Source organism: Stomoxys calcitrans, chromosome 3 (genome assembly GCF_963082655.1).
Source record: "Stomoxys calcitrans chromosome 3, idStoCalc2.1, whole genome shotgun sequence".
NCBI classification, from domain to species: Eukaryota; Metazoa; Arthropoda; class Insecta; order Diptera; family Muscidae; genus Stomoxys; species Stomoxys calcitrans.
The window spans coordinates 139973179-140039904 of record NC_081554.1 but is presented as its reverse complement, the minus strand read 5'-3'; the positions used below and the strand labels follow the sequence as shown (position 1 = coordinate 140039904).

General features: G+C 44.0%; 6 protein-coding genes across 6 annotated transcripts; 4 read left to right on the top strand and 2 right to left on the bottom strand.

Annotated features, from left to right (window-relative positions):
- Window positions 1–14948: 14948 nt before the first annotated feature.
- Window positions 14949–15359, top strand: LOC131995787 (histone H3). Its single transcript, XM_059364887.1, has one exon. The coding sequence runs from the start codon at window positions 14949–14951 to the stop codon at window positions 15357–15359; it is 411 nt and encodes a 136-aa protein (XP_059220870.1).
- Window positions 15360–16932: 1573 nt separating this feature from the next.
- LOC131996170 (histone H1-like) lies at window positions 16933–19116 on the top strand. The gene is made up of 2 exons (XM_059365624.1): window positions 16933–17601; window positions 19066–19116. The coding sequence occupies exons 1-2, from the start codon at window positions 16933–16935 to the stop codon at window positions 19114–19116; spliced, it is 720 nt and encodes a 239-aa protein (XP_059221607.1).
- A 6832-nt stretch (window positions 19117–25948) lies between these two features.
- LOC131995791 (histone H4-like) lies at window positions 25949–31915 on the bottom strand. The gene is made up of 2 exons (XM_059364891.1): window positions 31798–31915; window positions 25949–26300 (listed from the first exon to the last, which is right to left on the bottom strand). The coding sequence occupies exons 1-2, from the start codon at window positions 31913–31915 to the stop codon at window positions 26017–26019; spliced, it is 402 nt and encodes a 133-aa protein (XP_059220874.1). The 3' UTR covers window positions 25949–26016.
- Window positions 31916–42858: 10943 nt separating this feature from the next.
- LOC131995786 (histone H3) lies at window positions 42859–43269 on the top strand. Its single transcript, XM_059364886.1, has one exon. The coding sequence runs from the start codon at window positions 42859–42861 to the stop codon at window positions 43267–43269; it is 411 nt and encodes a 136-aa protein (XP_059220869.1).
- A 1576-nt stretch (window positions 43270–44845) lies between these two features.
- On the top strand, window positions 44846–45526 carry LOC131995783 (histone H1-like). The gene has a single exon (XM_059364884.1). The coding sequence runs from the start codon at window positions 44846–44848 to the stop codon at window positions 45524–45526; it is 681 nt and encodes a 226-aa protein (XP_059220867.1).
- A 10923-nt stretch (window positions 45527–56449) lies between these two features.
- On the bottom strand, window positions 56450–62410 carry LOC131995792 (histone H4-like). The gene is made up of 2 exons (XM_059364892.1): window positions 62293–62410; window positions 56450–56801 (listed from the first exon to the last, which is right to left on the bottom strand). Exons 1-2 carry the CDS (start codon window positions 62408–62410, stop codon window positions 56518–56520), a joined length of 402 nt encoding a protein of 133 aa, XP_059220875.1. The 3' UTR covers window positions 56450–56517.
- Window positions 62411–66726: the final 4316 nt, after the last annotated feature.

The window sequence follows — 66726 nt, the reverse complement described above, 5'->3', positions numbered from 1 at the left end:
GTTGTTAATATGGCGCCACATGCTGGTGTGGCACCTACGACTGTTGAGATCCCATTATCGCGAAATACCGCCTCATCAGTGGGTGCGACGAAGGCTATACCAAAGAATAATAGTACTGTTTCCTATGCGGGCGCAGTAAGGAACAGGTCGACGGACGGTGGTGCATCCCCAGCGACTGCTACGGATATTACAGGAACCGTGACACACACCATGAGGTTCTTCGATGGAGAATGTGAGAGACTTCTAGGCGGGGACTTCCTCACTATATTTAACAAGGTTGGCGGTTATCTTGCTGACTACAGGAGATTGAAGACCGATGAAGAGAGGACACGCGCCATGGTAGGGCTTATGGCGACTCTAGTGATGGACAGATAATGACCTATAAGTGCATCTTTATTAATGCGAACTCGCTGGTGTCCAGATGTAAGAGACACTATATGCACTATAGATTGACTAGTAGGAATAGGATATGTTTTAAAGGATATAGATCCTTTATAGGAAAAAGGACAGGCGGAGGCGGTGGTGGCACCGCTATTTTTATGAGGAAGGGAATAAGAGGTGAGAGGATATCGGCGGACCTAGGCAGGATAGAAAATACTGTAGTCAGGGTGAGTACAGTCAATGGAAGAGGATTTATTATAGCGTCTCTATACCTGAGACCACTGGATACACTGAGGATGGCAGAATTGGAGGCCTTGAAGGGTCTTATAGGTGCAGACGAGGCGATCATAGGGGCAGACCTGAATGCCAGACATGTGCAATGGGGAGATCATACTGATAATGGCAGTGGCAGGACATTGGCGAGGTGGTTGGAGCGCGAAACCATACTAGTACAGAGAAGAACGGCGGGACCGACAAGAATTGCCGCGCAATCCCGCTCATATATAGATTTCTTCTTGACGACAGTCGGGATAGTGAGGACAGAGATCGAAAGGAGCGAAGGCGGCCTTCGGACGCTGGATTTCGAGTCAGATCATATGGCTGTTCAGCTCGATGCTGAGATGGAGACGCTGGCCACGAGGACACCTACAGAGATGTATGACTATACCACAATTAGAACGCAGGCATTCAATGCCAGGCTTGCTGCTGAACTGGCGACATGTGCGTTGCCGGATGATCGCAACGTAAACACGGAGGAGATAGATGCCGCTGTGGAGGGTGTAACAGTGGCCTTCAAATCTGCAATGGAGGAAAGTATCCGGAAGTTTAAGCCCAGGAATGGTTTAATGCGAGAGTTACCCGGTGACATCTTGAATCTTATTTCGCAGAAGAAGACCTTGAGGAGAAGGATGCATAGACTGGTAGATGTACAGGAGGCAATGACCATAAGGGCAGTGGTCAGAAATTTAGACACTATAATAAGAGAGAGAATAAAATTATTCGAGGATGACCTCTTTGTAAGACAACTGAACGGGATAAAACCAGACAACAATATGTATCGGAAAATACATGCTTTCACTGGCTCCCGAAGGAGGAAGGAGATAGGGCAACTGGTTGACGATACTGGAAGGACGATTTTAGCTGACATGGAGAAAGCCGAGACACTGGCGGAAACATTTTCAAAGATACAAGGAAATTCAGGATTACGAGACGATGATGGCGTTACAAGAGAGGAGATTTACCGCCCAATGACGACATTTGGAGATTCCCACCTTGCGATCGGGAATATGCTACCTGGAGCCAGCCCTTTGCCGATGAGACTGGTGAAACCAGGGGACATAGGAGCGGTACTTAGACGCCTGAATAATAAGAAGAGCTCGGGAGAAGATGAGATTCCCAACTATGTCCTGAGAAGGGCTGGCGAGAGGTCATGGAGGCACCTTGCAACGCTATTTAATCACTGTCTAAATCTGGGTTATTTCCCTGAGAAATGGAAGAGGTCCAGGGTGATACCGATATTGAAACCGGGGAAAGATCCCACTCGTCCCGAAGGATATCGACCAATATCCTTGCTTTCCAATCTGGGTAAGATGTTTGAAATATTCGTTCTGGAGAGAATAAACGAGCATATAGAGGATAAAGAAATACTGTCTCATGCGCAGTTTGGATTTAGGAGAGGTTTATCCACCGGTCATGCACTCATGTCTCTGGTGGACAAGATAAGCAGAGGACTCAACAGGAAGAGGGCCACAGTAGCTGTCAGCTTGGAGTTTGAGAAGGCCTTCGACACTGTGTGGCAAGAAGGAATACTGCAGAAGATGGAAGGTACCCATGGATTTAATCCATGTCTATCCAGGCTGACACGCGACTACCTGAGGAGTAGAAGCTTCACTGTTGAAATTGGAGAAACCAGATCTGCTGACAGAGACGTTAAGGCAGGAGTGCCACAGGGTTCGGTGCTCGGCCCTGCCTTATATAACCTATATCTGGCAGACTTGCCAAGGCCGGAGAGCGATGAGACAGTAATAATATATGCCGATGATATAATCGTGGCTGCAACAAATGCCAGGGCGAAAACAGCCGAGAAGAATCTTACGAGATACCTGGAGAGACTGGGAGAATATTTCACGCAATGGAGGCTGCGACTGAATGTTCCAAAATGCCAGGCGATCATTTTCAAAGGGAAAAGGGGCAGTGTATATAGGAATGCCCGTTCATATGTTCCAAGGATAACAATCAATGGAGAGACCATAGGCAGTACCAGCACGATTAAGTACTTGGGTATCATGTTTCAGGAGGACATGTCCTTCATAAAACATGTGGACTACGTACTTGGAAAGGGATGGGCTGCCTTGGCCAACTTCAGAGGTCTGTTGTCGAAGAGAGGAGGACTGAGCAGAAAGGTGAAGACTGCCTTATATAGACAGATGATAAGACCCACGATGACGTACGGATTCCCGGCATGGTATACCATCAGTTCCCATCAGATGGAGCGAATCAGAGTCCTCAAGAGGAAGATGCTGGCTTACTGCCTCGAGATTAAAGGAAGGCTGGACATCACCGGCTCCTATAAGAGACCTTCATGTAGGGAGATCTACCGGGAGGGAGGATTGCCGCGCATTGACGTATTCATGTTCGGTTCTGCAGTTAGCCACCTGTCGAAATGCCAGGGCCATGTGAATGACTTGGTCAGAAATTGCGAGTTGGCAGCGGAAGAGCTGCAGAATATCCTTGATAATAGAGGTCATGTCACGCCTATGTGTATGCTGGGATTGATTGAAAAGGGTCTAGCATTTGACCGGGAGGATAGATTACTCTTTTATCACCGAAGATACGGCGAATATGGCCTTGATAACATGGTGTACAACACTGCACAGTGAGATAGCGGGGAAAGCATATTTTCTTTATTATTTTTATTATTTATTATATTTATTATTTTGTTTCATTCATGATTTTGTAAATAGTTTATATTTCTGTTTGTTTACATGCGATGGATTGTTTGTTTTGTTTTTTCTGTTTTGTTTGGCGTTATTTGTAAATAGTAGACATATATTAGTTTTAGGTAGTATGTAGGTAGAAGGGAGAAAGATGAGTTGGAGATCTCGGTTTTTTTATTCCATTTTTCCGAGGCATATGAAAATGATGAGTAGGGCTTATTGCTAAATATTTATTAAAAACTGAACGGACTGGCCTTTGCCAAAGTATACTAGTAAATAGAATAATACATCTCTAGATAGACATAAGTGCTTAGAGGATAAGGGATATATATAAATATATATAGACAATAGATTTAAGTGTGATTTACATACATTGTAATAATGAATTATATGGAAAATAAAAAAAAAAAAAAAAAAAAAAAAAAAAAAAAAAGGCAACACATTGAGTGTTTGGTGCTCGAAGCGTAAACATCAAGAGCGGATAACTGAAAGTGGAAGTGACAACAAATTTTGGTCTCGAGGATGGTTCGGACAAATTTTAATCTCAAACTGAAACATTACATTACATTACATTCTTTATTTCCCAAGTTATTCTTATACTAACAGTGATATTCCAATCTTAAATCTAAATGACACAAGGCCCTCCCCTAACATGTTAAACATCTATCTAGGGATATATTCGTATTCATACCATTATCTTAAAACTATGCGGTAAGGCCAGCCCGTTTCTAAACTCATAAATGCATTGACATCAATCGTTATCAAAAAAAAAATTCTCGGGGAAAGGGATGTAAACCCCGAGATGACCTCAACTTCTCTGTTCAACCAAAATACACTAATCCTAAGGCACTACAACCTAAGAAAACGTATGTACAAAACAAAATCAAAATCAAAACACAAAATAAAATCAATTCATACATACTACTATACAAATATCTGCACAAGAAAACAAACAAAATAAAATGAAATGAAACAAAAATAAACAAATAATTCACAATGTGATGGGTCTAACGCCCAACCACTGATCCCTATTGTACACCAAGCTATCGAATCCGTAGATTCCATACCTCCTATTGTACAGTAGGATATTACCGACGTCGTCGTACACCATATCATTCTGCCTCAAGTGCGGAAGGCACATGGGGCTCTGATGACCGCCGGTCTCCATAAGTCGCGAAAAATACTCCTGTGTCATTGGGCAGGCGCGGACTAACTGATTCGGGTGTTCCTGATATCCCAGGAGGTGATCGATGGCTTGAGCCGTCATAAAGCCATCGATGCGAGTCATGCAGGCGCCATCATAGACCGCACGGCAGCTTGGACTCTTAAAATATCCATCGGCTGTCCTATGTTTCCTGAGACCCAGGCAGTATGCCAGTATCCTTCTCTCCAGCAGTCTGATTCTCTCCATCTGGTGAGATGATATCGAGGACCAAACCGGAAATGCATATGCCAAAGTAGGCCGGATAATCTGTTTGTAGAGCGTCAGTTTGACCTTCTTGCTCAAGCCCCCTCTCCTGGCGAGCAACCAAAGCACCGAATGGAGTGCAGCCCTACCCTTTCGAAGGACTTCATCCACATGGCGCGTAAAGCGCATATTCTCCTGGAAGACTACTCCTAGGTATTTCAGTACTCCAGTGCTCTGGATGTGGTCATCTCCGATCCTAATGTCGTGTATATACCGACGTGCATTTCGATATAGTCCTCTCTTATTGCCCTTGAAAATGATCGAACGGCATTTATCAATATTCAAGTCCAGCTGCCATTGCCCAAAATAGCCGGATAACTCCTCGAGGTACGCGTTCAATCGCCGCTCTGCCACCTTGGCCCTCGGATGTGTGGCTGCTATGAGTATGTCATCCGCATAAATAAGTAGCAGGTCATCATCTGCCGGTGCGGGTATATCTGCCAAGTAGATGTTATATAGGACAGGGCCCAGCACAGATCCCTGTGGCACCCCTGCCGCAATACGTCTCTCCTGGGATGTCGCTTCTCCTACCACCACGGGGAGATCTCGGCCACTAAGGTAGTTCTCTACCACTCCCAAGAGATGCGGGCAAAATCCAAATCGCCGCATCTTGGTCAAGATTCCACTGTGCCAGACTGTGTCGAAGGCCTTCGAGAAGTCCAGACTGACCGCAATCGTGGCACTCCTCCTGTCGAATCCACGGCAAATCTTCTCGGTCAAGGCGACCAGGGCGTGTGTGGTGGATGTTCCTCTTCTAAAACCAAATTGGCTCTCCAGAAGGATTTCCTCGTCATCGATGTGATCATTGAGTCTTTCCAAAAGAAAGATCTCAAAGACCTTCCCCATGCTCGACAGCAACGAAATGGGCCTATACGATTCCGGTCTGGTGGGGTCCTTCCCGGGCTTCAGGATTGGTATCAATTTCGAGGATTTCCATTTTTTAGGAAAATATCCTAGGTTCAGGCAGTGGTTAAATATCACTGTCAGCCAATGCCACGCCTCTGACCGTGTCTTTCTCAGCACGTAGTTTGGGATCTCATCCTTCCCGCTGCTTTTCTTGCCATTCAGCCTTTTCAATACAGCTCCAACCTCCTGAGTTCTAATGAGCCTAAACTGAGGCGCGGGGGCACCAGGTGTCACTGTCCCATCAGCCTGGTATTGGTCTCCGAATTCGATAATAGGCAATGTCCGTTCTCTATCATCAGGCACGGGGTTCACCTGCGTAGCAGCAAAGGTCCTTGCCAGTAATTCGGCCTTTTCCAAATCGCCTGTGGCACGATTCCCATCTGGGTCCACGAGTTCGTAAATCCCAAGTCTTCGCCTGTTTCCGCCTATTGTCTTCACCTTCCGGAACATATCCGGGCCAGTCGCGATTCCGCGTAAGAATGCCAGGGTCTCCTCTTCCTCAAACAACCGGATCCTGTCCTGTATAATTTTGTCCAGGTTTCTCACTGTGGCCTTCATTATGTTGTGCTCTTGCAGGTCATGGATCCGATACATCCTGCGGCGAAGTGTCTTCTTTTGGCCAATTAGCCCAAGGATTTCCTGTGGCAACTCCCTCATTCGTCCTGCCTTAGGCTTGATTTTTTTAATACTGTCCAGCACCGCCTCCTTAATTGCGCCAGTGATGCCTTCCACCGCTATGTCAATCTCCTGGACGGTAGCATTTCTATCCACTGGCAATGTGATCGCAGTCAGCTCCGTTGCTAATCTGGTGTTAAATCGCCTTACATCCATGCTCCTAAAATCGAAGATTTCCCTTACCGAACCCTCGTTCATTGGCGCTATATCCACTTCAAGCAATACTGCTCTATGATCTGAGTCGAAGTCTAGAGTCTCAAGGCCATCCGACAGCATTCGCGTCGATGCAAGCTCCATAGACGTCAGAAAATAATCAATATAGGAGCTAGTTGTTCGAGAAATCCTTGTTGCACCGTCCGTGCGTCTTACCAGCAAATTAGGGCTCGTACTAAGCCAGTTGTACAACAACCTGCCCCGTGGATTCACCAGGTTACCACCCCAGTGTGTGTGTTTCGCATTTAGATCGCACCCTATGATAGCTCCATCCGACCCTATCATAGTCTCAATCGCATCCAAATCATTTGGTCCAAAAGTGAGACTCGGCGGACAGTACAAGGCCATCAACACTACATGTCCACCTCCATGGCAACCAACTCTCACCACCGTACCCTCAATGCATCCAAAATCCGCAGTCATCCGCTCACCTCTGATCCGTTCAGCCAAGCAAATCGCAGTGCCCCCACCTTGCCCGCTTCTCCTGTTCTGTCGAAAAATCGTATACCCCTCTAAGGCAAAAGTATGTCTCCCTGTAAGCCTATGTTCTGCAATGAGCAGTACATCGGGCTTATGCTCCTTCACAAATAAATCCATGTAGTGTCTACGGTGTCTAGAAACCACCGAATTCGCGTTGATGAAAATGCATCTGAGTCTAATCATGAAGTCTAAGGCCTACCATTAGCGCGAATATCGCCCGCGATCTCTCGTCATCTGTCTTAAGTCCTCTGTATGTCTCCGCATAATCTCCGATCCTGCGCATACACGAGACAAAGTCTTTGCCAATCAATCGTTTGCAGTCCGCGTCAAACATCGCCATGGTATTCCCTGCGAATTCTGCGAAGTCTCCAGACCGAGGGGGGGGAGCCACCGGCCGTGTTGAAGAGGTCCTAAGTGCCGCTGAGTACGACACTTCATTCGATCTATACGCCACAGGCGCCGCTGTATTTCGGGTGTTTATAGGCGCCACATTCCTGGCGGCTTTATTAATCGATTTTCTCTCATTCATTCTCCGCTGTAGCTCCAATCTCTTAGGACATTCCTTTGAGCTAGCAACGTGCCCATCGGCGTTGCAGTTCGCGCAGTGTACCACCTGGTGTCTTACCGTCGTTCTGACCACATTTCCGGTTGTGGGATCCAATCTGAGGTCATCCCCTCCCTCTGCCTCAGCGATATCCTCGTCTTTACCCCCAAGGGTACAATTTCCTGGGCCATGCGATTCCGCCCACTTGACACATCTGTATGGCATCTTGCAATTACTTGAGACGTGCCCGAACCTCTGGCAGTTCCTACATTGCACCAGTCCCTTCCTTTTCCTCCTCTCTATCTTAACCTTACAGTTAAGAATGTATTGCATCCTTCGGAATGGCCTCGCATCGACTCCACCCTCCACCTGCACAACCCACCGATCACCTCCCAGTTTTATAATATGCCCCAGCCTCATATCAGGAACAGTCTCGCCAATGTACGACCGAAGGTCATCAACATCGTAGGTGTCCGACAAACCTTTAACCATCATGGTGTACGGCTTCACATCACTGGGTGTGAAAGTAAAGTAAGTCATGCCCTCATTTCCTAGCATAACCTTGACCTTATCATAATCCTCACGCTTATACACACGAAGATCTAGTCTATTCTTGTTTATCACCTTAACAGTAAATAGCTCACTACCTATAGCCTGTCTTACTTTCGATGTCAATGTCTTCACATTCCCATTATAAACGGTAAATAACGGAGGGCTGGCCTTACCTGTAGATACAGAATCTCCTCCAGTCGTCAACTTCTTTCCACCGCCCGTGGAGGTTGATGGACCCTTAGTAGCATCAGTTGTTTTAGTCTCTTTTCTGGGAGTTGTCTTCACTTTAGCAATAGCTCCTGTCACCGGCTGTGTGACTTCTTCTGTCATCATTACATCATGGCGAACATCGGAGCCAATATGAACCTTAGCTTCAGGTTTCCGGGTCGTCTTAAGAACCGCCCCTTTTCCTATATCCAATTTCTTCGTCGCCGGCGGTGCGACTTCTTCAGGCTGGATTGTACATTCTCTTCTAGCTTCAGAAGCCCAGTCCAAAATCGGTGCAGTAGTTTTCTGCAGATTCGCCTCATCTTCCTGGCTTTTCTTCATTCCAGCCAGCTCAGCTCTAAGTGCTTTATTCTCCTCACGGAGTAATTTTATTGTATCTTCTGTAAGTGCTTTATTCTCCTCACGGAGTAATTTTATTGTATCTTGCAGCTCTTTAAGGATTTGATACAGCTTCTTGCCTTCAGTGGGTGAATCACCATCCCGTTGGGCTTTTTTCATCTTGCGCTTTCTATATCTATGGCTCAAGACAATCGGGATATCATCAGATGTGAAACCGGCTCCATCGGATTTTGTAGCATCATCGACATTAGTTGTAAAGGCAGTCATCGCCTTGCCATCATTGAATGACTGGCTGGAGGTTGCACTCAATGATCGAGAGGTAGCGCTCAATATTTTTCTTCCATCAATGTTAATATGTGCCGTTGTGCAATCACCAAAATTGCTGGCTTTATCACCAGCAACACCATTCAATGGGCCTTTATTATTTGCCATAGTCAATAGCATAGGCCTCATGCTGATATTCTTTTCAGTCGGGATCAGAAAATTGTCTCTGACGACAATATTTGAAGCATTTGCAACTACAGTGCGCAAATTCTCAATTAGATCAGTTCCCCTGCCTCCTATGCGATCCCCATAGTTTTGAGGTACGTCATCCAACTTATTCGAAGGAAGTTCCAGCACTGGCGCCTTCTCTTGATTCTCAAAATTTCGAGTGATCAAACTGGCAAATCAAACTTTCTGCGCAGCACTGACGACTACTATTTCTTCTCACTGGTTGCACTTAACAAAACTCAAAGGTCACTTTCACCAAGAGATTAAAATTTATTATCAAACTTGTTTCCTCCGCTATTGATGTTATCACAATGAACACTAAACACAGAATCTCAAACTGAAACGAAATTGGAATTTCTTAAGTGCCGTAAGTGAGAAGAAATAGTAGGCACCAGTGCTGCGCAAAGGACAATAATTTGCATTTTGGTGCCTTTAAAACTTGAGAAGCAAGAGTAGGCATCAGTGCTAGAATTTTTACAAAAACTATCAGATGACGTCCCTATCGATTTTGAAAATCGCATAGGAGGCGGTCAAAACACGAAGATGGAGAAATTAAGCGAAGTAGTGGCTAATGACTCAAATATTATTGCTGGCAACGAAATAGCACGCAAATCTGAGAAGAGAAAATCCACTGAAAAGGATTATCATTATAATAACATAAGATATGAAGCAAAAATAAGAGAACAAAATAAGCAAATCGAGGTTCTTAATACGAATCTCAAGATGACCACGGAGAAGTTTGTGGAAGCAGATGCAAAAAGATTGCACGCGGAAAAGCGAGTAGATGATCTGGAAGCAAAGTTAAACAGCCTCATGAAAGACCTAGCGGGCAAGGAAGTCCGTGTTAATCTACAACTGCCGAGAGAGTGGGCAACAGCAGATTCATATCAGCCCAATAATACTAAGAAGGATGACTGGAATGTTGATTCTAATTTAATTAATGGTGATGTGTCAGTGGGAAGCCGTAGCACTGATATACCGGAGAATAGCCAAGTAACTCCGATGGAGGAAGAAGCTGCTACTGCCGTGCAGCGGGACAATGAAGAGGCTGTGAATGCCGAACAGCAAATGGATGGTGAAGCTGGTTTCATCAAGGTGCCGTCTAGAAGAAGTACTGGAGCAATTCCGAAACAGACAGCAAAGAAGTCCACGAAGGATCATAATATGAATACGAAGAGTAACGAGGATAAAGGTAAGGCCAGTCCACCTATGATAAAAATATACAATGTTAATATTAAGAACTTCACGAAGGAGATTACAGGGCTGTTAGGTCACAGCATATTCACACTTAATATTGTAAATAGAAACATGATAGGTTTGATGGTAGGCACGGTTCAAGACCATACCATGGTCAAACAATACCTTGAGAGGGAGAAGATCTCATTTTTTACGTTTACGCCTAGGATTTTAAGGCCATATTCGCTTGTAGTGAGAGGACTCTCAGACACGTATGACGTGGATGACCTCAGGGAGTTCATTGAGGAGAGAAAACTGAATCTGAAGGTAGTCAACATTATTAAGGCATTTAATGACAGGTGGATAGTGCAGCTGGATAGGGAATCTGACATCGGCGCATTTAGGAAACTACGATACCTCCTTAACTGTAGGGTCTCGATAGGTAGGTACAGGAAGAAAGGCATAACGCAATGCAGAAATTGCCAGAGATTCGGGCATGCATCTACCAATTGCAGTATGCCATACCGCTGCGTTAAATGCGGAGGCGACCATGGCCCAGGAAAATGTGCAGTTCCCAATAAGGAACAGGAGAAAGAGGTGCTGAAGACAGATCCTGAGACAGGCCAAGTTGTGAAGATAGTGGAGCACCCAGTAAAGTGTGTGAACTGTGGGAACGAGGGCCACGTGGCTAGTTCGAAATAGTGCCCGGTCCGCCGGAGGATATTGGAAGGAAGAACCGGAAATCGAAAGGTCGTTGTTAATATGGCGCCACATGCTGGTGTGGCACCTACGACTGTTGAGATCCCATTATCGCGAAATACCGCCTCATCAGTGGGTGCGACGAAGGCTATACCAAAGAATAATAGTACTGTTTCCTATGCGGGCGCAGTAAGGAACAGGTCGACGGACGGTGGTGCATCCCCAGCGACTGCTACGGATATTACAGGAACCGTGACACACACCATGAGGTTCTTCGATGGAGAATGTGAGAGACTTCTAGGCGGGGACTTCCTCACTATATTTAACAAGGTTGGCGGTTATCTTGCTGACTACAGGAGATTGAAGACCGATGAAGAGAGGACACGCGCCATGGTAGGGCTTATAGCGACTCTAGTGATGGACAGATAATGACCTATAAGTGCATCTTTATTAATGCGAACTCGCTGGTGTCCAGATGTAAGAGACACTATATGCACTATAGATTGACTAGTAGGAATAGGATATGTTTTAAAGGATATAGATCCTTTATAGGAAATAGGACAGGCGGAGGCGGTGGTGGCACCGCTATTTTTATGAGGGAGGGAATAAGAGGTGAGAGGATATCGGCGGACCTAGGCAGGATAGAAAATACTGTAGTCAGGGTGAGTACAGTCAATGGAAGAGGATTTATTATAGCGTCTCTATACCTGAGGCCACTGGATACACTGAGGATGGCAGAATTGGAGGCCTTGAAGGGTCTTATAGGTGCAGACGAGGCGATCATAGGGGCAGACCTGAATGCCAGACATGTGCAATGGGGAGATCATACTGATAATGGCAGTGGCAGGACATTGGCGAGGTGGTTGGAGCGCGAAACCATACTAGTACAGAGAAGAACGGCGGGACCGACAAGAATTGCCGCGCAATCCCGCTCATATATAGATTTCTTCTTGACGACAGTCGGGATAGAGAGGACAGAGATCGAAAGGAGCGAAGGCGGTCTTCGGACGCTGGATTTCGAGTCAGATCATATGGCTGTTCAGCTCGATGCTGAGATGGAGACGCTGGCCACGAGGACACCTACAGAGATGTATGACTATACCACAATTAGAACGCAGGCATTCAATGCCAGGCTTGCTGCTGAACTGGCGACATGTGCGTTGCCGGATGATCGCAACGTAAACACGGAGGAGATAGATGCCGCTGTGGAGGGTGTAACAGTGGCCTTCAAATCTGCAATGGAGGAAAGTATCCGGAAGTTTAAGCCCAGGAATGGTTTAATGCGAGAGTTACCCGGTGACATCTTGAATCTTATTTCGCAGAAGAAGACCTTGAGGAGAAGGATGCATAGACTGGTAGATGTACAGGAGGCAATGACCATCAGGGCAGTGGTCAGAAATTTAGACACTATAATAAGAGAGAGAATAAAATTATTCGAGGATGACCTCTTTGTAAGACAACTGAACGGGATAAAACCAGACAACAATATGTATCGGAAAATACATGCTTTCACTGGCTCCCGAAGGAGGAAGGAGATAGGGCAACTGGTTGACGATACTGGAAGGACGATTTTAGCTGACATGGAGAAAGCCGAGACACTGGCGGAAACATTTTCAAAGATACAAGGAAATTCAGGATTACGAGACGATGATGGCGTTACAAGAGAGGAGATTTACCGCCCAATGACGACATTTGGAGATTCCCACCTTGCGAACGGGAATATGCTACCTGGAGCCAGCCCTTTGCCGATGAGACTGGTGAAACCAGGGGACATAGGAGCGGTACTTAGACGCCTGAATAATAAGAAGAGCTCGGGAGAAGATGAGATTCCCAACTATGTCCTGAGAAGGGCTGGCGAGAGGTCATGGAGGCACCTTGCAACGCTATTTAATCACTGTCTAAATCTGGGTTATTTCCCTGAGAAATGGAAGAGGTCCAGGGTGATACCGATATTGAAACCGGGGAAAGATCCCACTCGTCCCGAAGGATATCGACCAATATCCTTGCTTTCCAATCTGGGTAAGATGTTTGAAATATTCGTTCTGGAGAGAATAAACGAGCATATAGAGGATAAAGAAATACTGTCTCATGCGCAGTTTGGATTTAGGAGAGGTTTACCCACCGGTCACGCACTCATGTCTCTGGTGGACAAGATAAGCAGAGGACTCAACAGGAAGAGGGCCACAGTAGCTGTCAGCTTGGATTTTGAGAAGGCCTTCGACACTGTGTGGCAAGAAGGAATACTGCAGAAGATGGAAGGTACCCATGGATTTAATCCATGTCTATCCAGGCTGACACGCGACTACCTGAGCAGTAGAAGCTTCACTGTTGAAATTGGAGAAACCAGATCTGCTGACAGAGACGTTAAGGCAGGAGTGCCACAGGGTTCGGTGCTCGGCCCTGTCTTATATAACCTATATCTGGCAGACTTGCCAAGGCCGGAGAGCGATGAGACAGTAATAATATATGCCGATGATATAATCGTGGCTGCAACAAATGCCAGGGCGAAGACAGCCGAGAAGAATCTTACGAGATACCTGGAGAGACTGGGAGAATATTTCACGCAATGGAGGCTGCGACTGAATGTTCCAAAATGCCAGGCGATCATTTTCAAAGGGAAAAGGGGCAGTGTATATAGGAATGCCCGTTCATATGTTCCAAGGATAACAATCAATGGAGAGACCATAGGCAGTACCAGCACGATTAAGTACTTGGGTATCATGTTTCAGGAGGACATGTCCTTCATAAAACATGTGGACTACGTACTTAGAAAGGGATGGGCTGCCTTGGCCAACTTCAGAGGTCTGTTGTCGAAGAGAGGAGGGCTGAGCAGAAAGGTGAAGACTGCCTTATATAGACAGGTGATAAGACCCACGATGACGTACGGATTCCCGGCATGGTATACCATCAGTTCCCATCAGATGGAGCGAATCAGAGTCCTCGAGAGGAAGATGCTGGCTTACTGCCTCGAGATTAAAGGAAGGCTGGACATCACCGGCTCCTATAAGAGACCTTCATGTAGGGAGATCTACCGGGAGGGAGGATTGCCGCGCATTGACGTATTCATGTTCGGTTCTGCAGTTAGCCACCTGTCGAAATGCCAGGGCCATGTGAATGACTTGGTCAGAAATTGCGAGTTGGCAGCGGAAGAGCTGCAGAATATCCTTGATAATAGAGGTCATCTCACGCCTATGTGTATGCTGGGATTGATTGAAAAGGGTCTAGCATTTGACCGGGAGGATAGATTACTCTTTTATCACCGAAGATACGGCGAATATGGCCTTGATAACATGGTGTACAACACTGCACAGTGAGATAGCGGGGAAAGCATATTTTCTTTATTATTTTTATTATTTATTATATTTATTATTTTGTTTCATTCATGATTTTGTAAATAGTTTATATTTCTGTTTGTTTACATGCGATGGATTGTTTGTTTTGTTTTTTCTGTTTTGTTTGGCGTTATTTGTAAATAGTAGACATATATTTGTTTTAGGTAGTATGTAGGTAGAAGGGAGAAAGATGAGTTGGAGATCTCGGTTTTTTTATTCCATTTTTCCGAGGCATATGAAAATGATGAGTAGGGCTTATTGCTAAATATTTATTAAAAACTGAACGGACTGGCCTTTGCCAAAGTATACTAGTAAATAGAATAATACATCTCTAGATAGACATAAGTGCTTAGAGGATAAGGGATATATATAAATATATATAGACAATAGATTTAAGTGTGATTTACATACATTGTAATAATGAATTATATGGAAAAATAAAAGACAAGTACACGTAAGGCAACTATTACAGTGTTAACAGTGTTTGTGTGCATATCGTGAAGTGAACTAAAAACCTCTAGTGAAAAATGGCTCGTACTAAGCAAACTGCCCGTAAATCTACTGGTGGCAAAGCCCCTCGTAAGCAATTGGCTACCAAAGCTGCTCGTAAGAGCGCACCAGCCACCGGTGGTGTTAAGAAGCCACATCGTTTCCGCCCTGGTACCGTTGCTTTGCGTGAAATCCGTCGCTACCAGAAGAGTACTGAGTTGTTGATCCGCAAATTGCCTTTCCAACGTTTGGTTCGTGAAATTGCCCAAGATTTCAAGACTGACTTGCGTTTCCAGAGCTCTGCTGTCATGGCCTTGCAAGAAGCTAGCGAAGCCTACTTGGTCGGTCTCTTCGAAGATACCAACTTGTGTGCCATCCATGCCAAGCGTGTCACCATCATGCCCAAGGATATCCAATTGGCCAGACGTATTCGTGGAGAACGTGCTTAAATTATTGACATTTTAAAAGCCAACTTTTTTTTACAAAAACAATCGGTCCTTTTCAGGACCACAATATTTTTATAAAAAAGAGAAAAAAATTTATTCAAAACTTACACCTTTTTATTTTTATTAAAATAAATAAATATAGTCTTTTTTTGGGGATGGAAAAATACACTATTTATATTAAAAAAATTTTTCTTTTCTATGCGTTTTACTTTTGGTAATATTGGGTTTCAAAACATGGAGCGAAATCAAAAACTTTTTTTAAAAAAAAAATTATTTAATTTACTTTTTATGTTAAATTGAAAATTTTTATTTTCTATTAGCAACAGTATATTTGCTGTTATTCTTTTTGCAAAATTTGATTTTTCGTAGTAGCTACATAACAAGAATGAATGAAGATAAAAACAGCCAGGCCAATACATTCGAGAGAATTTTAACCTTAAATAGATAATTTAGATACATTGAATATACATTTTTTATGTATTTTTTATTATTTTTAAACAAATGATATTTTTTGCTATTCTAAAAACTGTTTTAAAAAGAATAAAATAGTATTTTAATATTTTAAATTATTAAAGGGAAATAGATTTCGTTCGGTATGCAACTGTTCTACATTTGCTTGCTTAGACAAGGGCATTTTTCAATTTGTGTTTAATTTCCAAAAAAAAAAAAATATTTTTTTTTAAATTTGTAATTGCAACAATACATTGTTTAGAATTTACATTTTTAAATTTTTTATTTAGTTTCAAGTCCACTTTATATAGAAAAAAATATTTTATAATAAATGCAATAGAGCTCACCGCACATTTTGCATAGCCAACGACGTTGGTATAACATAGCATCGTAATATTTTAGACTTTTCGTAACAAACGTACACTTTTTACAAATTATGTAACATTTTAATAGAAATCTATCATTTCTATAATATTTTATGATAAAATTTTCCTAAAACATTTTTACATTAGAGCTTTCAAATTAATTTGCAGAAAAACTTTTATTCATGGAAAATACGCCAATATGGTGAATTTAACTGTCATAGACTACATAATAAAATCGATTATTTCACTATGAAAATCATCCAAATTTTCACTTTTTTTTACACTTCTTTCAAGAAAACATATCAAGATTCCATACTAAATTTTTATCAAAACCAATTTTCAATAAAAATTGGAAAATTTTTATAATTTAGTTACAATTTTATCATAACATTTTTATAAACTTTCAACTCAAACCCTTATAACTCGGTAACGCTTAAAGATAATTAACTCGGATTTTCTTTAATGATTAGCTGGATATCTCTACTAGAAGAATTGTATAAAAAATAAAAAGAAATTGTTACTATCTCATCGTAAAATGAATAATTCTGTGAAAACTTTTGTAAAAATTTTTATTCGCTTCCACACAACGTTTCGCAAAATTTCGTAGTTGACTACTATGTACTTCTCATAATTTCGATGTACCCAGCCATCACTAGTCTAAAGGTTGAAACCATATTTTCAACCAATCAGCGTACACCAGTAGTGAGTGTATATTTACAAAGTGTTAAAGTGTGTTTAAAAAGAAAAATATAAGTGAAATCATGTCTGACGCCGCCGTTGTTGAAGCCACCGCATCTCCAGTCGCCGCTGTTGAGAAAAAGGCACCTAAGAAAGCCGCTGCCAAGGCAAAGAAACCCTCTGCTGCCCCAAGCCATCCACCAACCCAACAAATGGTCGATGCTGCCATCAAAACATTGAAAGAACGTGGTGGTTCCTCATTGCCTGCCATCAAGAAATACTTGGCCAGCACATACAAAGTTGATGCTGTAAAATTGGCCCCATTCATCAAGAAGTACTTGAAGAGCGCTGTTGCTAGTGGAAAATTGATCCAAACTAAAGGTAAGGGTGCCTCCGGTTCATTCAAATTGTCCCCATCTGCCTCGAAGGAACCTAAAGCAAAGAGCGCTGAAAAGAAGAAGAAGGCCCCAGCCGGTGATAAGAAAAAGAAGGCAGCAGCACCCAAAAAGGCAGCCGGTGAAAAGAAAGCCGCTGCAAAGAAGCCTTCCGCTGCTAAAAAGACCGCCGAGAAGAAGAAGACCGAAAAGGCCAAGGCTAAAACTGCCAAAAAGACAGGTACAGTTAAAGCTAAACCCGCAAAAACAGCCGCCAAAGCATCAGCCACTAAACCAAAGGCACCCAAGGCAAAAACCACCGCTGCCAAGCCCAAAAAGGCTGCCGCAGCAAAGAAGCCAGCTGCCAAGAAGACCGCCGCTAAGAAGTAATTTTTCCATGCAAAATTACTTATCATGTCAAAATGATTATTTTCGATATTCGAAAGCAGTATATCTAACAGCCCTTTTCAGGGCTACAAAAAAATTTTTAAAAAGAGACCAAATTGAACTCAAACAATTTTTTAATTACCTAATAAATACTATGTTAATTTTAAGGGAAAAGCTAATCACAGCCCTTTTCGTAGCTGTAAAACATCTGTTGAAATCTTTTAATACCATTGTTACCTAATATGGGAATAAATTACCCTTTAAGGAAATTTAAGTAATCACATGTTAAATGGGATTTTTTCCGCAACTGGATTAACTGTTTCACTTAGGGTCATAAACCAAAGCAATTACTAAGAATTATGAAAATCACTTAATGTTAAAGAAAATCTCATTTAGCATACCTAACCAATAAGAGAGTGGCGTACAATATTCCCTTCAAAAATCGCACTTAGCATACCTATTTCATTCTTTACGAGCATACCTACCCATAGATCTCGCGTACAAACGCATAAGTCCACATATACATCTCTACACCATTTCACGCTAACATACTAGTATACATCCCTAAAAAATTTAGTATCAACACACACGCTCACATATACTCGAACATCAATACAACGTTGCATACCGAGTGTTTGAGCATAAGAGCAATATGTGTTGATCATACTACTGTAGATGTAGATGGTGCTAAGCAAGGAGGGCAATATTAGAGTATGGGTAGTATACATATTTTATTTTAAAAAAGTAATAAGGGCAATGTGAGGGTGAGTGGTAGATATATTTTTTCTTTAAATTTGTAAATATAAATTAATGTTAGTTGAATAACGAATTAAGTCTCTTTTTTAATTTATTTTGTGGCCCTGAAAAGGGCCTTTGATGTTGTAGGGAAAATATTGTACGACGAAATAAGTATGCCATTTACTTGGAGCTGGTGTACTTAGTAACGGCTTTGGTACCTTCACTGACAGCGTGCTTAGCCAACTCACCGGGCAATAATAGACGGACGGCAGTTTGGATTTCCCGACTGGTGATGGTGGAACGCTTGTTGTAGTGAGCCAAACGGGAGGCTTCGGCGGCGATACGTTCAAAGATATCGTTGACGAAACTGTTCATGATGCTCATGGCCTTTGAGGAGATACCAGTATCGGGATGGACTTGCTTCAACACTTTGTAAATGTAGATAGCATAACTCTCCTTACGCTTGGTGCGTCTCTTGGTCTTGTCACCCTTAGTGATGTTCTTTTGGGCTTTGCCGGCCTTCTTTGCTGCTTTACCACTGGCTTTTGGAGGCATTTTCACTTGGTTTTTTTTTTAAGTCACACAAACACTTTTAACACTGTTCACGATTTTGTGTGTTTGATGGCTTACTCGGAATATTTAAACCATTTCATGCACAAGATATTCAGGTAGACGAAAACAGTCGCTATGTTTACGAAAACAACCCTCTAAATTTAGCTACACGATGGATCCGAAAGTATAAATACTGCAGTTCATGCTGCGAACTAATACGAATCATTAGATCGAAGAACAGATATCAATTCTGTGTTTGGTGCTCGAAGTGACAACAACGAAAGCGGAAAGTGAGAAAAAAAAAAAAAAAAAGTGTTTGATAACATATCCAATCTCAATTTTAAGTGACTTTACGTGTCTATAAGTACTAACTTTGAGAATTAATAGTAGTCGCAAGTGTTGCGCAAATAGACTTTTGAAAGACTTTTGGTATATCGAATTTTGAGAAGCGGGAGTAGTCGCCAGTGCTGGCACACTCAAGTCAGCGAAATACGCATGTCCCTCTGGGACGTGAGAATCGAATAGAAGGCGAGAATACGCATAAATTTCTGCAATTGAATTATGATTTACCCACTGGTGGAATGAGTTCGACTGGTGACAACAGTAGATTTGGCGTTTTGGCAATGGCTGAACCGAACGAAGACAATGTAAATATGGGGCGTCATAAGACGGGCGCCCATGTTAGACCAGAAACTAAGGATGATTGGTCTGTAGCTATTGGTGGAAAGGTTAATTTGGATCAATATTCGACTGATGGAAGCCAACTTACTGAGGCAAAAACGAAGAAAAAGAGGAAGAAAAAGAAAACTAGCAGTGGCAGTGAAGATGAGGGTGATGCTGCATATCAAATCCTCAGGCTTCAGCTCACCGTCGATGATTGTTATAAAACAATTAAAAACCTAGAACAGCAAATTGCCGTATTAAGGGCAGCAGCATCGAAAGAAAGCAATAGTTTCGTCACAACAGACACCAACCAACTACCATCAACTGGAACCTCGACTATTAACGTTAATACCGGTCAGGTCCAACAAATGGAGACTGAAGAAATGCCAGGTTTAAGTCTCAAGTCGGTCAAGGTAGCTGCAAACCTTGACACAGCGTTGAATGCGTGCATGAAAACAGCAGCAACAGGTGCCGGCACAGGAACAGTACCCAAGGGGTCCACCGGCAGTTCGACTGGAGCCATTCCAAAATTGATGCAGAAAGTTGCTACAGGCGCTCAACCGAGCATACGCAATCCTACAAACGGAGCAGCTGGAAGAAACCCTCGGGGCAGCATGCAGAATAAGGTCAAAGGTAAGTCCAGCCCACCAGTTATTAAGATATATGGGAGCAATCCGAAGGAATTGACTGACAGATTGTCTAGGCACCTGGGTCATGGTTTGTTTGGTCTTAGACTGATTAATAGGAATGTGGTAGGTCTCCAGCTGTCTAAGGTGGAGGATCATGAGAGAACTTTGGTTTTGTTAAAGGATATGAATTTGAATTATTATACTTACACTCCAAAAGAGTCCAAACCCAGTACACATCTGATACGTGGGCTATCGGAAACATACGAGGAGGATGATTTGAAGGCTATTCTCGAGAGTCTTGACATTGAACTGGACTTAAAGAGAATAATTAAACTAGCGGGAGGCAGATGGATCGTCCAACTAGGAAATGACTCGGACATCAGGGCCTTTATGGGTATACGCTATATTCTTCACTGACGCGTTGAGATCAAGAAGAATAAGATGAAGGGTCTCACCCAATGCCGTAATTGCCAACGATATGGACATGTATCCTCGAACTGTCAGATGACGTACCGGTGTGTGAAGTGTGGTGGCTCGCATGGACCAGAGAAATGCCAAATCCCCGATAGAGAGAACAACACCGAAGAGGTGATAACAGCGGATCCGACGACTGGGCAGATAGTGCGCGCTATTGGAGTTCCCGTATATTGCATTAACTGCAAGATCAATGGACATGTGGCGAGTGCCAAAGACTGCCCGAGACGACTGGAGATTCTTCAGAAGAGGTCAAGACGTACGATTGCACCACCTATCGCGGTTTCAGTGAATAGGACAAATCCGCATTCGGTCACGGATGGTAGGACATTTGCAGAGGCTATAAGGGGAACCCGGGCGAATGGGCCTGGAATGACTCAACAAGGAGGATCAGGAGTCAATCGGGCCGTGGACATGTTTGATGAGGAATGCAGACGGCTTCTAGGCGGAGACCTTATAACTTGTCTGAATAAGATCGGCAGCTATGCTGAGACCTACCGGAGGCTGCAGACGGATGAAGAGAGGACCCGTGCGCTGTACGGGCTTTTGTTGTCTATGAAGCTTGATGTCTAGATATAAGTGTATATTCATAAATGTGAATTCCATAGTGTCCTTGCACAGAAGACACTACTTGAAGATTTTCGTGGATACACATAGACCGGATGTTCTGATGGTGGCGGAACATGAGATGAGGAGATGTAATCGGCTAGAACTAAGAGGTTATAGGTGCTACAGGACGGACAAGTCTGGTAGGAAAAGAGGGACGGCGATATTTATGAAGGAAAATATAAGGTCTGAGTGCTGTGTTGCGGACCTAGGTGAGCTAGAGGGGACTATCGTTAAGGTATGGACAGATGGTGGATTCGTCTACTTCGCATCTTTATATTGTGCACCGCATGTTGCCCTGGGGACTGGAGATCTCGATAGGCTGCTAGACATTATAGGACCGAGTGAGGCGGTGCTAGCAGGGGACCTGAATGCCAAACACACGGATTGGGGTGGCAATGACATCAATCGAAGCGGTAGGACACTTAAGGAGTGGATGAGGTTAAGTCCCACGATTAAGATCTGGCCAACGGCGGAACCTACAAGGTGTAGCGCGACCTGTGAGTCATATATTGACATTTTTATGACTACAAGCGGACTTAGACCAGCTGGGGCAACCCTTTTGGCAACCTTAGACTACGATTCAGATCACGAGGCAGTACTGATGAACGTGGAACTGGACAGATTGCAGACCCTCCCTCCAATAGAGGCTTTTGATTATAGGTCTGTCAAGATCAGGAGACTTAATAGCGTTCTGGCACAGGGACTAGATAGATACAGACTTCCTGTAGATAGGAATTGCACTATAGAGGAGGTGGATGGCGCAATTGCCGGGATGAATTCAGCCTTTGAGGAGGCCATGAGCCAGTCGATCAAGCGATTCAGACCTTGCCGAGGAGTAATGAGGGACCTTCCAGAGGATATACTGGAGTTGATCAGACAGAAGAAGTCTCTCAGGAGAAGACGACACCGGCTGCTTGACCGTCAGGAGGCTAATACCCTGGGAGCGATTATTCGGAACTTAGGCAATATAATTGCTCAAAGAATTGCCATTTTTGAAGAGGAGGCCAAACTGGAGATATTAGGAGCCATCAGGCCAGGTTGTAATATGTTTCAGAAGCTGAAGGGACTTTGTGCGGCCAAGAGAAGGACAAAGATTGGAGATCTCATGGGGCCGAACGGCGAACCACAGATCTCGGAGGAGTCCAAGGCGGAGACTTTGGCCGATAAGCTCTCGGAGATTCAGCAGCGTGCAGGGTCCACCGATGATGAGGATGGATTCATAGACTTGACGTCACATACACCTATAGTCGAGTTCAGCGAGGAAATCAGAGCTGATGGCTCCCTGGGAGTCCCAAGGCAATTGAAACTACTAAAGACGAATGAGGTAGGTTCTATAATCAGACGGCTGAACAACAAGAAAAGCTCGGGCACTGATGGTATTCCGAACTTCATTCTGAGGAAGGTGGACGCGGCAACCTGGGAGTTCCTGACCATCCTTTTCAACCATTGTCTTAACCTGGGATATTTCCCAGGGTTATGGAAGAGATCAAAGGTTGTCCCAATCCTTAAACCGGGTAAGGATCCGACAGCTGCTGCCAGTTACAGGCCCATATCGTTGCTGTCCAACGTATCGAAACTGCTCGAGAATGTGATTCTGGAGAGGTTGAATGACCATATAGAGGATAATGCCATCCTTAAGGACGCGCAATTTGGTTTTAGAAGAGCGACTTCGACTACACATGCCCTCCTGTCCCTCGCGAGCAAGGTCACGGATGGTTTTAATGCCCGTTGTGCGACTATAGCAGTAGGATTGGACTTTGAGAAAGCGTTCGATACGGTATGGCAGGAGGGTATTGTTATGAAAATGAGACATTCCTACGGCTTCGATGAACATCTTTGCGTAATGATTTCCAGCTATCTCAAGAGGAGATCTTTTTCGGTGTCTATTGGGCAGGCGACATCGAGGGATAGGGCGATTGTGGCTGGAGTCCCTCAGGGTTCGGTACTGGGACCGGTATTGTATAATTTGTACCTGGCAGATATTCCGGAGCCTGAGACAGGGGAAACTCTGGTCATATATGCGGATGATATATTAGCGACATCCTGCCATGCCAGGGCGAAGATGGCCGCCAGGAATTTGTCACTGTACCTTGGAAAACTGGAAGTGTATTTCAGGGAATGGAAGCTTAGGCTTAATATTGAGAAATGCTCTTCGATCATTTTTAGAGGGAAGAGGAAGAATCTTTACAAGAATGCTCGTGGCTATGTCCCTGAGATAAGAATGAACGGTCAGCTCATAAGGAACGAGAAGATAATGAAATACCTCGGAGTGGTCTTTCAGGAGGAATTTACTTTCACTCGCCACATAGACTACACATTGGAGAAGGCAAGGGCTGCTTTTCATGCATATGGGTCCCTCTTTAGAGGAAGAGGGGATTGAGCAGCCGGGTGAAGCTCATAATGTATAAGCAGGTTGTTAGACCGGTCCTTTCGTACGCACATCCTGTATGGGCGTTTATATCATCGGCGCAAATGGAACGTGTGAGGCGTTTTGAGCGCCATATGCTGCGATACGCCCTCGATATGAGATGGTATATGACGGCGAGCGGGGAAATGAGGATGCCTTCGAATCGTCGGGTTTATAGAGAAGGCGGCATGCCCAGAATTGATGCCTTCATGGTTGGATCATCTATCTGCCACCTACAGCGCTATCCAACTCACCCGAACGGACATGTCCGAGAGTTATTTCCCACTGGGGAAAGATTTGAACGATTAAAGGTTGATGGGAAAGCCCTTCCCCCCACATGTCTTCCTCTTATGGCCGATAGCGGCATGTTATATGATGGTGATGGTAAACTTTTGTTTTACCACAGAAGGTTTGGGAGTCTTGACATTGGAGATACGGTCTACGCCACCGATCAGTAGACAGGGACTTGTAAATAGTTGTACATAGTATGCTCTGGGTTATTATTGTTTTGTTTAGTTTTTGTATATACCTTTTGTGTGAAGTATTTGGTTTGTTTTTACTTTTATTTTGTTTTTGTAAATACCTTTTGTGATTTTTGTTTACTATAGTATTAAGTAGCTTTAGTTTTCATGGACCTAGGTTTTGTCCCTTTCCTGGGTTTTGGAATATTGAGTTAGGGTTTTGGAAACCTTCGGATTGAAAGTTGGAAATGGGCTGGACTTCAGTATAAACATTTAAGTTCTTATGGAAGGAATATTCTTAGATAGATATAAGTGCTAAGAGAAATTGTATTAGAAATAAGATAGTTATAAGACACAACTTGTAAAAGAAATTTGAAATAACATGGGAATAAATCAAAACTTGAAAACTGCGAACTAATATCGTTTGTGTTTCAGTGCTAAGTGAAGTGAATTAAAAAAAATAACTAAAAATGTCTGGTCGTGGTAAAGGTGGCAAAGTTAAGGGAAAGGCAAAGTTCCGTTCCAACCGTGCTGGTCTTCAATTCCCCGTCGGTCGTATCCATCGTTTGTTGCGCAAAGGCAACTATGCTGAACGTGTTGGTGCCGGAGCTCCAGTTTACTTGGCTGCTGTCATGGAGTATTTGGCCGCTGAAGTTCTTGAATTGGCTGGCAACGCTGCTCGTGACAACAAGAAGACAAGAATTATCCCCCGTCACTTGCAATTGGCTATCCGTAATGACGAAGAATTGAACAAATTGCTGTCCGGTGTCACCATTGCTCAAGGTGGTGTATTGCCAAACATCCAAGCTGTTCTCTTGCCCAAGAAGACCGAAAAGAAGGCTTAAATTATCTACGAGCATCAAAGAAAAAATGTAAATACAGGCCACCGTATAAATCAACAACAATCCGTCCTTTTCAGGACGACAAAAATTGTTTTAAAAGAGAAAAAACTATATCAAACCTTATTTTATCAAGAAAATTTACTTAAAAAATAGTTTTAAATAATAAATAAAATTTTAATTGTAGTTAAATTTAAAAAAAAATATTTTTTGGTCGATTTTTTTTTTTCAGTGGATTTGGTAATTTGCTAGCAATTTCGTTATTCGAAATTTCCTTAAACAATCCTGTTTTAGGCGTAAATACAAAAAAAATCTGCCATCTATTGTTTATAGGTAAACATTTTCAAATATGTTTACATCTTATCGACTATTTCAGGTCTTTTAATATACATGTCATAATTATCAGTTATCAATTATCATGCATCAACATTTCGCCTTTTTGCATACATTAACATAATAAGAATTTAGTTTTATCGACCCTACTCAAGATTATCGGCATTTAATAGGATCAATGTTACCATTAGGGTACTGTAAAAACTATTTATTTTACATTTGAATATCACATGGTAATCATTGTTCATTTTCTGATGCTAAAAAAAATTGGCATATGTAATAACAAAACATCGAAACGAAGTATCTACGATCGTCCCTCTTCGTACATTTGTGACAAAGTTAGCAGCTCCAAGCAAAGGAAACATTTAATGGTAGTATATGCGTGCATTTTGGTATCTGTGTGCATGTATGCTTTTTAGTGTTGTATACCATCGTTTCATCGTATTGTTCTAATGGCGTCGGTTTTAGTTTCGTCATGTATGTATGTATATTATATTTAGAAGCTACATTTTTGCCGACGGCAAATTGAAAAATGGTAATATTTATTTTCAAATAAATTTTATGTATTTTTTTTTTTTTTTAGTAAAAATTTATAACAAGAAATATCTCTTTTTGAAATATGTTTTGTGGTCCTGAAAAGGACCGATTGTTTTAGTTTTAAAGTTTTTAAAATTTTCTCCAAAATAGCGTCAAGATAATGTTTAACCGCCGAAACCGTACAAAGTGCGGCCTTGTCTCTTCAAAGCGTAGACGACATCCATAGCGGTGACGGTTTTACGCTTAGCGTGTTCAGTGTAGGTGACAGCATCACGAATAACGTTTTCCAAAAACACCTTCAGGACACCACGGGTTTCTTCGTAAATCAATCCAGAGATACGCTTTACACCGCCACGACGAGCCAAACGTCTGATTGCAGGCTTGGTGATACCTTGGATGTTATCACGCAACACATTACGATGACGTTTAGCGCCACCTTTTCCCAAGCCTTTGCCACCTTTACCACGACCAGTCATTTTTTCACTTTTTAAATTAAATTCACTTCACAAGATATGCACAAGAACTAATACTTACCATGCTTTAGTTTAGTTTATTTCCATTTCTTTTCTTATCTAAATTTACATTTCATGTTTCTCTTATTTTATAAATTTTCTTAACATGTATCTCTACATTTATCTAAGAATATAACACTACATATTTAAAAGTAGGTTTCTTAAGGTCAGCACACCTGACATCTTATACAATAAAGTCCATTTATCCATCCAATAAATAGCCCGGGAAAATTAGGTAAAACCGAGCACCCTTTCTCACTTAACCTAAGACTTAAACTATAAATATTTACATATATACAAAAACAGAAAAAATAAAAAAAAATAAAAATTTCATCGCACAAAAAGGTATATACAAAAATAAAATAAAAATATAATTCCATAGAATCCAATGTCAGATCATTGGACCATGCTGTAAACAGGGCTATCTGTATTATACGTCTGGTACCTCCTGTGGTAAAATACCACACGCCCCCTATCATCAAACACCAAGCCCCCCTCATCAAGAAATAGCAAGCCAATCGGGGGCATATGACCATTAGTCTCCCTTATCCTATCATACTGCTCCCTGGAGATACAGCATGCTCTCACCTTCCCATTTGGGTGACTCACACAACCCCGATGAAATTTAATCGCCAGTCCTGCCATGTAAGCATCTATCCGCACAATCCCGCACTCATCATAGACAGTCCTATTCGAAGGTCTAGCCCGGTACCCCTCCTCCATCAATCTTCCCTTGACCCCAAAGCAGTGGATAAACACCCTCCTCTCGTACCTGCGAATGCGTTCCATTTGACTAGACGACACCAAACACCAGACAGGGAACGCATACGAAATCGTCGGTCTAACAACCTGGGAGTATATAATCATCTTGACCCTCCTACTAAGACCTCCTCTCATACTCATAGTCCTATACAGCATAGCATAAGCCGCCCTTCCCTTCCTTATCGCCTCATCTACATGTTTCACAAACGACATGTTCTCTTGCAAAACAACACCCAAATACCTGATGTTATCATCGTTAACAAGTACCGTACCGCCTATCCTGACCGACGGAGAGAAACGCCATACATTCCTAAAAAGTCCCAAGCCTCTACATCTAAACATTATGGACCGACATTTACCCAGGTTCAATCTCAGCCTCCACCGCTCCAAATAAGGCACCAGCTCCCCAAGGTAGTCCTCCATCCTCCTCTGAGAAACCACCGCCCTAGGGTGGGTAACCGCTATCACAATATCATCTGCGTAAGCCATAGCCAAATCTCCCCCCTGAGGCAGAGGCATATCAGCCAAGTACAAATTGTAGAGCACAGGTCCCAGCACAGACCCCTGCGGGACCCCCGTCGTAACCACTCTACACTCAGAAACCGCACCCTCCATCAACACATGGAAGCTCCTACCGTGGAGATAACCCGCCACCATCCTCGTCAAAAAAGGTCCAAAACCATACCCCTCAAGCTTCGTAACGAGGCCCCTGTGCCACACCGTATCGAACGCACGTTCAAAATCAAGACCCACTGCCAACGTACCACTGCGTCTTCTAAAGCCCTCAGACACCTTAGATGTTAGCACCACTAGCGCATGAACCGTAGAGGTGCCTCCTCTAAAACCAAACTGATGTTCCCCCAAGACACTACTCTCCTCAATAGCCTCATTCACACGCTCCAAAATGACAATCTCAAACAATTTCCCCAAACTCGATATCAGAGAGATGGGCCTATAAGAGGACGGACTTGTCGGATCCTTCCCCGGTTTAAGGATAGGAATAACACTAGACTCTTTCCAAGCCCTCGGAAAGTAGCCAATGTTAATGCATTGATTAAAAAGAATCGCCAAATAGTTCCAACTCCTATGGTCCATCTTCCTGATAACAAAGTTCGGGATGCCATCCCCTCCACTACTCCTCTTGCAGTTGAGTCTTCTGAGAATCGCACCTACCTCTGAACTCCTCACCATCCTCAACGGAGGCACATCACCGCCACCGTCCACAACACCATCAGCAGTGATACCATTCCCAAAATCCATCATAGGCCTCGTAGACCCAGCCCTCACATCAAAGGGATCCTCCATATCAACCGCGCCCTGTGCCTTCGAGAAAGAGTCGGCCAAAATCTCCGCCCTACCGTCATCAGTATAAACCCGTCTCCCCTGAGAGTCAGTCAAGTCACCCATCCTCCTTCCTACTTTCGTACCTGTAAATCTCTTCAAACTGCGATACATATTATTCCCTGCCACAATCTTGCCCAATAGCCGGACGCATCTCTCCTCCTCAAACAGAAATATCCTCTCCCTTATAATCTTGTCAAGTAACCTTATCATAGTCCTCACCGTACCTGCCTCCTGGAGGCCGTGTAGTCTGTAGAGTCTCCGCCTAAGGCCCTTCTTCTGCGCTATCAACGACAGAATATCCGCTGGCAAATCGGGCAATTCCCTTCCCTTCACCCCAGTCATCGGGATGCTCCTTTCCATAGCCCCCCTAATGGACATAGTGAGCCTCTCCACACCATCATCCAATTCCTCAATGGTGCAATTCCTGTCCAAAGGCAAAAACGCATCCCCCATCAGACCAACGAGACAATTATTAAAAATACCGACGTCCATCCTCTCAAACTGAAAATACCGCACCGGTACACTACTCTCCAGGTCACCAAGCGTAAACTCTATGCAGACAGCCCTATGGTCAGAGTCATAGTCTAGGGTCTTAAGTCCATTCACAGTCTGTGACCCATTTGGCCCGTCCTTCAACATAATCCCAACCGTCGTGATGAAGAAATCAATGTACGACCTGCTCGTCGTCGGTCCGTCAGTAGGCCTCAACACCAATGCCGGGCTCAAATCCAACCATTCCTTCAATCTCCTACCCCTCGTATCCGTAAAATCATCCCCCCAATAGGCATGCCGGGCATTAAAATCCCCACCAATAATCGCCTCATTGGAACCTATAACGCCCTCCAGTCTATCCATATCCTCCATGTCGATAATCAACCCTGGCCTAAGATACAGTGAGCATAAAACAATACTCACCCCACTTCTCCTTCTGACTCTCACAATAGTACCCTCTATACCCCGAAGATCAGCATCCAATCTCTCACCCCTTATACCATCCCTCAGGCATATCTCCGTCCCCCCTCCTCTCCTACCAGTCCTATTCTGTCTAAAAACCTTATAACCACCCAATTCAAACAAATGCCTATCAGACAACTTATGCTCAGCAATCAACAAAACATCAGGACGATGTTTCCCAACAAAGATCTTAAGAAAATGCCTCTTACTCCTGGCCACCATCGAATTCACATTGACGAAAATACACCTAAAACCGTCCATCATCACCAAAGCTAAGCAGAAAACCCATCATCGCCCTCTTCTTATCGTCATCACTAGCCAGCCTACGATATTCCCCTCTAATGGCCTCAATCCTGCGCACACATGGCAGAAAGCCCTGGCCAAACAACCTCTTACACTCCGCATCGAACCTTCCCATGAGTGACTCAGACCTAGCCATCTCCTGTCTGCCTGCAGCCCCACCAGCCACAACCGAAGCTTTGGCCGCATTCGCAAAGGTCATTCCTCTCGTACCCGCACTCGAAGCATTCATCTTAACCGCAGCATCATTACGGGCATGCCCACCATTCCTATCAGCCTCTCTCCTTTCCTGAAATCTACGTAATATCTCTATCCTCTTGGGGCAACTATGGTCACAAGCAACGTGTCCCTCAACATCACAATTAGCACACCTAACAGGACGCCCTACCTTCCGCACTATCCCACCCGTATCCGGATCCGTCGTAACGTTCTCTTCTACATTATCATCCCTACATGGCACCTCACATCCCCCGGGCCCATGGGACTGCCCACACTTCACACAACGATAGTCCAAGCGACAGTTCGGTGATGTGTGTCCAAACCTTTGACAATTCCAGCACTGAACAATCCCCTCCTTCTTGAAATTAGAAATCACCACCTTACAATTTAAAATGTACTGTAGTCTACAGAACGCCTTAATATCAGAAACTGCATTAAGCTGTACTATCCATCTATCTCCTCTAAGTCTTACTATTTTCTCCACCTTAATGTCCATCCCCTTGCTATCCAAGAAAACTCGCAAGTCCTCTACCTCATATGTACCAGATAGCCCAGCTACAAACATGGTAAATGGTCTTCTCTCCTTCGGTGTGTATGTAACATACTTATATTTCCTCTCATCAAACATCCTACGAACCTTATCATAATCCTCTAGGGACACCGTCTGTAGACTCAAGACATTCTTATTATTAATTTTCACAACAAAAAGGGCGTGCCCCAACAATGTTCTCAATATCATATTAAGCTCCCTAACATTAGCATTATAAACTTTTATAATAGGTGGGCTGACCTTACCATTCCTTCTTCTCTCAGGCATCGTCTCATTCCTCTCTGGCTCATTGGCAGCCCCGCTCATCTTCTGACCAGCCAAAACATTGTGCTTCATCTTGGGTGTCTCTTGATTTGGAATCTCCTTATAGCCCTTCGGCACTGCCCCTTTGCTAGTTACTTTTGCTGATGTTGTCTCATCATTTCCAAACGCAGTGCCAAGGTTTCCGGCTACCTTGACCGACTTGAGACTGCTACTACCCACAGAAATATCGTCAGTCTCCATCTCTTGTAGTTGTAGATTTGTAATGGCTTCCTTTATTGTTGGTTTTGCCAACGTCAAGTGGCTAGTGACAGGTGCCATAAGTGCGCCGCCCTTTGTGCTTGTCTGCAATGATGCTGCACACAACTCATCTAACTTCATCCGTAGTTCCTTTATTGTTTTTTGATACTCATCCACTTTGCTCTGGAGCTGCATTATTTTATACGCAGCGTCGCCTTCAGCTTCACTGCCGCTGCTTGTCTTCTTCTTCTTTCTTTTCTTTTTGGTCTTTGCCTCGACAAATTGATTGCTGTCAGTCGAACATTGCTCGAAGTTTACACTATCATCGTTAGTCTTAGCACAATCACTTCCATTATTTCGGCTTGTAGGGGCACTTGCCTTACGCTGTACAACAGTCTCCTTCTTATCTATAGCATCAGCCATAGCTAAAACACCAAATCTGTTCTCACAAGAGTTCATATTCAAATTAAAAACGAGTTCATTACAACCATCATTCAATTTTTCAAAATCAAGCAAATTGCTGCCTTTTATTTGTATATTATGCCCCAGAGGGACATTCACATTTCGCTGGTCTAGCTGTCGATTTTGTGCCAGCACTGGCGACTACTATCACTTCGCAAATTTTAGGATACCAAATTTGGCAAAATAATGTCTTTGCGCAGCCCTGATGACTACTACCACTACTCACGAACGGCACCTAAGGTGTCAAAAAGTCACTTCTACCGAGATTAAAATCTGTTATCAAACTTTGAAGATCACTTTCACTGTTGGCTCACGATGTTTGCACTTCAAGCACCAATCACGAGCCAAACGTCTGATTGCAGGCTTGGTGATACCTTGGATGTTATCACGCAACACTTTACGATGACGTTTAGCGCCACCTTTTCCCAAGCCTTTGCCACCTTTACCACGACCAGTCATTTTTTCACTTTTTAAATTAAATTCACTTCACAAGATATGCACAAGAACTAATACTTACCATGCTGCGATACCTCATATTTATACAAAATCCGCTCTGAATTTACTACATACACATACGCTTCGATCCATCTTCGGGGTTGTTCGTATACACTTCGTGTGTACAGATACAAATGTTGAAGCATATACGCAGCACACACCCTTATTGGAAACTGTAGCCCGCCAAATTTTTTCTATAAATATCGGGAATCGCTCCGTAAGGCAACTATTACGATTATTGAGTCTTTGGTGCTCGAAGCGTAAACATCAAGAGCGGATAACTGAAAGTGGAAGTGACAACAAATTTTAATCTCGAAGATAGTTCGGACAAATTTTAATCTCAAACTGAAACATTACATTCTTTATTTCCCAAGTTATTCTTATACTAACAGTGATATTCCAATCTTAAATCTAAATGACACAAGGCCCTCCCCTAACATGTTAAACATCTATCTAGGGATATATTCGTATTCATACCATTATCTTAAAACTATGTGGCAAGGCCAGCCCGTTTCTAAACTCATAAATGCATTGACATCAATCGTTATCAAAAAAAAATTCTCGGGGAAAGGGATGTAAACCCCGAGATGACCTCAACTTCTCTGTTCAACCAAAATACACTAATCCTAAGGCACTACAACCTAAGAAAACGTATGTACAAAACAAAATCAAAATCAAAACACAAAATAAAATCAATTCATACATACTACTATTTACAAGATATATACAAATATCTGCACAAGAAAACAAACAAAATAAAATGAAATGAAACAAAAATAAACAAATAATTCACAATGTGATGGGTCTAACGCCCAACCACTGATCCCTATTGTACACCAAGCTATCGAATCCGTAGATTCCATACCTCCTATTGTACAGTAGGATATTACCGACGTCGTCGTACACCATATCATTCTGCCTCAAGTGCGGAAGGCACATGGGGCTCTGATGACCGCCGGTCTCCATAAGTCGCGAAAAATACTCCTGTGTCATTGGGCAGGCGCGGACTAACTGATTCGGGTGTTCCTGATATCCCAGGAGGTGATCGATGGCTTGTGCCGTCATAAAGCCATCGATGCGAGTCATGCAGGCGCCATCATAGACCGCACGGCAGCTTGGACTCTTAAAATATCCATCGGCTGTCCTATGTTTCCTGAGACCCAGGCAGTATGCCAGTATCCTTCTCTCCAGCAGTCTGATTCTCTCCATCTGGTGAGATGATATCGAGGACCAAACCGGAAATGCATATGCCAAAGTAGGCCGGATAATCTGTTTGTAGAGCGTCAGTTTGACCTTCTTGCTCAAGCCCCCTCTCCTGGCGAGCAACCAAAGCACCGAATGGAGTGCAGCCCTACCCTTTCGAAGGACTTCATCCACATGGCGCGTAAAGCGCATATTCTCCTGGAAGACTACTCCTAGGTATTTCAGTACTCCAGTGCTCTGGATGTGGTCATCTCCGATCCTAATGTCGTGTATATACCGACGTGCATTTCGATATAGTCCTCTCTTACTGCCCTTGAAAATGATCGAACGGCATTTATCAATATTCAAGTCCAGCTGCCATTGCCCAAAATAGCCGGATAACTCCTCGAGGTACGCGTTCAATCGCCGCTCTGCCACCTTGGCCCTCGGATGTGTGGCTGCTATGAGTATGTCATCCGCATAAATAAGTAGCAGGTCATCATCTGCCGGTGCGGGTATATCTGCCAAGTAGATGTTATATACGACAGGGCCCAGCACAGATCCCTGTGGCACCCCTGCCGCAATACGTCTCTCCTGGGATGTCGCTTCTCCTACCACCACGGAGAGATCTCGGCCACTAAGGTAGTTCTCTACCACTCCCAAGAGATGCGGGTCAAGATTCCACTGTGCCAGACTGTGTCGAAGGCCTTCGAGAAGTCCAGACTGACCGCAATCGTGGCACTCCTCCTGTCGAATCCACGGCAAATCTTCTCGGTCAAGGCGACCAGGGCGTGTGGGTCCTTGCCAGTAATTCGGCCTTTTCCAAATCGCCTGTGGCACGATTCCCATCTGGGTCCACGAGTTCGTAAATCCCAAGTCTTCGCCTGTTTCCGCCTATTGTCTTCACCTTCCGGAACATATCCGGGCCAGTCGCGATTCCGCGTAAGAATGCCAGGGTCTCCTCTTCCTCAAACAACCGGATCCTGTCCTGTATAATTTTGTCCAGGTTTCTCACTGTGGCCTTCATTATGTTGTGCTCTTGCAGGTCATGGATCCGATACATCCTGCGGCGAAGTGTCTTCTTTTGGCCAATTAGCCCAAGGATTTCCTGTGGCAACTCCCTCATTCGTCCTGCCTTAGGCTTGATTTTTTTAATACTGTCCAGCACCGCCTCCTTAATTGCGCCAGTGATGCCTTCCACCGCTATGTCAATCTCCTGGACGGTAGCATTTCTATCCACTGGCAATGTGATCGCAGTCAGCTCCGTTGCTAATCTGGTGTTAAATCGCCTTACATCCATGCTCCTAAAATCGAAGATTTCCCTTACCGAACCCTCGTTCATTGGCGCTATATCCACTTCAAGCAATACTGCTCTATGATCTGAGTCGAAGTCTAGAGTCTCAAGGCCATCCGACAGCATTCGCGTCGATGCAAGCTCCATAGACGTCAGAAAATAATCAATATAGGAGCTAGTTGTTCGAGAAATCCTTGTTGCACCGTCCGTGCGTCTTACCAGCAAATTAGGGCTCGTACTAAGCCAGTTGTACAACAACCTGCCCCGTGGATTCACCAGGTTACCACCCCAGTGTGTGTGTTTCGCATTTAGATCGCACCCTATGATAGCTCCATACGACCCTATCATAGTCTCAATCGCATCCAAATCATTTGGTCCAAAAGTGAGACTCGGCGGACAGTACAAGGCCATCAACACTACATGTCCACCTCCATGGCAACCAACTCTCACCACCGTACCCTCAATGCATCCAAAATCCGCAGTCATCCGCTCACCTCTGATCCGTTCAGCCAAGCAAATCGCAGTGCCCCCACCTTGCCCGCTTCTCCTGTTCTGTCGAAAAATCGTATACCCCTCTAAGGCAAAAGTATGTCTCCCTGTAAGCCTATGTTCTGCAATGAGCAGTACATCGGGCTTATGCTCCTTCACAAATAAATCCATGTAGTGTCTACGGTGTCTAGAAACCACCGAATTCGCGTTGATGAAAATGCATCTGAGTCTAATCATGAAGTCTAAGGCCTACCATTAGCGCGAATATCGCCCGCGATCTCTTGTCATCTGTCTTAAGTCCTCTGTATGTCTCCGCATAATCTCCGATCCTGCGCATACACGAGACAAAGTCTTTGCCAATCAATCGTTTGCAGTCCGCGTCAAACATCGCCATGGTATTCCCTGCGAATTCTGCGAAGTCTCCAGACCGAGGGGGGGAGCCACCGGCCGTGTTGAAGAGGTCCTAAGTGCCGCTGAGTACGACACTTCATTCGATCTATACGCCACAGGCGCCGCTGTATTTCGGGTGTTTATAGGCGCCACATTCCTGGCGGCTTTATTAATCGATTTTCTCTCATTCATTCTCCGCTGTAGCTCCAATCTCTTAGGACATTCCTTTGAGCTAGCAACGTGCCCATCGGCGTTGCAGTTCGCGCAGTGTACCACCTGGTGTCTTACCGTCGTTCTGACCACGTTTCCGGTTGTGGGATCCAATCTGAGGTCATCCCCTCCCTCTGCCCCAGCGATATCCTCGTCTTTACCCCCAAGGGTACAATTTCCTGGGCCATGCGATTCCGCCCACTTGACACATCTGTATGGCATCTTGCAATTACTTGAGACGTGCCCGAACCTCTGGCAGTTCCTACATTGCACCAGTCCCTTCCTTTTCCTCCTCTCTATCTTAACCTTACAGTTAAGAATGTATTGCATCCTTCGGAATGGCCTCGCATCGACTCCACCCTCCACCTGCACAACCCACCGATCACCTCCCAGTTTTATAATATGCCCCAGCCTCATATCAGGAACAGTCTCGCCAATGTACGACCGAAGGTCATCAACATCGTAGGTGTCCGACAAACCCTTAACCATCATGGTGTACGGCTTCACATCACTGGGTGTGAAAGTAAAGTAATTCATGCCCTCATTTCCTAGCATAACCTTGACCTTATCATAATCCTCACGCTTATACACACGAAGATCTAGTCTATTCTTGTTTATCACCTTAACAGTAAATAGCTCACTACCTATAGCCTGTCTTACTTTCGATGTCAATGTCTTCACATTCGCATTATAAACGGTAAATAACGGAGGGCTGGCCTTACCTGTAGATACAGAATCTCCTCCAGTCGTCAACTTCTTTCCACCGCCCGTGGAGGTTGATGGACTCTTAGTAGCATCAGTTGTTTTAGTCTCTTTTCTGGGAGTTGTCTTCACTTTAGCAATAGCTCCTGTCACCGGCTGTGTGACTTCTTCTGTCATCATTACATCATGGCTAACATCGGAGCCAATATGAACCTTAGCTTCAGGTTTCCGGGTCGTCTTAAGAACCGCCCCTTTTCCTATATCCAATTTCTTCGTCGCCGGCGGTGCGACTTCTTCAGGCTGGATTGTACATTCTCTTCTAGCTTCAGAAGCCCAGTCCAAAATCGGTGCAGTAGTTTTCTGCAGATTCGCCTCATCTTCCTGGCTTTTCTTCATTCCAGCCAGCTCAGCTCTAAGTGCTTTATTCTCCTCACGGAGTAATTTTATTGTATCTTCTGTAAGTGCTTTATTCTCCTCACGGAGTAATTTTATTGTATCTTGCAGCTCTTTAAGGATTTGATACAGCTTCTTGCCTTCAGTGGGTGAATCACCATCCCGTTGGGCTTTTTTCATCTTGCGCTTTCTATATCTATGGCTCAAGACAATCGGGATATCATCAGATGTGAAACCGGCTCCATCGGATTTTGTAGCATCATCGACATTAGTTGTAAAGGCAGTCATCGCCTTGCCATCATTGAATGACTGGCTGGAGGTTGCACTCAATGATCGAGAGGTAGCGCTCAATATTTTTCTTCCATCAATGTTAATATGTGCCGTTGTGCAATCACCAAAATTGCTGGCTTTATCACCAGCAACACCATTCAATGGGCCTTTATTATTTGCCATAGTCAATAGCATAGGCCTCATGCTGATATTCTTTTCAGTCGGGATCAGAAAATTGTCTCTGACGACAATATTTGAAGCATTTGCAACTACAGTGCGCAAATTCTCAATTAGATCAGTTCCCCTGCCTCCTATGCGATCCCCATAGTTTTGAGGTACGTCATCCAACTTATTCGAAGGAAGTTCCAGCACTGGCGCCTTCTCTTGATTCTCAAAATTTCGAGTGATCAAACTGGCAAATCAAACTTTCTGCGCAGCACTGACGACTACTATTTCTTCTCACTGGTTGCACTTAACAAAACTCAAAGGTCACTTTCACCAAGAGATTAAAATTTATTATCAAACTTGTTTCCTCCGCTATTGATGTTATCACAATGAACACTAAACACAGAATCTCAAACTGAAACGAAATTGGAATTTCTTAAGTGCCGTAAGTGAGAAGAAATAGTAGGCACCAGTGCTGCGCAAAGGACAATAATTTGCATTTTGGTGCCTTTAAAACTTGAGAAGCAAGAGTAGGCATCAGTGCTAGAATTTTTACAAAAACTATCAGATGACGTCCCTATCGATTTTGAAAATCGCATAGGAGGCGGTCAAAACACGAAGATGGAGAAATTAAGCGAAGTAGTGGCTAATGACTCAAATATTATTGCTGGCAACGAAATAGCACGCAAATCTGAGAAGAGAAAATCCACTGAAAAGGATTATCATTATAATAACATAAGATATGAAGCAAAAATAAGAGAACAAAATAAGCAAATCGAGGTTCTTAATACGAATCTCAAGATGACCACGGAGAAGTTTGTGGAAGCAGATGCAAAAAGATTGCACGCGGAAAAGCGAGTAGATGATCTGGAAGCAAAGTTAAACAGCCTCATGAAAGACCTAGCGGGCAAGGAAGTCCGTGTTAATCTACAACTGCCGAGAGAGTGGGCAACAGCAGATTCATATCAGCCCAATAATACTAAGAAGGATGACTGGAATGTTGATTCTAATTTAATTAATGGTGATGTGTCAGTGGGAAGCCGTAGCACTGATATACCGGAGAATAGCCAAGTAACTCCGATGGAGGAAGAAGCTGCTACTGCCGTGCAGCGGGACAATGAAGAGGCTGTGAATGCCGAACAGCAAATGGATGGTGAAGCTGGTTTCATCAAGGTGCCGTCTAGAAGAAGTACTGGAGCAATTCCGAAACAGACAGCAAAGAAGTCCACGAAGGATCATAATATGAATACGAAGAGTAACGAGGATAAAGGTAAGGCCAGTCCACCTATGATAAAAATATACAATGTTAATATTAAGAACTTCACGAAGGAGATTACAGGGCTGTTAGGTCACAGCATATTCACACTTAATATTGTAAATAGAAACATGATAGGTTTGATGGTAGGCACGGTTCAAGACCATACCATGGTCAAACAATACCTTGAGAGGGAGAAGATCTCATTTTTTACGTTTACGCCTAGGATTTTAAGGCCATATTCGCTTGTAGTGAGAGGACTCTCAGACACGTATGACGTGGATGACCTCAGGGAGTTCATTGAGGAGAGAAAACTGAATCTGAAGGTAGTCAACATTATTAAGGCATTTAATGACAGGTGGATAGTGCAGCTGGATAGGGAATCTGACATCGGCGCATTTAGGAAACTACGATACCTCCTTAACTGTAGGGTCTCGATAGGTAGGTACAGGAAGAAAGGCATAACGCAATGCAGAAATTGCCAGAGATTCGGGCATGCATCTACCAATTGCAGTATGCCATACCGCTGCGTTAAATGCGGAGGCGACCATGGCCCAGGAAAATGTGCAGTTCCCAATAAGGAACAGGAGAAAGAGGTGCTGAAGACAGATCCTGAGACAGGCCAAGTTGTGAAGACAGTGGAGCACCCAGTAAAGTGTGTGAACTGTGGGAACGAGGGCCACGTGGCTAGTTCGAAACAGTGCCCGGTCCGCCGGAGGATATTGGAAGGAAGAACCGGAAATCGAAAGGTCGTTGTTAATATGGCGCCACATGCTGGTGTGGCACCTACGACTGTTGAGATCCCATTATCGCGAAATACCGCCTCATCAGTGGGTGCGACGAAGGCTATACCAAAGAATAATAGTACTGTTTCCTATGCGGGCGCAGTAAGGAACAGGTCGACGGACGGTGGTGCATCCCCAGCGACTGCTACGGATATTACAGGAACCGTGACACACACCATGAGGTTCTTCGATGGAGAATGTGAGAGACTTCTAGGCGGGGACTTCCTCACTATATTTAACAAGGTTGGCGGTTATCTTGCTGACTACAGGAGATTGAAGACCGATGAAGAGAGGACACGCGCCATGGTAGGGCTTATAGCGACTCTAGTGATGGACAGATAATGACCTATAAGTGCATCTTTATTAATGCGAACTCGCTGGTGTCCAGATGTAAGAGACACTATATGCACTATAGATTGACTAGTAGGAATAGGATATGTTTTAAAGGATATAGATCCTTTATAGGAAATAGGACAGGCGGAGGCGGTGGTGGCACCGCTATTTTTATGAGGGAGGGAATAAGAGGTGAGAGGATATCGGCGGACCTAGGCAGGATAGAAAATACTGTAGTCAGGGTGAGTACAGTCAATGGAAGAGGATTTATTATAGCGTCTCTATACCTGAGGCCACTGGATACACTGAGGATGGCAGAATTGGAGGCCTTGAAGGGTCTTATAGGTGCAGACGAGGCGATCATAGGGGCAGACCTGAATGCCAGACATGTGCAATGGGGAGATCATACTGATAATGGCAGTGGCAGGACATTGGCGAGGTGGTTGGAGCGCGAAACCATACTAGTACAGAGAAGAACGGCGGGACCGACAAGAATTGCCGCGCAATCCCGCTCATATATAGATTTCTTCTTGACGACAGTCGGGATAGAGAGGACAGAGATCGAAAGGAGCGAAGGCGGTCTTCGGACGCTGGATTTCGAGTCAGATCATATGGCTGTTCAGCTCGATGCTGAGATGGAGACGCTGGCCACGAGGACACCTACAGAGATGTATGACTATACCACAATTAGAACGCAGGCATTCAATGCCAGGCTTGCTGCTGAACTGGCGACATGTGCGTTGCCGGATGATCGCAACGTTAACACGGAGGAGATAGATGCCGCTGTGGAGGGTGTAACAGTGGCCTTCAAATCTGCAATGGAGGAAAGTATCCGGAAGTTTAAGCCCAGGAATGGTTTAATGCGAGAGTTACCCGGTGACATCTTGAATCTTATTTCGCAGAAGAAGACCTTGAGGAGAAGGATGCATAGACTGGTAGATGTACAGGAGGCAATGACCATAAGGGCAGTGGTCAGAAATTTAGACACTATAATAAGAGAGAGAATAAAATTATTCGAGGATGACCTCTTTGTAAGACAACTGAACGGGATAAAACCAGACAACAATATGTATCGGAAAATACATGCTTTCACTGGCTCCCGAAGGAGGAAGGAGATAGGGCAACTGGTTGACGATACTGGAAGGACGATTTTAGCTGACATGGAGAAAGCCGAGACACTGGCGGAAACATTTTCAAAGATACAAGGAAATTCAGGATTACGAGACGATGATGGCGTTACAAGAGAGGAGATTTACCGCCCAATGACGACATTTGGAGATTCCCACCTTGCGAACGGGAATATGCTACCTGGAGCCAGCCCTTTGCCGATGAGACTGGTGAAACCAGGGGACATAGGAGCGGTACTTAGACGCCTGAATAATAAGAAGAGCTCGGGAGAAGATGAGATTCCCAACTATGTCCTGAGAAGGGCTGGCGAGAGGTCATGGAGGCACCTTGCAACGCTATTTAATCACTGTCTAAATCTGGGTTATTTCCCTGAGAAATGGAAGAGGTCCAGGGTGATACCGATATTGAAACCGGGGAAAGATCCCACTCGTCCCGAAGGATATCGACCAATATCCTTGCTTTCCAATCTGGGTAAGATGTTTGAAATATTCGTTCTGGAGAGAATAAACGAGCATATAGAGGATAAAGAAATACTGTCTCATGCGCAGTTTGGATTTAGGAGAGGTTTATCCACCGGTCACGCACTCATGTCTCTGGTGGACAAGATAAGCAGAGGACTCAACAGGAAGAGGGCCACAGTAGCTGTCAGCTTGGATTTTGAGAAGGCGTTCGACACTGTGTGGCAAGAAGGAATACTGCAGAAGATGGAAGGTACCCATGGATTTAATCCATGTCTATCCAGGCTGACACGCGACTACCTGAGCAGTAGAAGCTTCACTGTTGAAATTGGAGAAACCAGATCTGCTGACAGAGACGTTAAGGCAGGAGTGCCACAGGGTTCGGTGCTCGGCCCTGTCTTATATAACCTATATCTGGCAGACTTGCCAAGGCCGGAGAGCGATGAGACAGTAATAATATATGCCGATGATATAATCGTGGCTGCAACAAATGCCAGGGCGAAGACAGCCGAGAAGAATCTTACGAGATACCTGGAGAGACTGGGAGAATATTTCACGCAATGGAGGCTGCGACTGAATGTTCCAAAATGCCAGGCGATCATTTCCAAAGGGAAAAGGGGCAGTGTATATAGGAATGCCCGTTCATATGTTCCAAGGATAACAATCAATGGAGAGACCATAGGCAGTACCAGCACGATTAAGTACTTGGGTATCATGTTTCAGGAGGACATGTCCTTCATAAAACATGTGGACTACGTACTTAGAAAGGGATGGGCTGCCTTGGCCAACTTCAGAGGTCTGTTGTCGAAGAGAGGAGGGCTGAGCAGAAAGGTGAAGACTGCCTTATATAGACAGATGATAAGACCCACGATGACGTACGGATTCCCGGCATGGTATACCATCAGTTCCCATCAGATGGAGCGAATCAGAGTCCTCGAGAGGAAGATGCTGGCTTACTGCCTCGAGATTAAAGGAAGGCTGGACATCACCGGCTCCTATAAGAGACCTTCATGTAGGGAGATCTACCGGGAGGGAGGATTGCCGCGCATTGACGTATTCATGTTCGGTTCTGCAGTTGGCCAGCTGTCGAAATGCCAGGGCCATGTGAATGACTTGGTCAGAAATTGCGAGTTGGCAGCGGAAGAGCTGCAGAATATCCTTGATAATAGAGGTCATCTCACGCCTATGTGTATGCTGGGATTGATTGAAAAGGGTCTAGCATTTGACCGGGAGGATAGATTACTCTTTTATCACCGAAGATACGGCGAATGTGGCCTTGATAACATGGTCTACAACACTGCACAGTGAGATAGCGGGGAAAGCATATTTTCTTTATTATTTTTATTATTTATTATTTTTATTATTTTGTTTCATTCATGATTTTGTAAATAGTTTATATTTCTGTTTGTTTACATGCGATGGATTGTTTGTTTTGTTTTTTCTGTTTTGTTTGGCGTTATTTGTAAATAGTAGACATATATTAGTTTTAGGTAGTATGTAGGTAGAAGGGAGAAAGATGAGTTGGAGATCTCGGTTTTTTTATTCCATTTTTCCGAGGCATATGAAAATGATGAGTAGGGCTTATTGCTAAATATTTATTAAAAACTGAACGGACTGGCCTTTGCCAAAGTATACTAGTAAATAGAATAATACATCTCTAGATAGACATAAGTGCTTAGAGGATAAGGGATATATATAAATATATATAGACAATAGATTTAAGTGTGATTTACATACATTGTAATAATGAATTATATGGAAAAATAAAAGACAAGTATACGTAAGGCAACTATTACAGTGTTAACAGTGTTTGTGTGCATATCGTGAAGTGAACTAAAAACCTCTAGTGAAAAATGGCTCGTACTAAGCAAACTGCCCGTAAATCTACTGGTGGCAAAGCCCCTCGTAAGCAATTGGCTACCAAAGCTGCTCGTAAGAGCGCACCAGCCACCGGTGGTGTTAAGAAGCCACATCGTTTCCGCCCTGGTACCGTTGCTTTGCGTGAAATCCGTCGCTACCAGAAGAGTACTGAGTTGTTGATCCGCAAATTGCCTTTCCAACGTTTGGTTCGTGAAATTGCCCAAGATTTCAAGACTGACTTGCGTTTCCAGAGCTCTGCTGTCATGGCCTTGCAAGAAGCTAGCGAAGCCTACTTGGTCGGTCTCTTCGAAGATACCAACTTGTGTGCCATCCATGCCAAGCGTGTCACCATCATGCCCAAGGATATCCAATTGGCCAGACGTATTCGTGGAGAACGTGCTTAAATTATTGACATTTTAAAAGCCAACTTTTTTTTACAAAAACAATCGGTCCTTTTCAGGACCACAATATTTTTATAAAAAAAGAGAAAAAAATTTATTCAAAACTTACACCTTTTTATTTTTATTAAAATAAATAAATATAGTCTTTTTTTTGGGGATGGAAAAATACACTATTTATATTAAAAAAAAAAAATTTCTTTTCTATGCGTTTTACTTTTGGTAATATTGGGTTTCAAAACATGGAGCGAAATCAAAAACTTTTTTTTAAAAAAAATTATTTAATTTACTTTTTATGTTAAATTGAAAATTTTTATTTTCTATTAGCAACAGTGTATTTGCTGTTATTCTTTTTGCAAAATTTGATTTTTCGTAGTAGCTACATAACAAGAATGAATGAAGATAAAAACAGGCAGGCCAATACATTCGAGAGAATTTTAACTTTAAATAGATAATTTAGATACATTGAATATACATTTTTTCTTTATTTTTTATTATTTTTAAACAAATGATATTTTTTGCTATTCTAAAAACTGTTTTAAAAAGAATAAAATAGTATTTTAATATTTTAAATTATTAAAGGGAAATAGATTTCGTTCGGTATGCAACTGTTCTACATTTGCTTGCTTAGACAAGGGCATTTTTCAATTTGTGTTTAATTTCCAAAAAAAAATATATATATTTTTTTAAATTTGTGATTGCAACAATACATTGTTTAGAATTTACATTTTTAAATTTTTTATTTAGTTTCAAGTCCACTTTATATAGAAAAAAATATTTTATAATAAATGCAATAGAGCTCATCGCACATTTTGCATAGCCAACGACGTTGGTATAACATAGCATCGTAATATTTTAGACTTTTCGTAACAAACGTACACTTTTTACAAATTATGTAACATTTTAATAGAAATCTATCATTTCTATAATATTTTATGATAAAATTTTCCTAAAACATTTTTACATTAGAGCTTTCAAATTAATTTGCAGAAAAACTTTTATTCATGGAAAATACGCCAATATGGTGAATTCAACTGTCATAGACTACATAATAAAATCGATTATTTCACTATGAAAATCATCCAAATTTTCACTTTTTTTTACACTTCTTTCAAGAAAACATATCAAGATTCCATACTAAATTTTTATAAAAACCAATTTTCAATAAAAATTGAAAATTTTTATAATTTAGTTACAATTTTATCATAACATTTTTATAAACTTTCAACTCAAACCCTTATAACTCGGTAACGCTTAAAGATAATTAACTCGGATTTTCTTTAATGATTAGCTGGATATCTCTACTAGAAGAATTGTATAAAAAATAAAAAGAAATTGTTACTATCTCATCGTAAAATGAATAATTCTGTGAAAACTTTTGTAAAAATTTTTATTCGCTTCCACACAACGTTTCGCAAAATTTCGTAGTTGACTACTATGTACTTCTCATAATTTCGATGTACCCAGCCATCACTAGTCTAAAGGTTGAAACCATATTTTCAACCAATCAGCGTACACCAGTAGTGAGTGTATATTTACAAAGTGTTAAAGTGTGTTTAAAAAGAAAAATATAAGTGAAATCATGTCTGACGCCGCCGTTGTTGAAGCCACCGCATCTCCAGTCGCCGCTGTTGAGAAAAAGGCACATAAGAAAGCCGCTGCCAAGGCAAAGAAACCCTCTGCTGCCCCAAGCCATCCACCAACCCAACAAATGGTCGATGCTGCCATCAAAACATTGAAAGAACGTGGTGGTTCCTCATTGCCTGCCATCAAGAAATACTTGGCCAGCACATACAAAGTTGATGCTGTAAAATTGGCCCCATTCATCAAGAAGTACTTGAAGAGCGCTGTTGCTAGTGGAAAATTGATCCAAACTAAAGGTAAGGGTGCCTCCGGTTCATTCAAATTGTCCCCATCTGCCTCGAAGGAACCTAAAGCAAAGAGCGCTGAAAAGAAGAAGAAGGCCCCAGCCGGTGAGAAGAAAAAGAAGGCAGCAGCACCCAAAAAGACAGCCGGTGAAAAGAAAGCCGCTGCAAAGAAGCCTTCCGCTGCTAAAAAGACCGCCGAGAAGAAGAAGACCGAAAAGGCCAAGGCTAAAACTGCCAAAAAGACAGGTACAGTTAAAGCTAAACCCGCAAAAACAGCCGCCAAAGCATCAGCCACTAAACCAAAGGCACCCAAGGCAAAAACCACCGCTGCCAAGCCCAAAAAGGCTGCCGCAGCAAAGAAGCCAGCTGCCAAGAAGACCGCCGCTAAGAAGTAATTTTTCCATGCAAAATTACTTATCATGTCAAAATTATTATTTTCGATATTCGAAAGCAGTATATCTAACAGCCCTTTTCAGGGCTACAAAAAATTGTTAAAAAGAGACCAAATTTGACTCAAACAATTTTTTAATTACCTAATAAATACTATGTTAATTTTAAGGGAAAAGCTAATCACAGCCCTTTTCGTAGCTGTAAAACATCTGTTGAAATCTTTTAATACCATTGTTACCTAATATGGGAATAAATTACCCTTTAAGGAAATTTAAGTAATCACATGTTAAATGGGATTTTTTCCGCAACTGGATTAACTGTTTCACTTAGGGTCATAAACCAAAGCAATTACTAAGAATTATGAAAATCACTTAATGTTAAAGAAAATCTCATTTAGCATACCTAACCAATAAGAGAGTGGCGTACAATATTCCCTTCAAAAATCGCACTTAGCATACCTATTTCATTCTTTACGAGCATACCTACCCATAGATCTCGCGTTCAAACGCATAAGTCCACATATACATCTCTACACCATTTCACGCTAACATACTAGTATACATCCCTAAAAAATTTCGTATCAACACACGCTCACATATACTCGAACATCAATACAACGTTGCATACCGAGTGTTTGAGCATAAGAGCAATATGTGTTGATCATACTACTGTAGATGTAGATGGTGCTAAGCAAGGAGGGCAATATTAGAGTATGGGTAGTATACATATTTTATTTTAAAAAAGTATAAGGGCAATGTGAGGGTGAGTGGTAGATATATTTTTTCTTTAAATTTGTAAATATAAATTAATTTTAGTTGAATAACGAATTAAGTCTCTTTTTTAATTTATTTTGTGGCCCTGAAAAGGGCCTTTGATGTTGTAGGGAAAATATTGTACGACGAAATAAGTATGCCATTTACTTGGAGCTGGTGTACTTAGTAACGGCTTTGGTACCTTCACTGACAGCGTGCTTAGCCAACTCACCGGGCAATAATAGACGGACGGCAGTTTGGATTTCCCGACTGATGATGGTGGAACGCTTGTTGTAGTGAGCCAAACGGGAGGCTTCGGCGGCGGTACGTTCAAAGATATCGTTGACGAAACTGTTCATGATGCTCATGGCCTTTGAGGAGATACCAGTATCGGGATGGACTTGCTTCAACACTTTGTAAATGTAGATAGCATAACTCTCCTTACGCTTGGTGCGTCTCTTGGTCTTGTCACCCTTAGTGATGTTCTTTTGGGCTTTGCCGGCCTTCTTTGCTGCTTTACCACTGGCTTTTGGAGGCATTTTCACTTGGTTTTTTTTTTAAGTCACACAAACACTTTTAACACTGTTCACGATTTTGTGTGTTTGATGGCGTTTCATATAGCCGTTTATTTTTTCCAAAATTCAAATTCATTTACAGAGATTTTGCTAATATCTAATTGAATCTATAAATTTTACAAAGTACTTAAAAAATTCCCTCGTACGACAACTTCAAGTTATTATGCGGTAGCCGGCTCTTGACCATGACTACAAATTCCGTCAAAATCAAAATCAAAATTAATCTCGAGTCAAAAACCAAAAGAAATATTTCATAGTACCAAAAATAGGGGTGTGATACTTAAATCTAAATCTTAAACCTAAATAACTATATACAGAAAGAATAAATATAATCTTAATTCTAGAGTAATTCTAAATAACTATATACAATATGTACAAGGCAGGGATCCCTGAGTTGTGTCGTACACAGTGTCCTGAATGTCAAAACCGTCATGCCTTCTATGGAAAAATAGAAGGACCTCACCATCATATAAAAGGATCTCCCCTTTCAGTGTAGGCGGTAAATTTGAACTCCAAAAATCTTCAAAAAATGTCTCTTGCCTCAACACTCCCATCTGAACTACACATCGCAGAGGAAGCGCAAGAAGGCCGTAATGGCCCCCGACTCACCATGCTCCCTAACAAGGCATGCATACCCTGGTGCAAATTCCCTCATCCTAGCGAAAATTGAAACGAAGTCGCCGCCCAATATTCGCTGACAGTCCGCAAAGATATCCGCACCGCCGGCGGATGTGGGGGCACCAGATGGTGCCGAGCTCGCGCTCGCCCGAGCAGCAGACGCGTAGGAAAGTCCTCTCACCCAATTCGACCTAGACATATCCCTATTTCTGATCTCCTCTCTCTTCTCTGCCATCCTGGCAACCATTATTGCACGAATGGGACATTCCCTCGAGCCAGCAGTATGGCCCTCAACACCACAATTCACGCAACCCACTGGCACAACCTCATACCTCGTCACCCTACCCGTCTCTGGATCGGTAACCTCCTTCCCTTCTAAATCCTTGGGCGGAACTGGACACGCCCCGCGTTCATGTGGCTGGCTGCATTTACAGCAGCGAAATGGCAAACCGCAGTTGCCGGACACATGGCCATACCTTTGGCAATTATAACATTGGACGGGACCACGGGCCCTGTCCCTACGGAAAGTGACCCTGCAATGCAACATCCTGTTCACTCCATAGAGGAGACCCAAATCGGTGGACCTGCCCACCCTAAGAACCCACAAGTTCCCCGAGAGGTTAACCAAACCCCGAACATCAACCGGGAACCCAAGGCCACCCAAACACTCCTCAACCTCTTCCTTAGAAAACTCGCCAGAAAGCCCCTCAATAACAACGGAATAGGGCAACAAATCCTTAGGCGTATGGGTGGTGAATTTATACCGCCTCTCCTTCAACATACTCTTAATCTTCTCAAAGGAATTTATACCCCTTACACTCAAACTTATGCAACCCTTTCTTACCAATCTGATGGTGAAGTTCTTCGTGTTCAGGGATCTTGACACAATCGTACACAACTCTCTTACACCTACATCATAAACCATAAACGCAGGCATGGTTCCATTGTCTTCTCTATCCGCTGTGGCCGGGTGGCCCGTAGCAGGGGTCTTCACAGCTGGGGGGACAGCGTTCTTCTTCACTGCCGGCATCTTCGGTATAGCACCAGTCTTTGCAGGTTGCGCAACATCTCTCAACGGGAGCGTCTCTTCATTCTTCTTCTTCTCTTTCGGAATTCGCTTGGCCTTTACCAGGGAGAAGGCTCCATCGTTCAACGCAGTGCCGGGGTTTTCGGTTACCCCGGCCGACAAATCATTCGTATCCATATCCTCGACTGAGATATGCAAGCCATCTTCAGCTGAATTGCCAGCAGCTATGCCCTTTGTAGTGTGGGCGCTAGCTGAAACAATATGTGAATCCATGCCCTTTGTAGCTTGGGCAACAATCACTCGACCATCAGAAGCATTACAAAAACATTGCTTTGCACTGGCCATCATTGCCATTTTCATTTCGGTCATTTCCGTTCGTAGGGCCAAAATTACAGCCCCATCTCTGCGAGCATTCTCCTCAAGGCGTGCAATCGTTGCCTTGAGTTCATCCGCCAAGCATCCCATCTTTAGGCTCTCGTAAATGTCGCTATCAGACTTCTTCTTTCTTCGCTTGCGACTAGCCTCATCCATTTTTTGGATGACCTCGTTGACCGTCTTATTCTTTGGCTTCTCTGCATCCTCTGCTTCTTCAATTTCTTCTTCTTCTTCGACATCCCTTTTCTCAGGCTGACCTTCCATTTCAACGCCACAATCACTGGTCAGTGGCCCACAAAAATGTTCAAACCACTGTAGGCTTTTTATATTTCTTTTGTGCTCCTTACAAATATCACTTTTCGCCAAATCAAGTTCGTGTCTTGAGTCTACGATCTGCCACTCAACGACTATTGCTTCTTTGCTGCTTACCCACTGGCTTTTGGAGGCATTTTCACTTGGTTTTTTTTAAGTCACACAAACACTTTTAACACTGTTCACGATTTTGTGTGTTTGATGGCGTTTCATATAGCCGTTTATTTTTTCCAAAATTCAAATTCATTTACAGAGATTTTGCTAATATCTAATTGAATCTATAAATTTTACAAAGTACTTAAAAAATTCCCTCGTACGACAACTTCAAGTTATTATGCGGTAGCCGGCTCTTGACCGTGACTTCAAATTCCGTCAAAAATCAAAATCAAAATTAACCTCGAGTTACAAAAAAGAAATATTTCATAGAACCAAAAATAGGGGTGTGTTACTTAAATCTAAATCTTAATCCTAAATAACTATATACGGAAAGAATAAATATAATCTTAATTCTAGAGTAATTCTAAATAACTATTTACAATATGTACAAGGCAGGGATCACTGAGTTGTGTCGTACACTGTGTCCTGAAAATCAAAACTGTTATGTCTTCTATGGTAAAATAGAAGGACTTCACCATCATATAAGAGGTTTTCCTCATTCAGTCTAGGCAGTGCAGCCGGTGAAAAGTACGTTCTGTTTAGGAGTACATTCCTGTCATCATTGGAGGAGAGATGGTCAGACACCATCCCATTGCCCACATCGCCGCATCGTCCCAGAAATCCAATGGCGCCCCGCACCATCCATACGTCGATACGGGGAGTCCCCGCTCCATCATATATCGCCCTGCACGAAGGGCGACTAACCGAACCATCCCTCCTAACTATCGTCCGCAGCCCCAAGCACGAGCGCAAAGCCCGCCTCTCCCAAGCCCTGACCCTCTCCATCTGCGCCGAAGATATGCCGAACCATATCGGAAAGGCATATGAAACCACCGGTCTGATCACTTGACGATAAATCAAGAGCTTCACGGCCGACGATAGACCCCTTCTCATCCGAAACAGGCGGTGATAGCCGAAATAGACCCTCCTCGCCCTGTCCAGCGCGTAATCAACGTGATTGCGGAATTCCAGTCTGGAGTCAAAAACGACCCCCAGATACTTAATCGTGCCAGTAACTGCCACGTTATCGACCCCGATGCGGACCACGGGAACGTATCGTCGAAAATTAGGGTAAGTGGTGCCAGTCCTGCCCCTAAAAACCATAGCGGAGCATTTCGCCGGGTTTAGCCTAAGCCTCCATCTAGTGAAATAACCACACAACTCACCCAAAAACATGTTAACATTCCTGTTAACAATAGAAGCCCTGGGGCCAGAGAAGGCCAACATGACGTCATCCGCGTACGCCAGCAGCATGCCACCTGAAGGAGGGGCTGGAATGTCATGGACAAACAAATTGTACAACATCGGCCCGAGGATGGAGCCTTGGGGGACGCCAGATCGAACTGGCCGATCTGAAGAAGATTGCTCACCTACCCTTACACAAAAACTCCGACCGTGGAGAAAGCTTGCGACCACCCTACACACCTGTCTGCCAAATCCAAGGCCCCTAAGCTTAAAAAGCAGGCCGTCGTGCCAAACGGAATCAAAGGCCTTGGAAATATCAAGGCCTACCGCAATCGTCCCGTACTTCCTATCAAATCCCCTAGTCACGTAGCTCGTGAAAACGCCTAAAGCGTGTGTGGTGGAATGGTCCGGCCTGAAACCAAACTGACCATCCGGCAGAATACCTCTGTCCTCAACGACCCTGGCAATCCTCCTCAAAATGAACGACTCAAAGAGTCTCCCAAACGTCGACAGAAGAGAAACAGGCCTATAGCCAGAGCGATCTCGCCGATCAGACCCCGGTTTCGGTATCGGAACAACTACAGCGGTCTTCCAGGCGGGAGGAAAATACCCCAAATTCAGGCAGTGGTTAAACAAGACGCACAGAAAAGTGAAAATCACATTGCCGGCTCTCTTGAGCGCAATATCCGGGACTCCATCAACACCGGAGGACCTCTTGGACGACCAAGAGGAAAGGGCCGAACCAATGCAAGATGGTTTTACAAAAAGACCATCTTCCCACAAGGACCTATCAGCCACAGCAGTGCCGTTAGCAGGGAACGAACCAGAAAATTCAACCAGGGGAGACGCATCAACAAGATCTTCTGCAACCTCATGGACCTGTCTTTCGAACTCGCCGTCAGACGGGGGAAAGCCCGTTACCAAATCGACTTGAACATGGTCCGCAAGAGCCTCCGCCTTGGAAAGATCATCAGTCAATACACTCCCGTCAGAGGACGTCAGGTCTCCAATAGGTTCCCTATTGGATAGGCCCGCGGCCCTCTTGACCTGAGAGTATGAACGACCATCGATCCTAATACGTCCAAGTCGGCGGCTCATGCGGTCCCGTTCGAAGGAGTCAATGGACTCGCGAATCACCCTAGACAGGTGTCTGATGTCAGTGCGCAAAAGCCCGCGGCGCTCTGGATCAGCCGATCCGCGCAGCGCCCGACATAGGGCCCTACGCTCATAAATGAGCCTGAGAATCCAGCCCGGTAAGAACATCCTTATCCTCTCCACGGGAACCCTAGGGACCGAAGCCTCGATCGCGGAGCGAAATACCATTCCAAGTCCCTCAACACAATCATCAATCTCCTGTGTAGTCACGTTCCTGTCTACCGGAAGAGAAATAGGCGACAGCCCCTCACCCAGACGAGCCCTGTAGCGACGGACATGCATTCTGCTAAAATCGAGGAAAGTCCTGGGATTCCTTATCTCAAGTCGCCCTATACCTAGAGTCACCTGGATCGCCCTATGATCTGACTCGAAATCAAATGCTCTCGACAATCCCCCATCGCCCGTGAGTGGAACACCAGGAGTCAACAAAAAGAAGTCTATGTAAGTCCCCCAAGTCCCTCAACACAATCATCAATCTCCTGTGTAGTCACGTTCCTGTCTACCGGAAGAGAAATAGGCGACAGCCCCTCACCCAGACGAGCCCTGTAGCGACGGACATGCATTCTGCTAAAATCGAGGAAAGTCCTGGGATTCCTTATCTCAAGTCGCCCTATACCTAGAGTCACCTGGATCGCCCTATGATCTGACTCGAAATCAAATGCTCTCGACAATCCCCCATCGCCCGTGAGTGGAACACCAGGAGTCAACAAAAAGAAGTCTATGTAAGTCCCCCCGGATGCATTCGGTCTCGTCGGTCTATCGCACCGGCACGTCGCAAAATCAGGGTAGTCAAGTAAAAACCTGGCCAGCCGCCTTCCCCTGGGGTCCACCTCCGTGCCACCCCAGGACGGGTGTTTAGCATTGAGGTCTGCTCCAACCACAACCTCGCCAGACTCGTGCAGCTCCATAATCGACTCCAAATCCGATGGTATCAAGGGTTCACCAGGACGAAGATAAAGCGAAACAAAGGCAACTGAACCGCCATCCCTCGTAAAAACCCTCGCAGCGCAGGATTCTATGCCTCCTGTCCGAATATGTATCCTCTCACTGCGAAAAGAACTCCGCACAAGTACCGCAGTGCCACCGCCGCGTGACTGTCTATCCTGTCTGAAAACATCATATCCCTCCAATTCAAAGCGGTGCCTACTGGAAAGCTTATGTTCCGCCAACAAAATCACATCAGGTCCATGGTCGTCAACAAAAATCTTCAAAAAATGTCTCCTGCGTAAGGACACACAAGAGTTGATGTTCAGAAAAACACACTTAAATAAACTACACATCGCAGAGGAAGCGCAAGAAGGCCGTAATGGCCCCCGACTCACCATGCTCCCTAACAAGGCCTGCATACCTTGGTGCAAATTCCCTCATCCTAGCGAAAACTGAAACGAAGTCGCCGCCCAATATTCGCTGACAGTCCGCAAAGATATCCGCACCGCCGGCGGATGTGGGGGCACCAGACGGTGCCGAGCGCGCGCTTGGCCGTGCAGCGGACGCGTAGGAAAGTCCTCTCACCCTATTCGACCTAGACATATCCCTATTCCTGATCTCCTCTCTCTTCTCTGCCATCCTGGCAACCATTCTTACACGAATGGGACATCCCCTCGAGCCAGCAGTATGGCCCTCAACACCACAATTCACGCAACTCACTGGCACCACCTCATACCTCGTAACCCTTCCCGTCTCCGGATCGGTAACCTCCTTCCCTTCCAAATCCTTGGGCGGAACCGGACACGCCCCGCGTTCATGTGGCTGGCTGCATTTACAGCAGCGAAATGGCAAACCGCAGTTGTCGGACACATGGCCATACCTTTGGCAATTATAACATTGGACGGGATCACGGGCCCTGTCCCTACGGAAAGTGACCCTGCAATGCAACATCCTTTTCACCCCATAGAGGAGACCCAAATCGGTGGACCTTCCCACCCTAAGAAGCCACAAGTTCCCTGAAAGGTTAACCAAACCCCGCACATCGACCGGGAACCCAAGGCCGCCCAAACACTCCTCGACCTCTTCCTTAGAAAACTCCCCAGAAAGCCCCTCAATAACAACGGAATAGGGCAACAAATCCTTAGGCGTATGGGTGGTGAACTTATACCGCCTCTCCTTCAACATACTCTTAATCTTCTCAAAGGAATTTATACCCCTTACCCTCAAACTTATGCAACTTTTTCTTACCAATCTGATGGTGAAGTCCTTCGTGTTCAGGGATCTTGACACAATCGTGCATAACTCTCTTACACCTACATCATAAACCATAAACGCAGGCATGGTTCCATTGTCTTCTCTATCCGCTGTGGCCGGTTGGCCCGTAGCAGGGGTCTTCACAGCTGGGGGGACAGCATTCTTCTTCACTGCCGGTATCTTCGGTACAGCACCAGTCTTTGCGGGGTGCGCAACATCTCTTAACGGGAGCGTTTCTTCATTCTTCTTCTCTTTCGGAATTCGCTTGGCCTTTACCAGGGAGAAGGCTCCATCGTTCAACGCAGTGCCGGGGTTTTCGGCTACCCCGGCCGACAAATCATTCGTATCCATATCCTCGACTGAGATATGGACGCCATCATCAGCTGAATTGCCAGCAGCTATGCCCTTTGTGGTGTGGGCACTAGCTGAAGCATTATGTGAATTCATGCCCTTTGTAGCTTGGGCAACAATCACTCGACCATCAGAAGCATTACTAAAATTTTGCTTTGCACTGGCCATCATTGCCATTTCCATTTCGGCCATTTTCGTTCGTAGGGCCAAAATTACAGCCCCATCTCTGCGGGCATTCTCCTCAAGGCGTGCAATCGTTGCCTTGAGTTCATCCACCAAGCATCCCATCTTTAGGCTCTCGTAAATGTCGCTATCAGACTTCTTCTTTCTTCGCTTGCGACTAGCCTCATCCATTTTTTGGATGACCTCGTTGACCGTCTCATTCTTTGGCTTCTCTGCATCCTCTGCCTCTTCAATTTCTTCTTCTTCTTCTTCGTCATCCCTTTTCTCAGGCTGACCTTCCATTTTAACACCACAATCACTGGCCAGTGGCCCACAAAAATGTTCAAACCACTGTAGGCTTTTTATATTTCTTTTGTGCTCCTTACAAAAATCACTTTTCGCCAAATCAAGTTCGTGTCTTGAGTCTACGATCTGCCACTCAACGACTATTGCTTCTTTGCTGCTTACCCACTGGCTTTTGGAGGCATTTTCACTTGGTTTTTTTTAAGTCACACAAACACTTTTAACACTGTTCACGATTTTGTGTGTTTGATGGCTTACTCGGAATATTTAAACCATTTCATGCACAAGATATTCAGGTAGACGAAAACAGTCGCTATGTTTACGAAAACAACCCTCTAAATTTAGCTACACGATGGATCCGAAAGTATAAATACTGCAGTTCATGCTGCGAACTAATATCATTTGTGTTTCAGTGCTAAGTGAAGTGAATTAAAAAAAATAACTAAAAATGTCTGGTCGTGGTAAAGGTGGCAAAGTTAAGGGAAAGGCAAAGTCCCGTTCCAACCGTGCTGGTCTTCAATTCCCCGTCGGTCGTATCCATCGTTTGTTGCGCAAAGGCAACTATGCTGAACGTGTTGGTGCCGGAGCTCCAGTTTACTTGGCTGCTGTCATGGAGTATTTGGCCGCTGAAGTTCTTGAATTGGCTGGCAACGCTGCTCGTGACAACAAGAAGACAAGAATTATCCCCCGTCACTTGCAATTGGCTATCCGTAATGACGAAGAATTGAACAAATTGCTGTCCGGTGTCACCATTGCTCAAGGTGGTGTATTGCCAAACATCCAAGCTGTTCTCTTGCCCAAGAAGACCGAAAAGAAGGCTTAAATTATCTACGAGCATCAAAGAAAAAATGTAAATACAGGCCATCGTATAAATCAACAACAATCCGTCCTTTTCAGGACGACAAAAATTTTTTTAAAAGAGAAAAAACTATATCAAACCTTATTTTATCAAGAAAATTTACTTAAAAAATAGTTTTAAATAATAAATAAAATTTTAATTGTAGTTAAATTTAAAAAAAAATATTTTTTGGTCGATTTTTTTTTCAGTGGATTTGGTAATTTGCTAGCAATTTCGTTATTCGAAATTTCCTTAACAATCCTGTTTTAGGCGTAAATACAAAAAAAATCTGCCATCTATTGTTTATAGGTAAACATTTTCAAATATGTTTACATCTTATCGACTATTGCAGGTCTTTTAATATACATGTCATAATTATCAGTTATCAATTATCATGCATCAACATTTCGCCTTTTTGCATACATTAACATAATAAGAATTTAGTTTTATCGACCCTACTCAAGATTATCGGCATTTAATAGGATCAATGTTACCATTAGGGTACTGTAAAAACTATTTATTTTACATTTGAATATCACATGGTAATCATTGTTCATTTTCTGATGCTAAAAAAAATTGGCATATGTAATAACAAAACATCGAAACGAAGTATCTACGATCGTCCCTCTTCGTACATTTGTGACAAAGTTAGCAGCTCCAAGCAAAGGAAACATTTAATGGTAGTATATGCGTGCATTTTGGTATCTGTGTGTATGTATGCTTTTTAGTGTTGTATACCATCGTTTCATCGTATTGTTCTAATGGCGTCGGTTTTAGTTTCGTCATGTATGTATGTATATTATATTTAGAAGCTACATTTTTGCCGACGGCAAATTGAAAAATGGTAATATTTATTTTCAAATAAATTTTATGTATTTTTTTTTTTTAGTAAAAATTTATAACAAGAAATATCTCTTTTTAAATATGTTTTGTGGTCCTGAAAAGGACCGATTGTTTTAGTTTTAAAGTTTTTAAAATTTTCTCCAAAATAGCGTCAAGATAATGTTTAACCGCCGAAACCGTACAAAGTGCGGCCTTGTCTCTTCAAAGCGTAGACGACATCCATAGCGGTGACGGTTTTACGCTTAGCGTGTTCAGTGTAGGTGACAGCATCACGAATAACGTTTTCCAAAAACACCTTCAGGACACCACGGGTTTCTTCGTAAATCAATCCAGAGATACGGTTTACACCGCCACGACGAGCCAAACGTCTGATTGCAGGCTTGGTGATACCTTGGATGTTATCACGCAACACTTTACGATGACGTTTAGCGCCACCTTTTCCCAAGCCTTTGCCACCTTTACCACGACCAGTCATTTTTTCACTTTTTAAATTAAATTCACTTCACAAGATATGCACAAGAACTAATACTTACCATGCTTTAGTTTAGTTTATTTCCATTTCTTTTCTTATCTAAATTTACATTTCATGTTTCTCTTATTTTATAAATTTTCTTAACATGTATCTCTACATTTATCTAAGAATATAACACTACATATTTAAAAGTAGGTTTCTTAAGGTCAGCCCACCTGACATCTTATACAATAAAGTCCATTTATCCATCCAATAAATAGCCCGGGAAAATTAGGTAAAACCGAGCACCCTTTCTCACTTAACCTAAGACTTAAACTATAAATATTTACATATATACAAAAACAGAAAAAATAAAAAAAATAAAAATTTCATCGCACAAAAAGGTATATACAAAAATAAAATAAAAATATAATTCCATAGAATCCAATGTCAGATCATTGGACCATGCTGTAAACAGGGCTATCTGTATTATACGTCTGGTACCTCCTGTGGTAAAATACCACACGCCCCCTATCATCAAACACCAAGCCCCCCTCATCAAGAAATAGCAAGCCAATCGGGGGCATATGACCATTAGTCTCTCTTATCCTATCATACTGCTCCCTGGAGATACAGCATGCTCTCACCTTCCCATTTGGGTGACTCACACAACCCCGATGAAATTTAATCGCCAGTCCTGCCATGTAAGCATCTATCCGCACAATCCCGCACTCATCATAGACAGTCCTATTCGAAGGTCTAGCCCGGTACCCCTCCTCCATCAATCTTCCCTTGACCCCAAATCAGTGGATAAACACCCTCCTCTCGTACCTGCGAATGCGTTCCATTTGACTAGACGACACCAAACACCAGACAGGGAACGCATACGAAATCGTCGGTCTAACAACCTGGGAGTATATAATCATCTTGACCCTCCTACTAAGACCTCCTCTCATACTCATAGTCCTATACAGCATAGCATAAGCCGCCCTTCCCTTCCTTATCGCCTCATCTACATGTTTCACAAACGACATGTTCTCTTGCAAAACAACACCCAAATACCTGATGTTATCATCGTTAACAAGTACCGTACCGCCTATCCTGACCGACGGAGAGAAACGCCATACATTCCTAAAAAGTCCCAAGCCTCTACATCTAAACATTATGGACCGACATTTACCCAGGTTCAATCTCAGCCTCCACCGCTCCAAATAAGGCACCAGCTCCCCAAGGTAGTCCTCCATCCTCCTCTGAGAAACCACCGCCCTAGGGTGGGTAACCGCTATCACAATATCATCTGCGTAAGCCATAGCCAAATCTCCCCCCTGAGGCAGAGGCATATCAGCCAAGTACAAATTGTAGAGCACAGGTCCCAGCACAGACCCCTGCGGGACCCCCGTCGTAACCACTCTACACTCAGAAACCGCACCCTCCATCAACACATGGAAGCTCCTACCGTGGAGATAACCCGCCACCATCCTCGTCAAAAAAGGTCCAAAACCATACCCCTCAAGCTTCGTAACGAGGCCCCTGTGCCACACCGTATCGAACGCACGTTCAAAATCAAGACCCACTGCCAACGTACCACTGCGTCTTCTAAAGCCCTCAGACACCTTAGATGTTAGCACCACTAGCGCATGAACCGTAGAGGTGCCTCCTCTAAAACCAAACTGATGTTCCCCCAAGACACTACTCTCCTCAATAGCCTCATTCACACGCTCCAAAATGACAATCTCAAACAATTTCCCCAAACTCGATATCAGAGAGATGGGCCTATAAGAGGACGGACTTGTCGGATCCTTCCCCGGTTTAAGGATAGGAATAACACTAGACTCTTTCCAAGCCCTCGGAAAGTAGCCAATGTTAATGCATTGATTAAAAAGAACCGCCAAATAGTTCCAACTCCTATGGTCCATCTTCCTGATAACAAAGTTCGGGATGCCATCCCCTCCACTACTCCTCTTGCAGTTGAGTCTTCTGAGAATCGCACCTACCTCTGAACTCCTCACCATCCTCAACGGAGGCACATCACCGCCACCGTCCACAACACCATCAGCAGTGATACCATTCCCAAAATCCATCATAGGCCTCGTAGACCCAGCCCTCACATCAAAGGGATCCTCCATATCAACCGCGCCCTGTGCCTTCGAGAAAGAGTCGGCCAAAATCTCCGCCCTACCGTCATCAGTATAAACCCGTCTCCCCTGAGAGTCAGTCAAGTCACCCATCCTCCTTCCTACTTTCGTACCTGTAAATCTCTTCAAACTGCGATACATATTATTCCCTGCCACAATCTTGCCCAATAGCCGGACGCATCTCTCCTCCTCAAACAGAAATATCCTCTCCCTTATAATCTTGTCAAGTAACCTTATCATAGTCCTCACCGTACCTGCCTCCTGGAGGCCGTGTAGTCTGTAGAGTCTCCGCCTAAGGCCCTTCTTCTGCGCTATCAACGACAGAATATCCGCTGGCAAATCGGGCAATTCCCTTCCCTTCACCCCAGTCATCGGGATGCTCCTTTCCATAGCCCCCCTAATGGACATAGTGAGCCTCTCCACACCATCATCCAATTCCTCAATGGTGCAATTCCTGTCCAAAGGCAAAAACGCATCCCCCATCAGACCAACGAGACAATTATTAAAAATACCGACGTCCATCCTCTCAAACTGAAAATACCGCACCGGTACACTACTCTCCAGATCACCAAGCGTAAACTCTATGCAGACAGCCCTATGGTCAGAGTCATAGTCTAGGGTCTTAAGTCCATTCACAGTCTGTGACCCATTTGGCCCGTCCTTCAACATAATCCCAACCGTCGTGATGAAGAAATCAATGTACGACCTGCTCGTCGTCGGTCCGTCAGTAGGCCTCAACACCAATGCCGGGCTCAAATCCAACCATTCCTTCAATCTCCTACCCCTCGTATCCGTAAAATCATCCCCCCAATAGGCATGCCGGGCATTAAAATCCCCACTAATAATCGCCTCATTGGAACCTATAACGCCCTCCAGTCTATCCATATCCTCCATGTCGATAATCAACCCTGGCCTAAGATACAGTGAGCATAAAACAATACTCACCCCACTTCTCCTTCTGACTCTCACAATAGTACCCTCTATACCCCGAAGATCAGCATCCAATCTCTCACCCCTTATACCATCCCTCAGGCATATCGCCGTCCCCCCTCCTCTCCTACCAGTCCTATTCTGTCTAAAAACCTTATAACCACCCAATTCAAACAAATGCCTATCAGACAACTTATGCTCAGCAATCAACAAAACATCAGGACGATGTTTCCCAACAAAGATCTTAAGAAAATGCCTCTTACTCCTGGCCACCATCGAATTCACATTGACGAAAATACACCTAAAACCGTCCATCATCACCAAAGCTAAGCAGAAAACCCATCATCGCCCTCTTCTTATCGTCATCACTAGCCAGCCTACGATATTCCCCTCTAATGGCCTCAATCCTGCGCACACATGGCAGAAAGCCCTGGCCAAACAACCTCTTACACTCCGCATCGAACCCTCCCATGAGTGACTCAGACCTAGCCATCTCCTGTCTGCCTGCAGCCCCACCAGCCACAACCGAAGCTTTGGCCGCATTCGCAAAGGTCATTCCTCTCGTACCCGCACTCGAAGCATTCATCTTAACCGCAGCATCATTACGGGCATGCCCACCATTCCTATCAGCCTCTCTCCTTTCCTGAAATCTACGTAATATCTCTATCCTCTTGGGGCAACTATGGTCACAAACAACGTGTCCCTCAACATCACAATTAGCACACCTAACAGGACGCCCTACCTTCCGCACTATCCCACCCGTATCCGGATCCGTCGTAACGTTCTCTTCTACATTATCATCCCTACATGGCACCTCACATCCCCCGGGCCCATGGGACTGCCCACACTTCACACAACGATAGTCCAAGCGACAGTTCGGTGATGTGTGTCCAAACCTTTGACAATTCCAGCACTGAACAATCCCCTCCTTCTTGAAATTAGAAATCACCACCTTACAATTTAAAATGTACTGTAGTCTACAGAACGCCTTAATATCAGAAACTGCATTAAGCTGTACTATCCATCTATCTCCTCTAAGTCTTACTATTTTCTCCACCTTAATGTCCATCCCCTTGCTATCCAAGAAAACTCGCAAGTCCTCTACCTCATATGTACCAGATAGCCCAGCTACAAACATGGTAAATGGTCTTCTCTCCTTCGGTGTGTATGTAACATACTTATATTTCCTCTCATCAAACATCCTACGAACCTTATCATAATCCTCTAGGGACACCGTCTGTAGACTCAAGACATTCTTATTATTAATTTTCACAACAAAAAGGGCGTGCCCCAACAATGTTCTCAATATCATATTAAGCTCCCTAACATTAGCATTATAAACTTTTATAATAGGTGGGCTGACCTTACCATTCCTTCTTCTCTCAGGCATCGTCTCATTCCTCTCTGGCTCATTGGCAGCTCATCTTCTGACCAGCCAAAACATTGTGCTTCATCTTGGGTGTCTCTTGATTTGGAATCTCCTTATAGCCCTTCGGCACTGCCCCTTTGCTAGTTACTTTTGCTGATGTTGTCTCATCATTTCCAAACGCAGTGCCAAGGTTTCCGGCTACCTTGACCGACTTGAGACTGCTACTACCCACAGAAATATCGTCAGTCTCCATCTCTTGTAGTTGTAGATTTGTAATGGCTTCCTTTATTGTTGGTTTTGCCAACGTCAAGTGGCTAGTGACAGGTGCCATAAGTGCGCCGCCCTTTGTGCTTGTCTGCAATGATGCTGCACACAACTCATCTAACTTCATCCGTAGTTCCTTTATTGTTTTTTGATACTCATCCACTTTGCTCTGGAGCTGCATTATTTTATACGCAGCGTCGCCTTCAGCTTCACTGCCGCTGCTTGTCTTCTTCTTCTTTCTTTTCTTTTTGGTCTTTGCCTCGACAAATTGATTGCTGTCAGTCGAACATTGCTCGAAGTTTACACTATCATCGTTAGTCTTAGCACAATCACTTCCATTATTTCGGCTTGTAGGGGCACTTGCCTTACGCTGTACAACAGTCTCCTTCTTATCTATAGCATCAGCCATAGCTAAAACACCAAATCTGTTCTCACAAGAGTTCATATTCAAATTAAAAACGAGTTCATTACAACCATCATTCAATTTTTCAAAATCAAGCAAATTGCTGCCTTTTATTTGTATATTATGCCCCAGAGGGACATTCACATTTCGCTGGTCTAGCTGTCGATTTTGTGCCAGCACTGGCGACTACTATCACTTCGCAAATTTTAGGATACCAAATTTGGCAAAATAATGTCTTTGCGCAGCCCTGATGACTACTACCACTACTCACGAACGGCACCTAAGGTGTCAAAAAGTCACTTCTACCGAGATTAAAATCTGTTATCAAACTTTGAAGATCACTTTCACTGTTGGCTCACGATGTTTGCACTTCAAGCACCAATCACGAGCCAAACGTCTGATTGCAGGCTTGGTGATACCTTGGATGTTATCACGCAACACTTTACGATGACGTTTTGCGCCACCTTTTCCCAAGCCTTTGCCACCTTTACCACGACCAGTCATTTTTTCACTTTTTAAATTAAATTCACTTCACAAGATATGCACAAGAACTAATACTTACCATGCTTTAGTTTAGTTTATTTCCATTTCTTTTCTTATCTAAATTTACATTTCATGTTTCTCTTATTTTATAAATTTTCTTAACATGTATCTCTACATTTATCTAAGAATATAACACTACATATTTAAAAGTAGGTTTCTTAAGGTCAGCCCACCTGACATCTTATACAATAAAGTCCATTTATCCATCCAATAAATAGCCCGGGAAAATTAGGTAAAACCGAGCACCCTTTCTCACTTAACCTAAGACTTAAACTATAAATATTTACATATATACAAAAACAGAAAAAATAAAAAAAATAAAAATTTCATCGCACAAAAAGGTATATACAAAAATAAAATAAAAATATAATTCCATAGAATCCAATGTCAGATCATTGGACCATGCTGTAAACAGGGCTATCTGTATTATACGTCTGGTACCTCCTGTGGTAAAATACCACACGCCCCCTATCATCAAACACCAAGCCCCCCTCATCAAGAAATAGCAAGCCAATCGGGGGCATATGACCATTAGTCTCTCTTATCCTATCATACTGCTCCCTGGAGATACAGCATGCTCTCACCTTCCCATTTGGGTGACTCACACAACCCCGATGAAATTTAATCGCCAGTCCTGCCATGTAAGCATCTATCCGCACAATCCCGCACTCATCATAGACAGTCCTATTCGAAGGTCTAGCCCGGTACCCCTCCTCCATCAATCTTCCCTTGACCCCAAATCAGTGGATAAACACCCTCCTCTCGTACCTGCGAATGCGTTCCATTTGACTAGACGACACCAAACACCAGACAGGGAACGCATACGAAATCGTCGGTCTAACAACCTGGGAGTATATAATCATCTTGACCCTCCTACTAAGACCTCCTCTCATACTCATAGTCCTATACAGCATAGCATAAGCCGCCCTTCCCTTCCTTATCGCCTCATCTACATGTTTCACAAACGACATGTTCTCTTGCAAAACAACACCCAAATACCTGATGTTATCATCGTTAACAAGTACCGTACCGCCTATCCTGACCGACGGAGAGAAACGCCATACATTCCTAAAAAGTCCCAAGCCTCTACATCTAAACATTATGGACCGACATTTACCCAGGTTCAATCTCAGCCTCCACCGCTCCAAATAAGGCACCAGCTCCCCAAGGTAGTCCTCCATCCTCCTCTGAGAAACCACCGCCCTAGGGTGGGTAACCGCTATCACAATATCATCTGCGTAAGCCATAGCCAAATCTCCCCCCTGAGGCAGAGGCATATCAGCCAAGTACAAATTGTAGAGCACAGGTCCCAGCACAGACCCCTGCGGGACCCCCGTCGTAACCACTCTACACTCAGAAACCGCACCCTCCATCAACACATGGAAGCTCCTACCGTGGAGATAACCCGCCACCATCCTCGTCAAAAAAGGTCCAAAACCATACCCCTCAAGCTTCGTAACGAGGCCCCTGTGCCACACCGTATCGAACGCACGTTCAAAATCAAGACCCACTGCCAACGTACCACTGCGTCTTCTAAAGCCCTCAGACACCTTAGATGTTAGCACCACTAGCGCATGAACCGTAGAGGTGCCTCCTCTAAAACCAAACTGATGTTCCCCCAAGACACTACTCTCCTCAATAGCCTCATTCACACGCTCCAAAATGACAATCTCAAACAATTTCCCCAAACTCGATATCAGAGAGATGGGCCTATAAGAGGACGGACTTGTCGGATCCTTCCCCGGTTTAAGGATAGGAATAACACTAGACTCTTTCCAAGCCCTCGGAAAGTAGCCAATGTTAATGCATTGATTAAAAAGAACCGCCAAATAGTTCCAACTCCTATGGTCCATCTTCCTGATAACAAAGTTCGGGATGCCATCCCCTCCACTACTCCTCTTGCAGTTGAGTCTTCTGAGAATCGCACCTACCTCTGAACTCCTCACCATCCTCAACGGAGGCACATCACCGCCACCGTCCACAACACCATCAGCAGTGATACCATTCCCAAAATCCATCATAGGCCTCGTAGACCCAGCCCTCACATCAAAGGGATCCTCCATATCAACCGCGCCCTGTGCCTTCGAGAAAGAGTCGGCCAAAATCTCCGCCCTACCGTCATCAGTATAAACCCGTCTCCCCTGAGAGTCAGTCAAGTCACCCATCCTCCTTCCTACTTTCGTACCTGTAAATCTCTTCAAACTGCGATACATATTATTCCCTGCCACAATCTTGCCCAATAGCCGGACGCATCTCTCCTCCTCAAACAGAAATATCCTCTCCCTTATAATCTTGTCAAGTAACCTTATCATAGTCCTCACCGTACCTGCCTCCTGGAGGCCGTGTAGTCTGTAGAGTCTCCGCCTAAGGCCCTTCTTCTGCGCTATCAACGACAGAATATCCGCTGGCAAATCGGGCAATTCCCTTCCCTTCACCCCAGTCATCGGGATGCTCCTTTCCATAGCCCCCCTAATGGACATAGTGAGCCTCTCCACACCATCATCCAATTCCTCAATGGTGCAATTCCTGTCCAAAGGCAAAAACGCATCCCCCATCAGACCAACGAGACAATTATTAAAAATACCGACGTCCATCCTCTCAAACTGAAAATACCGCACCGGTACACTACTCTCCAGATCACCAAGCGTAAACTCTATGCAGACAGCCCTATGGTCAGAGTCATAGTCTAGGGTCTTAAGTCCATTCACAGTCTGTGACCCATTTGGCCCGTCCTTCAACATAATCCCAACCGTCGTGATGAAGAAATCAATGTACGACCTGCTCGTCGTCGGTCCGTCAGTAGGCCTCAACACCAATGCCGGGCTCAAATCCAACCATTCCTTCAATCTCCTACCCCTCGTATCCGTAAAATCATCCCCCCAATAGGCATGCCGGGCTTTAAAATCCCCACTAATAATCGCCTCATTGGAACCTATAACGCCCTCCAGTCTATCCATATCCTCCATGTCGATAATCAACCCTGGCCTAAGATACAGTGAGCATAAAACAATACTCACCCCACTTCTCCTTCTGACTCTCACAATAGTACCCTCTATACCCCGAAGATCAGCATCCAATCTCTCACCCCTTATACCATCCCTCAGGCATATCGCCGTCCCCCCTCCTCTCCTACCAGTCCTATTCTGTCTAAAAACCTTATAACCACCCAATTCAAACAAATGCCTATCAGACAACTTATGCTCAGCAATCAACAAAACATCAGGACGATGTTTCCCAACAAAGATCTTAAGAAAATGCCTCTTACTCCTGGCCACCATCGAATTCACATTGACGAAAATACACCTAAAACCGTCCATCATCACCAAAGCTAAGCAGAAAACCCATCATCGCCCTCTTCTTATCGTCATCACTAGCCAGCCTACGATATTCCCCTCTAATGGCCTCAATCCTGCGCACACATGGCAGAAAGCCCTGGCCAAACAACCTCTTACACTCCGCATCGAACCCTCCCATGAGTGACTCAGACCTAGCCATCTCCTGTCTGCCTGCAGCCCCACCAGCCACAACCGAAGCTTTGGCCGCATTCGCAAAGGTCATTCCTCTCGTACCCGCACTCGAAGCATTCATCTTAACCGCAGCATCATTACGGGCATGCCCACCATTCCTATCAGCCTCTCTCCTTTCCTGAAATCTACGTAATATCTCTATCCTCTTGGGGCAACTATGGTCACAAACAACGTGTCCCTCAACATCACAATTAGCACACCTAACAGGACGCCCTACCTTCCGCACTATCCCACCCGTATCCGGATCCGTCGTAACGTTCTCTTCTACATTATCATCCCTACATGGCACCTCACATCCCCCGGGCCCATGGGACTGCCCACACTTCACACAACGATAGTCCAAGCGACAGTTCGGTGATGTGTGTCCAAACCTTTGACAATTCCAGCACTGAACAATCCCCTCCTTCTTGAAATTAGAAATCACCACCTTACAATTTAAAATGTACTGTAGTCTACAGAACGCCTTAATATCAGAAACTGCATTAAGCTGTACTATCCATCTATCTCCTCTAAGTCTTACTATTTTCTCCACCTTAATGTCCATCCCCTTGCTATCCAAGAAAACTCGCAAGTCCTCTACCTCATATGTACCAGATAGCCCAGCTACAAACATGGTAAATGGTCTTCTCTCCTTCGGTGTGTATGTAACATACTTATATTTCCTCTCATCAAACATCCTACGAACCTTATCATAATCCTCTAGGGACACCGTCTGTAGACTCAAGACATTCTTATTATTAATTTTCACAA

Excerpts from the sequence above, each read along its gene's own strand:
- LOC131995787 (XM_059364887.1), top strand. The coding sequence starts at position 14,949 with ATGGCTCGTACTAAGCAAACTGCCCGTAAATCTACTGGTGGCAAAGCC.
- LOC131996170 (XM_059365624.1), top strand. The coding sequence starts at position 16,933 with ATGTCTGACGCCGCCGTTGTTGAAGCCACCGCATCTCCAGTCGCCGCT. Across the intron at positions 17,602-19,065 it reads CAGCTGCCAAGAAGACCGCC|CTACACGATGGATCCGAAAG; the intron begins GCTAAGAAGTAA and ends CTCTAAATTTAG.
- LOC131995791 (XM_059364891.1), bottom strand. The coding sequence starts at position 31,915 with ATGACTGGTCGTGGTAAAGGTGGCAAAGGCTTGGGAAAAGGTGGCGCT. Across the intron at positions 26,301-31,797 it reads TGCAATCAGACGTTTGGCTC|GCTTGGGAAAAGGTGGCGCT; the intron begins GTGATTGGTGCT and ends AAGGTGGCAAAG.
- LOC131995786 (XM_059364886.1), top strand. The coding sequence starts at position 42,859 with ATGGCTCGTACTAAGCAAACTGCCCGTAAATCTACTGGTGGCAAAGCC.
- LOC131995783 (XM_059364884.1), top strand. The coding sequence starts at position 44,846 with ATGTCTGACGCCGCCGTTGTTGAAGCCACCGCATCTCCAGTCGCCGCT.
- LOC131995792 (XM_059364892.1), bottom strand. The coding sequence starts at position 62,410 with ATGACTGGTCGTGGTAAAGGTGGCAAAGGCTTGGGAAAAGGTGGCGCA. Across the intron at positions 56,802-62,292 it reads TGCAATCAGACGTTTGGCTC|GCTTGGGAAAAGGTGGCGCT; the intron begins GTGATTGGTGCT and ends AAGGTGGCAAAG.